The 72,089-nt window shown below is 48.8% G+C and overlaps 1 pseudogene; it reads left to right on the forward strand.

Annotated features, from left to right (window-relative positions):
• Positions 1-1,969: 1,969 nt before the first annotated feature.
• LOC123354792 lies at positions 1,970-31,775 on the forward strand (annotated as a pseudogene).
• The last annotated feature ends 40,314 nt before the right edge of the window (positions 31,776-72,089 follow it).

The raw sequence follows: 72,089 nt of genomic DNA on the forward strand, positions 1-72,089 counted from the left end.
CAAGGAGAAGGGAGGTTTAGGTAGGGGCTGGAGTCCCAAGGGGCAGTTAAGGGCAGGGGGGTGGTGATCAGGGGACAAGGAGCAGCCGTGCTTAGATAGGGGGTGGGGTCCTGGGGGGCAGTTAGGGGCAGGGGTCCCAGGAGGGGGTGATCAGGGGACAGGGAGCGGGGCGGGAGTTGGATGGGTTGGGGTTTCTGTGGGGGGCAGTCGGAGGGAGTGGATGGTGGCAGGGTGGGGCTACCCTCCCTTCCCCTGGAGTGTCCTGTTTTTTGAATGTTAAAGTATGGTCTCCCTACCACTCACAGCAGGCTGCCGCATGAGGTCCCCCTCCTTCCTTTCCAGTTGGTAGTGGTGAAGGGAATGCTGGGAAATGTAGTTCTTTCCCTGCTCCAGGGCTGGCTCTATAGGCAGGGAGCTAACTAAGGACCTACAGCTCCCAGATCCCCCTGTTGGTTCTCAGCTTCCCTGCTGCCTCTGCAAATGGGCTGCCCCAAGCAGGTGCTTGCTTTGCTGGTGCCTAGAGCCGCCCCTGCTTGTTCTTGACAATCCATGTTGGTTCTTACTTCTCACCTATTATCCTCTAGCTTTTAATACATTGGTAGATTAATCATTTTTCCAATATCTTTCTGGGTATTTAAGATTGGTTCTCTGGTCTACACTTCCCTTAGAGCTCCTTTTTTTGAAGTTTGCCCTTGCTATGAACCTCACCCATCCTCCAGGAGTTCTGGAAGACAATCACTAATTCAGAGATTGCTTCAGCTAGTTTCTTAAGTACTCTAGGGTGAATTTCATCAGGCCCTGCCAAATTGCATAGATCTAACTTATCTAAATATTCTTTATCTGTTAACTTATCTGTTATTTCCCTATTCGGGACAGTTTCCTTCCCTCTTATTGAAATTAACTGGTGTGAAGGATCTGGACACAACTAACCCTTTTAATCCTGCATTCAGTAACACTGAAGAGGTGCCCATACTGAGTGGCTGGTTGCTGACATCATGGTCAGAGATATCAGTGTCCTGGGTTGTTATTGAGTCTTGCTGCAAGCAGTCATCTAAGGTGGTGCAGCTGTAATGCAGAAGTCACATTCTGAGCTGTGGCTCTTCTTAACAGAAACAAACAGGAGAACAGATCTTCATCCAGCTCACAGTGCGGCTCCCTAGGAGTGAGATGGTGCTGTCCAAGACTCAGCTGTGATTGTAGCTCTTGTCTGCAGCTGTCGTCTTGGAGACGCAGACAGAACATCAGTCCTGTTCCAGGTGGTGCTGTAGTAAGAAGATGGAAGAGCCGGCTAATGACTATCCGTGCTTGACGGTGTCACTCACAAAAGCTCATGCTCCAAAACGTCTGTTAGTCTATAAGCTGCCACAGGACTCTTTGCTGCTTTTACAGATCCAGACTAACACGGCTACCCCTCTGATACTTGACACCTGACCAGGATGGTGATAGTGACTGTGAAATGCTCAGGGAAATTAGAGAGTCTATAACAATCAAAAACTCAGTAATAATGGGGGATTTCAACTAGCCCCATATTGACTGGGTACATGTCACCTCAGGACAGGATGCAGAGATAAAGTTTCTTGACACCTTAAATGACTCTTCCTTGGAGCAGCTAGTCCTGGAACCCACAAGAGAAGAGGCAATTCTTGATTTAGTCCTAAGCGGAGCACAGGATCTGGTCCAAGAGGTGACTATAGCTGAACCCCTGGTAATAGCGACCATAATATAATTAAATTTAACATCCCTGGGTGGGGGGAATGCCACAGCAGTCCACCACAGGAGCATTTAATTTTAGAAAGGGGAACTATACAAAAATGAAGAAGTTAATTAAAGAGAAATTAAAAGGTACAGCGCTTAAACTGGAATCTCTACAAGCTGCATGGAAACTTTTTAAAGACACTTTAATAGAGGCTCAATTTAAACGCATACCTCAAATTAAAAAATATACTAAGAGAACCAAAAAAGTACCACCATGGCTAACAACAAAGTAAATGAAACAGTCAGAGGCAAACACGGCTCCTTTAAAAGGTGGACGTTTTGGCGAGTGGGGTGCAGGGGAGGGAAAGGGCAAAGGCAGGTTAAAGGAGCATTTGTTGGACTTTCACACCGCAAGGGGAGAAACTGAGGCAAAGGACACTGCCCAGGGCTGGATTTCCAATTAGGCACAGAAGGCACGTGCCTAGGGATGCCAGCGTTCTATGAGGCACTTAAAAATTCAAATTTTGCCGCTCCTGGGCCCCAGCAGGGGGCAGGGCCGGCTGAGGGGGAGACGGCCCCACACACCCCTGCTGCTGGAGCGCTCCTCCCTCTGCCCAGCAGGCAGTGTCAACTCCCGGGGGGGCCACTGAGTGCGGGCCGGGGGCAGGGCTTGGGAGAGCGGGTCTCTGGGGGAGTTCATGGGGCAGCTCTGGGCAGAGGGGGTGGGGGTGCTGGGCGGAGGGTTAAAAGTTAAAAGTGGTGGGGTTCCCCCGCCGGCTGTGGTGGTTAAGAGCTTCCGGGCAGCAGGGGAACCCTTCAGCTCCCGGCTGCCTCCAGGCGGCAGGGCCCCCGGAGCTCCAAGCCAGGGGGGACAACCACCGAGCCCCTGTGCCTGGGGTGCCCTAAGTATAAATCCAGCCCTGACAATGGGGGCTCCTGGTCTTTGTTGCTCATACACACAATAAAAGACCCAGGTGCCATGGCCAAAATCCCAGTTCCCAACTGGAACCAGTTAAAAATATGACCAGGGATCCCAGCTGGGGCTGATTTCCCAGAGCACCAGGTTTCTGCATTTTTAATTCCACCATCGACGTGGCCCTGACTGGCCATTGGCCCAGGATTGGCAGGACTGGGGTGGCTGGGGGTGTGTGCAGCTGAGTGGTGGTTACCATCTGCCCAGGGGCCTCACCCTGTCTCTGCCTTCCAGGGCTCTGCATCGCCCTGTGCCTGTGGGGCACCATGGCCCAGAATCATGGCATACAAGGTAAGGCCAACTCCTCCTGTCTAACCTTCCCCAGCGCTCCCGGCTGCCCGGGGTCTCCGGCCTCCGCCCCCTCCGGCCCCTTTCCCTTGTGGGAGGAGAGCAGAGTCAGGGGTCTGGGGAGCCGGGAGCAGCCCCTTGGCATGGGCGTCTTGGGGTGGGTTTACAGAGCACGGTGGGTGCGTGCAGGGAAGAGAAGAAGGCCCCTGTGTAGCCCTCCCCTTCCCTTCCAGCCCCGTGGCCAGCAGAGAATAGACCCTGGGGCCCAGGGCTCTACATTGGGGGCTGGAGTGAGGGGCAGGTAACCTTTGTAGCCCCTGATGGCGCAGATGTTAGAAGTGGCTTTTGTTTGTGCCCCCCCCAAAATCAGGCTGAACTGAAACCTGGGACCCATGTGCCCAACTGGGGAGTGTTTGGGATCAGGACTCTGCGCCCCGAGTGCAGCTCTGCTGTGAATCCCAAGATGGGATTTGGGCAAATTCCCATTGACCATCTGGGGTCCCCCAGTGCTGCACCCACCCTGCTCCGTCTGCTCCCACCCCAAGCCCTGCAGCCGGCTGAGCTATGCTGGGATCCTTCCCCTCAGGCTGGTCAGAGGGACGGATCCCAGCGGAGCCCCAAACACCAGGCAGCTAATGGATCCAGGAGCTCCCGTAGGCAGGTCACAGTCTGGGTCATGGAAGGCAGCTCAGTATCCAATCTAGCCCCGCGCCCAATTCCACTTTCAGTCAATCCAGAGCAGAGCCGGGCAGGCCGATTTGGTTCAGGGGAATGTTTGGTTTTACTCAGGGAAAAAATTGCGTGGGGGGAGGGGGGATGGAATAATTTTCAAAACTAAAAAATCCCATTTTCCAGTTTGAAGCGAGGTTTCAGTTTGAAATTGACGTTAATGAGAGTAATGATGAAAGGAAGAAAATCGGGTGAGATCAAAAAAGTTTCACTTGAAGCGACGCCCGGCTCTGGCGGCTCTGCCTGTCTGTGCCGGGGGCACCCCGGGGAGCCAAGGCCTCCTGTGCAGCCGAGGGCAGCGTGTGGCAGGCGGTGGATGGCGTCGGAGCTGTTTGCCAGGCTCCCAGGGATGAAAATCAGCGAATGGGGAGTGTGAAAGGAGTCGATCCCCCTGTGTGTGTGTGGGGGGGGAGCCGCTCTGCACTGGCTGACCCTGCCCAGCTGTTCCCGCCCCTGCAGGTACCACTGGGGACTGCAACAGCCATATGCTGTGCCCAGCAGATGCCAAGTGTGTGAACAGCACCCACTGCACCTGCCTGGATGGATACCAGCCACATGGGAATCGCTTCTTCATTGACACAATGGAGACCTGTGATGGTAACGGGGCTCCCACGTTGTCCGGGGGGAGGGGGGGCTGGGACAGAGCAGGGCATTAAGGGCCAGAGCAGCCGACTCCACTGACTCCAGGGCCTGTTGGGGGTGCTCAGCCCGGCTGGGGAATGAGGGGGGCAGCAGCATGGGTGAGGGCCGCCCTCCTGGGGATCGAACCGGGGCCTCCAGAGTGAGCAGCAGGAGCCAGGAGTGTTGGGCTCTGTGAATGGGGCACAGGATGGGGGGGGTCCATCACACTGACCCATCTGAATCCCAGCCTGAGTCCTAATGGGAGCAGAATGGGGCAGCCCTGGCTGTACTCCCCCTTTCCCTCCCCCCACTCGCAGGGATTTAAGGAGCGGGGGACAGAGGTGAGGCAGTTTGTCACACACACACAGGGAGCCTGGAACCCCAGGGGGATGTCTCCCCACTCTCCCCTTACATGGGGGATCTGGGTGTTTGTGGGGCCGAACCCCCCGTACCTGTGACAGGAGGCTCGTGGGGGGGGGGGCTGTTTCTGACATTCTAGCAGCAGAAATGGGTAACTGAGAATCAGGCCCTTAATCACTAACCAATCAGGACCCCGGTCACCTGGGTTCCCTCACCCAGCTCAGTGCGGGTGGCTGGAGGGAGGGTGATACGGGGAACTTCTCCCTGCCAGGACAGTACAGAGCGTCCCCTCTTGCGTTACAGATATTAACGAGTGTGTGGAGCCGAGCCTGCCAGACTGCGGACGCCAACATGCCTGGGAGTTACTACTGCAGCTGCATCGATGGCTACGAGCCCAGCTCTGGGAAAGCCAAGTTCACACACGCGAGTGAGAACAGCTGCCAGGGTGAGCTCTCCCCTGGCTCCCACCGCACCCTGCTCTGTCCTCCAATCTCTGTCTCCCCTCCATAGACACACCCCTGAGCTCATTCCAGGGCTGGTGCTGTGCGAGAGGCTGCTAAGGACTTCAGCAAAGACACCTGATCCACTCACCGGGGCTGTGATCAGCCGTGACCCTCAACCTCTGCCCCAGCATGTGGGGGCAGGATCTCCCCTACCTCAGTGTTTGCATTGGGACTAAACCCCTAAGTTTGCAGGGAGGCTCTGGGAAGGCGGGTGGAGCCCTCTTGCTGCCAGCCCACAGAATCCAGGCTGCTAGTGCCCCTGAGCCTGGGAAGGGGCCTCGTGTATGGTCCACGTACAGCACAGTGCACTCTGCCCCCTATGGGCCTGGGGAGCAGGGAATAGCCCCAGCGCAGGGCACCCCGGCCACGCCCCCAATCTGCCCCCTCCCTCAGGGCTGGGAGCAGAGCCTTTTCCAGCCCCACACTGACAGGGAGCACCCTGGGTGGGAGGGTGTTTCCCAAGGGGGCCATTATGCCCCCATAGGCAGCCAGGGCGGCCTGACCGGAGAAGGGGCCGGGGCGTTCCAGGCCCTTGTTTGCGACGTTCAGCCAGTAGTTAGAGCTTGTGTCAAGTCCCAGCCGGCCGTTCCCATGGAAACCGCCCGTTACACCCCCGTTTGGGGGGGCGCAGAGCACCAGGCCGTAGCACTGGGAGAACTCAGGAGCCCATTGGTTCAAACGCTTCCCTGGCAGAGACCTCGCCCAGCCGTTCCTGTGCCAGCCCCAGGTCGCGTGGGATCACCCCAGCCAGTGCCCTGGGGCGGGTCTAGGCACAAGAAGAAATCAGCACTGCAGGTATCTCAGCCAGTGCCCCGGGGATTGTACGAGGATAGCTGGTATCGGGAGCCGTGTGGAGAATCCCTAGGGCTTGTCCCCGGGGGGATTGATGGCGATCGCTGTTCTCTTTGGAAGCGCACTGATTATTCCAGAGCAGAGTGTCCGGACGGTGAGCGATTCCACAGGAGCTGTTACCCTCAATTTCCCCGTGTAACAGCGGGGAACACCCAATCTCAGAGCTCCCTGCAACTCCGAGCGAGTTTGGAAGCCGTGGGATACCCGTGAGCCCAAGGGAGGGGAGAGCTCTGGCCGCACAACCGAGAACCCAGCGCATGGCCCCCCTTCTCCAGCAGACAGAGCATCTGAGCTGGGGAAAGCACTTTGAAGCAGCGGCTGTGCTGTGGCTGGATGTGTGTACAGCACCTGGCACCACGGGGCCCCGGCTGCGGCGCTACCCGCTATAAACATCCCAATGGCACCAGGACGGGATGGATAAGGACGCTGGAAGCTCTGTTCCCATCCCGCATGGGCTCTTGGAAGCCTTCGGGGACGGAACCCGATTGTACGTCGGTTCCGGAATAAAGCAGGTTCTGGAAACGCGGAGCCACCTTGGTGCTGTCAGGAGAACCCGCGAGTGTCGCAGGGTCGAGGGGCGGAGGAGGCAGCACTTGGCAGGATGCAGCCGGTAGGTTCTGACAGGGTTCAGTGCCCCGGGAGCAGCTCAGCCTCTGAAGAGGCAAAACCGTGCTGCCAGTTAGGCTGAGACACAAGTAACGCTGGCACCTGCACAGTACAGACGGGATCAGAGCTGAGGCCCATCTAGCCTGGTATCCCGGCTCCAACGAGCCAAAACCAGATGCTGCAGAGGATGGTGGAAGAGCCCTGAAGTGGCAGCCGGGGGATAATCTGCCCTCACTTCCTGGTCTCTAAGGCCTGGTCTACACTAGGACTTTAAATCGAATTTAGCAGCGTTAATTCGAACTAACCGCTCAACCGTCCACACCAGGAAGCCATTTAATTCGAACTAGAGGGCTCTTTAGTTCGAATTCGGTACTCCACCCCGACAGGTGGAGTAACGCTAAATTCGACATGGCTAGCTCGAATTAGGCTAGGTGTGGATGCAAATCAAACTTAGTAGCTCCGGGAGCTATCCCACAGTGCACCACTCTGTTGACGCTCTGGACAGCAGTCCGAGCTTGGATTCTCTGACCAGCCACACAGGAAATGACCCGGGAAAATTTGAATTCCTTTTCCTGTCTGGGCACTTTGAATCTGACGTCCTGGCTGGACATCGGGGCGAGCTCCGCAGCACCTGCAACGATGCAGAGCTCTCCAGCAGAGGAGTCCGGCCAATCCAAGAATAGAAAGAGGTCCCCAGCATGGACAGACCGGGAAGTCCTTGATCTGATCGGTGTGTGGGGCGAGGAGTCTGTGCTGTCGGAGCTGCGCTCCAACAAGCGGAATGCAAAGACCTTCGAGAAGGTCTCCAAAGCAATGATAGAGAAAGGATACAGCCGGGATGCAATGCAGTGCCGCGTGAAAATCAAGGACCTGAGACAAGGCTACCAAAAAGTCAGAGCGGCAAACGGATGCTCCGGAGCCCAGCCCCAGACATGCCGCTTCTACGAGGCACTGCATGCTGTGGAAGCCAGTAAATAATTAACAAGGTTTGAAGAGATCTTAATGAATGTTAGTTAGCAAGAGTCAGGCCATACTGTGACCCTTATGACGTGAGATTTGTAGAAGCAGGATAATGTAAGACAGAGTGAACTGTGTGAAAGTATTACGACCTTGCAATGTGCAGTCTTGCTTTTTGTTGTAAGATAGCAGAAAAGCTTATGTATAAACAAAATGTAGTTGTTGCTTTTTACTGTCTGTATTATTGCTAGAAATTGTCTGAAACAATGGTATAAAGGCTTGATGTAATTGTTTACCAGTTGAGAGACCTGTCCAGGACCCTGTGTCCTATGGCACTCTCTCCCTCCATGGTAATTACTGGAGAAATAATAAAGTATTTGGTTTTGCTGCACCCAAACAAAAAGCGAGAACTTAGTTTTTCTTCGACAATTTGGGGGCTCGTCCGGGATGGCAACGCCCACGGACCCACAGACGGCTACTACGGATCATTCCCCTTCGAACCCCATGGCGCCACATGAGAGGTATGAGACCTTTTGAAATCTCTATTGGGGTATCGGAGGAGGACTGTCCCTGAGGACGTCTGTCTCTCTGTTGGGCTCACGCCATCTGAACTTATTGACTGTGCAGCAGGATCAGATGCAAAGTGGTATTGGGGAGAGGCCCCAATAAGGTTAGTTTATAGCAGTACTGGGAACTGCTGAGTTGGCCAAGGTAATGCATAAGGTAATGCATAAGGTAATGCATAGGTAAATGCACCGGTGCTGAGGGGTTTTTACCGCCTCAAGAGGGGTTGTCATACCGCCTCATGGTATGGTCCGGACCAGGTAAAGATGCATCGTGGTTAAAAAAAAAAAAAGAGATAAAAAGGTTAAAAAAGGGTTAAAAAAAAAAAGAAAAAGGAAGAAAAGGAGGCCTTGGTGTGTGTGTGTGTACACCAGTGTGAGTGGCTGTTACCGGGCTAGCCCGGTAACTAGTGGATCTTTAGGAGATCCGACCCACGGTGGGCTGACTCGGCCAGGCATTGTCCGGCGAGGAAGCTGCCTGGGTCTAGGAGTGTGTGAACCCATCTTCCCTCCCCTTTCCTTGTGAGTCTCTCCTGTGTGAGTGGAAAATGGGTAAGGGACTGTCTAAATATTCCACCTCACCCCCTAAGGGTACCCCAGCATATTACATGTACGTACATTATGGTCCTAAAACCTGCAGGTATTTAAATGATTGGAATTTGTACACGCGTGAAAAATTCATTTAAACAATGCCCATTAGAAGGTACCTTCAATCTAGATAAGATCATATATCTCAGTGGAGCTTTAATCACAAAGAAAAACCTCTGTCACAGTGTGAGCAATTTGTCTAGGAACGGGTTAATTTGAAATTCGGCTTAGCCCTGAGATAAAGGAGAAGTTGTTTTGTGTTCAAGGTCATGAATTAGTGCGGACTATGCTAAGTGCAAAGATAACTGCTTTCAGCCCCAGCTGCTTGTGGAAAATAGAGACAGGCAAACCAAAGGCACTACAAGTTACAGAATTGGAATTATATTTGCAAAGCTTAACTTCCCAGTGAGACATGTGTGAGTATTAAAGTGGTTTAAGGCTTGGGGCATTCATATTTTTCCCGAGTGATGTGGGAGCATTCCCAACACTCTCCATTGTTGTTTTATTATTTTTAATGAAGCTTTAAAATTTGATTATATGCTCTGTTGGTCTGATCACCTGACATGAGGGATAAATTAGTAACAGGAATTTGTCACAGTTTGGTGAGCAATTAATAATGGGGGGGCCCTGCAGAATTTACACCATCTATCTGTTTTACCCTTGTTATTTTGTGTTTGCTTTGTTTGGTACTGTCGGTGTTATGTGTTAAGAATAGCATGATTATAGGTGAGCTCTAATAGAATAAGGAAACACTATTTGGTTTTGGTGCACTATTTAGCTTTGGCTCTGTTTTGTTTAACCGGTTACTGTTGTTTTTCTGCTCTGTTCATTTGGGCGTTAGGTATGTGAGCGGAACTGAACTTCTCGTTCGTAATTCCTCAGGGTGGAAGCCATGTGTGCGATGAAGCTCTGAGGTTGTCCTGAGATTTTACAGTCCCGCCCCCCCCCTGTAGCGGACAATGTAATAGAAGTAGGAAAAATCTGGCTTAGACTGTAATTTTCTTTGCTCTCTGTGTAATTTTCTTTTCTGTTTAAGTGTCAGCAGACAAATGGGTGGGTCTCTGGGTAGACCCCCAAAGGGGTTTGGATTATGTGTTAAGTGAATGGCCATGTATTTTTGCCCAGGTGGCAAGCCTTACTAGGAAGGACTCAGGTAGTCTTGTGAGTAGAAATGTTTTGGGGACAAGACCAGAAGGATGGGGGCTAGTTGAGTAGCCCACCCTCCTAGCTAAGAACTGGTTGTGGAACAAGCTAGTGTCCATGGACGGGACGATTCAGTGAGGGAAAAAGGATCGGGCCCAAGCGGGAGGGCAACAGACAGTGATTGGAAAACAGGTTGGAAACTTTTGAGGGTGTAGTGGAAAGAAGGAGTAAGTGAATATAAGCATGAGGATTTCAAATACTCAGAAGTATATTTGGAATGGTGATTTGAATTGGTAAAGTGGCTGTTGGAAGGGAAAAGCAAGTGATTTTTAAGAGAACAGTTTTTGGTGTCTTTGAAATGTTTGTAAATAAATTCAGGCAAATAAATTTATTAGATTGTAATAATTTGGCTGTGACCAATTTTGTTAAATCAGTTGAAGACTGTATACAGTGCTATGTAATGAAAATTTTATTAGGCTCTACAGGCACTATAAGTGGTGATGTTTTCTTTCAGTGTTTAAAAGCAGGAGTTGAAAATAAAAAGCAAGCCGGAAAGCATCTGTGTTAATGCAAATTAACTAACTGATAAGGTAGAGGCCGCTGAACCAGGGCTGTCTAAGAAACACATACGAGAAAATATGAGGTAATTCCTCTGTTTTGCCTAGAATCAACAAGAGTATTTGTATATTTTAAGTATTTAACTGCCCGGAAGGGGTGGACCTCTGTTTTTGTCTTTCAGATAATCAAAGAAAACTAATGCCAGCTGCACAACATTCAACGTACCTTGATTTACTGGCACAGTAAAAAATTATGTTGTGTGTTCTATGTTCTGTCTTGTCGTGTTTGTCTAGTGGCCAGAATTGTTGTGTTTTATATTTTCATGAGATGGTCTGATTTGAACTCAAGCGGAAGTGTTGGATTGGAATGCAGATACTTATTTTGTTCAACTTGGAATACAAAGTGTTTGGTTACATCAGAAAAATGTGATATACTAGAGTCTAATACATTTTCTTCAGTAAGAGAAAGAAACTGCATTGGCCAAATCTTTTAATTGAGAATTGTTGTTAAAATCATACTGACAGTCTTTGGAAGCAAGGACATGCAAAGTTAACCCACTCCCCATATTGTACAAGGGATCCTTCTGGCTACCTCAGACTTTTAGCCAGAGGGCTGGGGATGGTGGATAGCTATTGGACTAGACGTTATATTAAGTGGACTTCTCAAAGTGGGTGTGCTTGTCCTGGCTTGTCCTTCCAAAGTTCTGTAATAAGGTTATTTTAGTGAAAGGGTATATGTGGCATACATTGAATGATAATACTTCTGTACTGTATAACAGTACTGTTTATGTGTTCATGGTATGAAAAAGGTGTATAATTGAAGAGTAAAAGTTTCCTTTGTAGGTTAAATGGAAAAAACAACCAGAGAATGGCTAACATGCGCTGGCCCCAGTCAAGGACACCGCTTGGCTGCCTACCAAGGGAAGGGGGGGGGATTGGTTGCTGCAGTTACACGAGATTGGTGTGCAGCGGCCAGCCCACTCTCCTCCTTGGGGACCTTTTGTAAATATTCAGATTGATTTTATTTAAATGTCTAAGTGTTGTGGTTATGAATATGTATTAGTTTTAGTTGATGTATTTACCACTTGGGTTGAAGCTTTTCCCTGCAGGACAGTAGATGTCTTTGCTTACAGATTTTGTACCGCGTTTTGGCATCCCTGTGACTATCAACAGTGATCGTGGAACTCACTTTACTGGACAGATTGTAAAGGAGTTATGTGCAGTTTTGCGGATCCAACACAACCTTCACTGCCCTCATCATCCACAATCTGCTGGGACAGTGGAACGCCAGAACGGGACTTAAAAAAATAAACTGGCCAAGATTTGTGCTGAGACACACTTAAAGTGGCCAGATGCCCTTCCTTTGGGCACTGATGTGTATGAGAGCCATTCCCAATCGAAAGACTGGACTCGGCCCTCATGGAATTTTGACAAGACACCCAATGCGACTACCACCTGCATCCCCACTAACCCCAGCTCAGATGGACATTCATTTGCTGGATAACATGATGCTTAAGTATTGTTAGGCACTAATGAAATGTGTTAGGTCTTTTTTATACACAGGTGATGGAAGCACTACCGAAGGATCCTGTGCAACCTTGCCACTCGTTAGAACCAGGAGCCTGGGTCTACATACAGATCCATCGACGCACGACTGCCTTGGCTCCACGCTGGAACGGCCCTTTCCAAGTCCTGCTGCCTACCGACACCGCTGTGAAGTGCCAAAGACTGACTGCCTGGACCCAGGATTCTCACTGCAAAAAGACCCCTCCACATCAGAAGAATTTTCCTATTGATGATTAGCCTATTTCTGCTTCTAGCTCTACTGTGTTTCTGGACAGCAGGGAAAAAGGACAGAGTGACGTGCTAGTTAACCTCTCCCTTGTCCACTGACAGACCAACTGTGCCTTTAGACTTTTCTAGAAAAAGCACAGCCATTACACGGTGATATGTGCTGGCAACCTCTCCCCTGTAGGATGCTAAACCACAATTGTTTTGGGAAAGAAGAAGAAACACTCACTCCACTGACATTGCCAAAGTCCAGGAATTTGAGAACAAGACATTGAGAACTGACCCTGGTGAAGAAACAAAGAATTGTACGAAGACTTGTACACTGGCAGGAAGAAGTTATGGGACCCATGCTTGGGGATGTGGTATTAATTGGATTTTGGGGTTTGATCTACAGGCTGTGCCCTGTGTTTTGGATAAATCCTTCAGTATGTATTGCCCTCCCTAATTGGATTTTAAATGATATTGCCCTTATCCAGTTTCACGTCACTTTTAAATACCCAGATTGCTCACGAGGGGCTGCCATTAGATTAGCACAACGGAGAACCTGGAATGAGAGGACATTGGGCAGATCCCTGTGGGCTAGGGCCAATATCTTAAAAGCCAAGAACATGATAAGAAATTGGGCCAACTAGAAAAGGCTACTAGCCTTATTCTTGAAACTCAGCTATCTTAAGTACAGGCTGGAGTTGGTGAGTTACATGTCATTTCAGCCCTTAGTTCTATGACCCAGAAGTTACTGACAGAGATGGTATTGAATACCACTGAGGCTGGGAAGGTATTGCAGTGGGATCTAGACCAGACTTGGCCCACTGCCCTTACAGACACGTCAGGAGTACCATCTGATCTGTGGTCATGAAGACATACTTGGACACTTTCTGGATGGAAGTGTGGACATTCACAGTGCTCCTTCCAAGCATATGGACCAGTTAGGGTGGGTGTGGGCTCCCACATACCGAATCCTGCTGGGTCCATGGGGAGGATGCCTGTGGGACTGTAATTGTTTACCGAGACATCTGGGGAAATTAGACCACCTGGTATCTCCAACTGATTTCTAGACAGTACCCCTAGAATGACACCTGACATTTTGGATAAGAATAGAGAGTCAATGGACATTTTGGCCGTTAGAACCACCACAGCTCAGTGTATCTATAAACTGAAGCTAGGGGAAGTTGTCACTGTTTATGACAATATTTGTTGAGAGGGTGGAGGTCAAGGAACTACCCTGACGGGACACCCATTTTTTTCAAGCTAATGATAGCTGTGTGTGCGTTAATGCCACCACTTTACAAGATATACATATTGATCTTACCACTGCTGCAGGCAATTATATCATTTACTGGCCTGCAGATAGAATGCAGATAGAATATTGTAAGTAGCTCTTAGATTTTAGGTATATTTTGATTGGACTAGAATAGTGCCTGATCGGTTTCAAAATTTGCTTTCATTGTTACCAAAGGTTCAAAGAATCTTTGAATTGCAAGGGCAAATTCCCATGCTTTAGAATATATATCAAGCTGGAAGGAATGCCTTTCATACAGCTTATAGGGTGTTTACTTTATGTACTAGGTATGATGTTTTGTGCTTTGTGTTCACGATTGTACAACAGCCCCATTATATTATTCCTATAGGATTGTTATTATTTGTAGTGTTGTTAGTTAATTTAGGATTATATTATTGTTGTTGTTGTTGTAAATAATGTAAGAATAGCAATGCCTTTCATGTTCATGCTAATCATGCATTGTCATTACGTCCCATGACGGTTGATATGTTTGTTGTAGAATCTGAAGTCCATGGTTTCATGCGAATTGAGATTTGAAATTGTTTGTTGTACTAGAAGTACAAAAGGGGGGAGTGTGGAAGCCAGTAAATAATTAACAAGGTTTGAAGAGATCTTAATGAATGTTAGTTAGCAAGAGTCAGGCCATACTGTGACCCTTATGACGTGAGATTTGTAGAAGCAGGATAATGTAAGACAGAGTGAACTGTGTGAAAGTATTACGACCTTGCAATGTGCAGTCTTGCTTTTTGTTGTAAGATAGCAGAAAAGCTTATGTATAAACAAAATGTAGTTGTTGCTTTTTACTGTCTGTATTATTGCTAGAAATTGTCTGAAACAACGGTATAAAGGCTTGATGTAATTGTTTACCAGTTGAGAGACCTGTCCAGGACCCTGTGTCCTATGGCACTCTCTCCCTCCATGGTAATTACTGGAGAAATAATAAAGTATTTGGTTTTGCTGCACCCAAACAAAAAGCGAGAACTTAGTTTTTCTTCGACAATGCCATTCTAGGTGGGTCTGCCACCACTGCCCCACCAGTGACCGTGGACTCAGTGGATGGCATAGTGAACCTGGACAGTTCCTCCTCGATGTTCGCCGATGGGGAAGATGAGGAAGGGTCTGTGGAGGACGGCGCAGGCGACAGCGAACACAATACCGCTTTCCCTGACAGCCAGGATCTCTTCATCACCCTCACAGAGATCCCCTACCAACCCTCCCCGGCCGTTAACCCGGACTCTGAATCAGGGGAAGGATCAGGCGGTAAGTGCTATAAACATGTAAACATTTATTTTTTATAAAACAGGTATAAAAAAATAGAAATACTATATATAAAATTTTCAATGAAAAACTATATGAAAAGTAGGTCCACACATATAGGGATTGAACAATAATCCTCCAGGGACAATTCAACAAAGGTCTCATTTAGGTCCTCGAAAAGCCTCCGCAGGAGGTTCCTGGGGAGAGGTGCCTTGTTGGGTGCTCCGTGGAAGCACACTCTTCCGCGCCAGGACATCCTTATGTACATGGGAATCATCGCCTCCACAAGCATGGCCGCATATGGTCCTGGTCTCTGCAGGGCTTCCCTTAGCATCCGCTCTTTGTGACTCCGAGGGACCCGCATCAGGGTGATCTCGTTCATGAAATGGTGCATCTAATTAGGGCAATTAGTGTATTGTTACTGTTGTGAATGGTTGACTTTTACTTTGCATAACAATGACCCTCGCTTAACAGCCACGTGTTGTAGGCCACATAGGAAAAGCATACATTGATCTTTCCCGTGCACTGTCGGGAGTGGCTGGAAAAGGGTCAGAGTATATGATTTCCAGATTGCCTTTAGCGGGAGGGCACAGCTATCCATTAACTGATAAGCAGAATGTACTGTAAGGCTTACCAGGACTGTCTGCTAGACGGATTCAGCTGTCTCTCCCCACTTGTCCGCTCTCCTGTTCAATGCCGCAGCCAATGAGAGCGTATTCCGAAATCTCGAACTTGTCCTGAGATCTCGTGAGACTTGTTGCCCTGTATGGTCTTGTTCAGAGAAACTGACTAGACTGTGTTCACTGTTCGCAAACATGCATCTGTTCAAGGAAATCACTTACTTTTCCCATCACACAGCTTCGGCTCTTTCCCGGACTGCCCCGGCATCCCCCTCGCAGAGGCTGGTGCAGATTAGGCGGCGAAAGAAAAAGACTAGGGACGAGATGTTCGCGGAACTGATGGCCTGCTCCAGAGCCGAGGTGGCAGAGCAGAGACAGTGGAGGGAGACCCTATGTCAGCAGCATCGCACACACATCGAACAGGAGGATAGGTGGCGGCAGGAAGACCAGCAGGCGACTCAAACGCTGCTTGGGCTAATGAGGGAGCAAACGGACACGCTCCGGCACCTTGTTGATGTTCTGCAGGACCGCAAGCAGGAGGACAGAGCCCCCCTGCAGTGTATCTGCAACCGCCCTCCCCCGCCAAGAAGTCCTGCCCCCCCCTCACCCAAAAGTACAAGACGGAGGGGCGGTAGGGGCCGTGAGAACTGTCACTGCACCACTGCATAGCGCTAATGTACCACACACCTCTCACGCTATACATTTGTAGAAGTGCTCCCCTTACAGGCTCACCCAGTCCCAAATCCAAGTTTCATCCCCCCACTGTGTATTAGATTATTAAAAGCTGTTTGCTGTTATTCAGTGTTTCGGTCACGTCTTTCGTGTCAGAGGATTTTTTTGTGTATGGGGGGGGAGGGGATTTATAATTGCACGGTATAGCCTACATTACCAGGGTACAGACTTGGGGGCATGATCAACTGCAGGGCACACACACACTGCAGTCAGTAGGCACCATGGTCACTCTGTGTGGTGTATGCTGCCCCGGGTCATTCTGTGATGTGTATGCTTGTCCAGGGTCCTAGCGCCTGCCACCCCCTTAATGTTAAGGCACGCTGCCCTTACCATGCACTTCCACCGTAGCAACGAGCCTCTCCGCTGCCCTGAGCCCCAACAAGAGCCCTCATCCACGGACAGATACTCACCCTTCCCCCACACCCCTCACCCCTTCCTACGCCCAAAGCCGCAGCCCACTGCCGTCATACAAACCCCTATCCAAAGAAGGCACCACTCGCCCCTTCCTGCAAACCCACCCCTTCCTGCAATCCCTCCCCTTCATGCACAACCACTTGCAACCGTCCCCCACCCCAGAGACCTATGTAGGAGCAGGAGGATGTCATTCCTCTATGGAACAAGCGGTCTGTACATCAGTGCACACCATGCCCAGCACAGTATGCGTCCATGTTTCAACACCTGAACAGAAATGCAAAGTAAAACAAAGATTTATTAATAATGACTGTAACAATAAATTTGCTTTAAAACGTGCTTTGGAAGTGGGGGAAACTTGGAGAACGGGGTATGTAACCGCAGATCGAAATCGACACATACAGACACAGGCCCAGGGTCAGTTTCTCTTGAAAGCAAGTGGAGAGTCATAGGTTACCCTGCTCTCCGAGGAAACTTGCTTTCAAAGCCTCCCGGATACACAGCGCTTCCCGCTGGGATATTCTCTCGGCACGGGTGTCTGGCTGAGCGTAAACTGCAGCCAGGCGATTTGCCTCAGCCTCCCATCCGGACAAAAAGGTCTCGCCCTTGCTCTCACAGAGATTGTGTAGCACACAGCAAGCAGCAATAACTACGGGGATATTCTTTTCGCTGATGTCCGAGCGAGTCAGTAAGCTCCGCCATCTCCCCTTGAGACGTCCGAAAGCACACTCCACCACCATTCTGCACTTGCTCAGCCGGTAGTTGAAGAGTTCCTTCTCTCTGTCCAAGGCGCCTGTATAGGGCTTCATGAGCCAGGGCATTAGCGGGTAGGCTGGGTCCCCGAGGATCACTGTAGGCATCTGCACATCCCCAACCGTTATTTTGTGGTCCGGGAAGAAAGTACCTGCCTGGAGGCGTTTAAACAGACCAGAGTTCCTGAACACACGCGCGTCATGAACCTTGCCCGCCCACCCAACAAAGATGTTGGTAAAACGTCCCCTGTGGTCTACCAGTGCTTGCAGCACCATTGAAAAGTAGCCCTTTCGGTTAATGTACTCGCTGGCCTGGTGGGCTGGTGCCAGGATAGGGATGTGAGTCCCATCTATAGCCCCACCGCAGTTTGGGAATCCCATCGTGGCGAAGCCATCTATGATGTCCTGGACGTTTCCGAGAGTCACTACCTTTGAGAGAAGTTGCTCAACGATTGCGTGGGCTACTTCAATCACAGCAACCCCCACGGTAGATTTGCCCACGCCAAAGTGGTTCGCTACTGACCGATAGCTGTCTGGCGTTGCAAGTTTCCAGAGGGCTATGGCCACTCGCTTCTGCACACTCAGGGCTGCTCGCATCCGGGTGTCCTGGCGCTTCAGGGCAGGGGACAGCAAGTCACAGAATTCAAGGAAAGTGCCCTTACGCATCCTGAAGTTTCGCAGCCACTGTGATTCATCCCAGACCTGCAGCACTATGCGGTCCCACCAGTCCGTGCTTGTTTCCCGGGCCCAGAATCGCCGTTCCACACCATGAACTTGACCCATTGCCACCATGATCTCCACGGCGCGGCGTACCCTGCTTTGTGAGAGGTCTGCGCCACTCTGTGAATTCCTGTCCTCACCGCGCTGCCGGAGCCTCCTCGCCCGATTTCTCAGCAGCTGACTGTGGAAGAGGTGGACAATAAGGTGCAAGGAGTTGACAACGGCCATAAGTGCAGCGATGATCGCAGCAGGCTCCATGCTCGCAGTGCTGTGGCGTACGCGCTGTAACTGACAAGAGAAGGGCGCGAACAGATTTCCCGCCGGAGCTTTCAGGGAGGGAGGGCGTGATTGACGGTTCAATGACAACAGTTACCCAAAAGCACCCTCGACACATTTTTCCCCCAGGAGGCATTGGGAGCTCTACCCAGCATTCCAATGGGCAGCGGGGACTGCGGGAACTGTGGGATAGCTTCCCACAGTGCACCGCTTCCAAAGTCGACGCCAGCCCCGTTACTGTGGACTCAGAAATTCGAATTAGTGTATTTACTGTGGATACACAAATTCGACTTCATAAGGTCGAATCCACAAATTCGACTTAAGTAGATTCGAAATAGTCTTGTAGTGTAGACAAGGCCTAACACTCAGCTGGGCTGAAGCCCCAAAGCAGAAGGTTTTCTCTCTCTTCCCAAACGTTTGTGCCCTTTAACTATGATCCCTCTGGCAGTTCTCATCATCCATAGGAATGTCCAGTCGCTCCTTGAAACTTCCTAAATTCAGTGACTCTTGTGGTGAGGAGTTCCACAGGTTAATCGCACATTGCACCAAACAGCCTTTCCTTGGCTCAGTTCCGAATTTCCCCTCTTCTCACTTCCCTGACTGGCCCTTGCTCTTGTGTTATGAGGTGGGGAGAACAGAAGCTCCCCATCTCCCTTCTCTATCCCCGTCAGGCATTTATAGACTCTTAACACGTCCCCTCTTACGTTCACTCTAAGGTGACAGTCCCAGTCTGTTCAATCTCTCTCCGCAGAGGGTTTTTCCAGGCCCCTGATCATTCTCATTGCCTGTCTCTGAACCCCTCTGGTTCTGCACTGGCCTGTGTGCAAGGGGGTGTCCAGGGCAGCTGGTGGGTTGCAGAGGAGGTCACCCCATTGACTGATATCCAGGCATTAGACCAGCCCTCATGTTAGTCTCTATCCCCTTCCTCCAAAGCAGCTCCCCACTTGTCCCCTCCAGGGGCGGGCGGCTCATTCAGGCATTGCCGTCCAAACTGATATTGCGGCACTGGGCATCGCCAGATCCGCTTGGGAGCTTTAGGAAGCAGCAGGCGCGTGTCCTGGCAGGGCTGCATTTCCCTTCCCAGCTGGAGCAGCTCATTCCGGACAATAGTCACTTGCTCCCGTTCACTGATCCAGTCACTGAACTCCTGGCTGTAACCAGCCCCGTCTCCCCAGCGCACGGTGCATGTCGGATGCCCGGATTATCCCCCAGCAGCATCATCCCAGTGCCCAAGGTCCAGCTCCTAGATCAGCCTGACCCAGCGCTTTCTCTCCCCTTACAGACATTGATGAGTGCCAGCGAAATGCCACAATCTGTGAGCCCCACGGGAACTGCATCAACATGCCAGGGAGTTACATGTGTAAATGTAGAGAGGGATTTGGGAAGATTCAAAAGGATACGTCTAAGATCTGCACAGGTATAATGGGAGCTGGAAACAGTCGTGGCAAAGGCGTGATGTTTCTGGCTTTTCTGCAGTGTTACTAATGCGTGGCCCCACCTCCCGGAGTCACGTGATTCTAGTTTAAAGGGACATCACCCAATTCCCCTGCACTCCCCTGGGCGCAGCCCACCCACCCTTCTCCTAGTGCTCCAGGGGAGGGGCGGGGCTGGGTGTATCCCGAACGGGGAGAGGACCCATCGGGCTGGGGTTTGTAACGCTGAGCTTGGCGCCCCCTTCTGGTGACTAGCTCCAGTTCAGCGCCCCCTTTCTTCTCTTCCATTCATTAATGATCTGGAGGATGGTGTGGACTGCACTCTCAGCAAGTTTGCGGATGACACTAAACTGGGAGGAGTGGTAGATACGCTGGAGGGTAGGGATAGGATACAGGGGGACCTAGACAAATTAGAGGATTGGACCAAAAGAAATCTGATGAGTTTCAACAATGACAAGTGCAGAGTCCTGCACTTACAATGGAAGAATCCTCTCTTCCACCATTGCAGCTCCCGGAGTCATGGCTGCCTCGTGTCTCAACCGTCTGGCCAGGTCACGCTGTGATCCCCATTCTGGGGAAGCCTTTCAAATCAGATCCCTCTCTCCTATGCCTGATAGCAGAACCCTTCCTCCGGGGCTCCTAGCCCCCCCTCGGGCCTTCCTAGCCCCCCTCGCCTCAGGCCCCCACCACTGGGCCCAGCCCTCGGGCTGTAGAGAAGCTCCACCTGTCCCCTCCCAGGCGAGCTTCCTTCTAGCCAGCGCCCTGCACGCAGCTGAGTCACTTCCCCTTTGCAGCTTAACTGGCTGAGCGCCCCCCCCCCCTTTAACCCCACTCTGCCAGGGCTGGTGCAGGGAGGGGATCGCAGGGGCCTGGTCTGGAAAAGGTTGGGCCCCTGATCTGGGGGTGGGGGAGGGGTTGTGCTGCAGGGATTGGGGCCCTGCAAATAGCAGGGAAGAAAGGAGAATAGAATGGGGGGGTAGATGGAGCAGACAGACTGACTGACAGACCACGCCCCCTGCAATGGGTGGGGGGTGCCTCCATGGTCATTCGCCCCCAGTGAGCCCCCAGCCGTGCTGTGTGACTCCCTCCCCCGCTTTCCCCTCTCAGACATCGACGAGTGCAACAAGACCCAAGATATCTGCAGCTCCAAGGCCACGTGTATCAACACCATCGGGAGCTACTGGTGTGAGTGCCGGGCCGGCTACGTCCCCTCCAACAGGAACACGACCCTGTGCCAAGGTGGGTCCTGCCACGGGGGGCATGGAGGGGGCACCTGGGGGGGGCTGGGCAGGGTCTGGGATTACACAGGCAGAGGTCTTGCCCAAGGGGGCAGGGAGCTGGGAACTGGTCTGGGATGGTGCACCAGCCCCCTGTCCCCCATGGACGGGGTCCCTCTGGGTCTCAGCCCTGGCCAGGGAGGGCTCAGCCTCCAGGCCCTCCCCTCCCCCAGCCCAGCCTGTCCGTCCACTGGGGTGTTTCCGGTTGTCTCAGAGCCACAGGCACCAGCGAGCCCAGGTCTGGCTCTGGGAGCGGAGCAGGGGCTGTTCCAGGGCCAGGCCGGGATTACACCAGGGCCAGGCCGGGGAGGGGTGAGCAGGGCTGCCAGGGGCCAGGTGTCTCTTCCCTGGGGCTGCCAACTGTCTAATCACACGAACCCAAACACCCTTCCCTGCCCCTTCTCCGAGACCCCTGCACCGCCTACTCCATCCCTCTCCCTCTCGCTCGCTCTCTCCCACCCTCACTCATTCTCCCCAGGCTGGGGCAGGGGGTTGGGGTGTGGGAGGGGGTGCAGGCTCCAGGTCAAGCTTGGGGAATGGGGTTGGAGTGTGTGGGGGGGCTCTGGGAGGGGGCTCAGGGCTCAGGTAGGGGTTGGGGTGCAGGAGGGGGAGTGGGATACAGGCTCTGGGAGGGAGTTTGGGTGCCAGAGGGGGCTCAGGTGGCACTTACCTTGGGCAGCTCCTGGTCGGCAGTGCAGCGGGGCTAAGGCATGTGGAAAGGTGGGTTCCCCCCAGTGGGCGGAGGTGTCTGTACCCAGCAGGTCTCTCTGCAGAGCAGATGGAAACACGGCAAAAAGCCTCAGAGACGGGAGCAGGAGGGACAGGCAAAGCAGAGTCTAAATGGAGAGGAGAGAGAGACAGAGTGAGATGGGGAGGAAGGGAGGGAGTTTTGTAGCAGCCACATGTTAAACTATTGGCAGCGCAGGACTTTCATGTGCAGAGAGAGCAGCTGTCAGGGCTGGGAAGAGAAGGGGAATTTCCCCCAGGCAGGAGTGAGTTGATATGAAAATCTGATATGAAAACTCTAACGTCTGCTCCTCTCTTCCCATCGCTCCAAGTCCCCAGCATTAACTCCAGCCCTGAGTTCGAGGGAATCAAAGAGACGTGCAGGAATTTCTCTCTGCAGGTACGTTTGACCCCATCATTCATTTGTGGGGGATTTTGCCCTGTGTTTTTTACCACCAATACAGAAATTCCCAGACAAAAACCTTTGCTGTTGGTATTACGGTGACCCCTGTAAACCCCAATCCAAGATCAGGGCAATTCTGTGTTTGTTTCTTTCATCGCTGGGACTCGATCCTCCTCATCCCTCTAGTAGAGCGGAAGAATTACTTCTTGTGTCTTGCTTACAACACCCCTACTAGTACAGGGGTTCTCAAACTGGAGGTTGCTACCTCTCAGGAGGTCATGAGGGTATTACATGGCGGGTCGCAAACTATCAGTCTCCACCCCAAACCCCGCTTTGCCTCCAGCATTTATAATGGTGTTAAATTTTTTAAAAAGTGTTTTTAATGTATGAGGGAGGTCGCACTCAGAGGCTTCCTATATGAAAGGGGTCATCAGTAGAAAAGTTTGAGAACTACTATGCAAATACATCCCAGAATGAGGTTTGGGTTTTTTTGCAACAGCATTACACTGTTGACTCTTATTTAGCTTGTGATCCATGGCTTCATGGTCTGGGATAATGCCTTTTACTTCAGTCAGGCTGAGAAAAAGATCCTGGTTGTTGAGGAGAACAGAGAGCTGTGTGCTCTCTGCAAGCTCGTCCTCCTCCTCCTCCTCATTACCTTCCCCATCTGCAGAATCCTCAGCCATGGCTGAGATTACCCCCTCCTCGGAATCCACGGTCGGGGTGGGGTAGTGGCAGCGGCTCCCCCTACAATTGCATGCAGCTCGGCGTAGAAGTGGCATGTCTGTGGCTCTGCCCCGGACCTTCCATTTGCTTCTTTGGTTTTCTGGTAGGCTCGTCTGAACTCCTTAACTTTCACATGGCACTGTAGTGAGTCCCTACTGTGGCCTCTCTCCATCATGCCCTTTGAGATTTTTTCAAACATTTTGGCATTTCGTCTTTTGGAACGTAGTTCTGCTAGCACAGAATCCTCTCCCCATACAGCGATCAGATCCAGTACCTCCCGTGCAGTCCATGCTGGAGCTGTTTTTCAATTCTCAGACTGCATGGTTACCTGTGCTGATCACCTCTCCACGCTGGGCAAACAGGAAATGAAATTCAAAAGTTCACGGGGCTTTTCCTGTCTACCTGGCCAGTGCATCTGAGTTCAGATTGCTCTCCAGAGTGGTCACAATGGTGCACTGTGGGATACCACCCAGAGGCCAATACTGTCGAATTGCGGCCACACTAACCCTAATCCAAAATGGCAATACCGATTTCAGCGCTACTCCCCTCGTCGGGGAGGAGTACAGATATCGATATTAAGAGCCCGTTATCTCAAAATAAAGAGCTTCGTTGTGTGGACGGGTACAGCATTAATTCAGTTTAACGCTGCTAAATTCGAAATAAACTTGTAGTGTAGACCAGGCCTTATTTAGCTTGTGATCCACTATGACCCCCAGATCCCTTTCCGCAGTGCTCCTTCCTAAGCAGTCAGTTCCCATTTGGTATGTATGCAACTGATTGTTCCTTCCTAAATGGAGAACTTTGCATTTGTCCGTCTTGAACTTCATCCTATTTACTTCAGACCATTTCTCCAGTTTGTCCAGATAATTTTGAATTTTAGTCCGATCCTTCAAAGCCCTCCCAGCTTGGTAACATCCTCAAACTTTATAAGTGTTTTCTGTATGCCATTATCTAAATCACTGCTGAAGATATTGAACAGAACTGGACCCTGCACTGATCCTTGCAGGACCCCACTGGATACGCCCTTCCAGCTTGACTGTGAACCACTGATAACTGCTCACTGGGAACGGTTTTCCAACTAGTTATGCACCTATCTTAGAGTGGCTCCATATAGGTTGTATTTCCCTAGTTTGTTTATGTCACATGAGACAGTGTCAAAAACCTCACTAACGTCAAGATATAGCACATCTACTGCTTCCCCCCAGCCACAAGGCTTGTTACCCTGCCCAAGAAAGCTGTCAGGTTGATTTCACAGGATTTATTCTTGACAAATCCATGCTGACTGTTACTTATCACCTTATTATCTTCTAGGTGTTTGCAAATTGATATTGAACCTTCTAAAACTTCTGGAGCTTTGCTAGTGGCTGGTCCCCAGACTTACACACCCATTGTCTTCCTGCAGGAGAGCACTGAAACTACAGATCATGTACTCTGATTTCTTCTGCTGATTTTCATGTCGTTTCTTTCCAATATGCACCTGCATGTCTCTCTGCATCTTCCTTCACTTCCTCTTTCCTCTCCTCCACAAGCACTACAACATCTGTAAAAGGCAGGTGCCAGGGGACTCCTCTCTGGCTGCTTTCTGTCAGTGCATCCAGCACCAACGTGAACAAGCCTTGATGTATCCCAGCCGTTACTAGAAACTGTTCCTTTTCTCCCCATGAACCTCTTGCTGTGGCAACAGCACCATTGTACATGTCCTGGACACGTCTGATATAAAAGCTTTATTCACTCAATGAGGGGTGTCAGGATCAGGCCCCTGCACAAGGCAAACACCAATGTCAGTCGCCCTTCAGCAGCTGCAGAACTCACCCTCTGCCCTGGGTCTCTCTGCAGGGAAAGCGGAGCAGCTGAAGCAGCAGTTTTTGCTCTTTCTTTAATTCAACGTTAGACATTTTGATGTCCATGTTCGGAGACGGGAATGTGACGTTATCACTGGAGGTGAGAGGCTCCGCCCCTTGAATGTGCCCTGCAGACTAGTGCCCCTGTGTGTGCCCCAGAGCCTGGTGTCTCGCTGGAGGGGAGGGAGACATGTAGATACTCCTCAGACAAGATCTGTGCCCTCCACTGCTGTAGGGAGCGGGGGATGCACCCTCTAGTGGTGTTTGTGTGAGTGCAAGTTTGTGTTTGTCCACCCATATGTGTCCTCTAGTGTTCAGAACTGTGGTTGTTCATCAGAGGTGCTACACTACTAACAGTTAATGGGGATTCTCCCTCAGCTCATCCGTCAGTGACCTGAGTGTTTCAGGCAGCAGGATCTGGGCTCTATCCCTGCCCTGCCAGACATTTCTGAGCAGCTGCCTGATGCAGCATAGAGACAGCCTAGGAAGCCGTGGGCTTGTGACAATGTTGTTCCCTGGCATCTGTAATGGAGGGATGGGGGAGCAGGAGTGAAGAAGGAAGGACAAAGGGTTCTAACCCCAGTTAGCTTCAGGTCCCAGTGGGGCTCTGAGTCAGCCTCAGTGGACCTCCCTTGTAAAGGGCTCCCCCTCTGAGAGCACTGCAGCCCCCTGAACTAGCACTGGCTGTGATGCCCGACGCCCCCTGGGAACACAGGGAACGTGGCAACTGAACCCCTGGACTCCTCGCTCCCAGGGCTTTTTCTTTCCTGTCCCCAGAACGTGACTCTCCATTTCAACGCTCTCCTGAACAGCACCTCCCTCTGGGATGGTGGAGATAAGGAGGAGGTGGGGTCGGCTGTGACGGTCCTGCTGCAGAGCGTGGAACGGGCCGCGCTGGCCACTGCGCTCCGGTCTCCGGAGAGGACAACACAGGACGTGACGACAGAGTCTCTGGGTGAGGGGGGACGTGTGGCTCTCAGCGCCACCTGCTGGCTGCCATGAGATACGGGGTTACACACTGTGCCCCAAATCCACTGGAAGTTAGAGCCTATATACCATTGTGATGTGAGCCTGTGTTCAGTACAGACACAGAACAGCATGGCCCCTGCACCAGGAAATATAACCCAGCCCCGCCAGTGCCCCCAGGAGCAACAGTAATGCCCAAGAGGGGTTTAAATGTGATTATTTGGCATTTCACCACTAGTGGCTGCCACTCTGAGCCAGGCACCTCCCCCCACCCCCACTACTCCCTCTGCTGGGGATGCAGCATCCCCAGGGAGACACAGCCAGAATGGGGGGAGGGGAGATGGAGGGGTGATCAGTGGAACTCGGGGGGGGGGATCAAACTTCCACCTCCCATAGTGCAAAAGAGCTCTGAAGCCCCCCGGCTCCAAACGGAGTGGGAGGGGGGTGGATCTGGCCCAGAACGGACAGATTCCCAGGGAAGTGGTTTCACAGCGAGGGGCTCTGTCATTCCTCACCCCCACCCCCGCAGCTATCCAGACGCGGCTCGTCACGGGGAACTGCAGCCAGCACAGCGAGGTCTTCACGCTGAGCGCTCACGAGGAGACGATGGTTGTGCACTGTGCTACAGTTACCGGGGCAGCTACACAAGGTACCATCTCGGGGATGGAACACCCAGGGACCAAACCACGGCACAGAGCGGTTCCTGGGCACTGAACCCCAGTCTGGGTTTCCCCCCTTCTTCCCTCCCTTCCCATGGATCCCCAGGCCGGCCCCGGCCTCTGTCTCTAGCCCTGGAGTGCTCCTTGCTGGCTGAGCCAGTGGTTCTCAGGCTGTGGCCATGGAGCTGACACCTTCGTTCCTGGCTGTCCCACAGCTTGAGCCCCCAGCAGTGAGGAGTTGGGGGTGCAGAGGGGAGACGGCTCATGAGAGGGTCTCTGGTATGAAATGGGCCCAGAGAATGGAAAGGAAAGGGACGCCCTAGTCTAGCTAGACCCCCAAACAGAGATGTGGGGGACCAGCGTAACGTGGACCCTCAGCTGCCATATTCAGGGCCCCGAATCCTCCAGCACCAGGGGAAGCTCATCCCTGGCCAGCCCCTCTCCTGGTCTCGCTGAGAAAATCCGTATCTTCATCGCTGCATCCTGCAGCTCAACGTTTCCAGCTGGACACTTTTCTGGCAGCTCCAAGGGAGGAGGTGGCACAGTCCAGTTCCATTCCCAGGATCCTGGGTTCCATTCCCAGAGCTGCCACAGACTCACTGTGACCCCTGAGCACCCGGCCGGCTCATTCTTTGCCATTGTGTCCCCAGCTCCCTAACGAGGGATCTTCTCCTCTCCCAGCAGGTTTGTGGGCTGCTGCTTTTATTTCTTACTCCACTTTGGACTCCATCATCAGTGCGAGACGTCTCAGCGAGGGAAATTTACCAGCTGGTGGGAAGCTGGAGAAGAGTCACCTCAACTCCAGGGTGGTGAGTGGGGCCGTCGGAGACGGGAGCCACGTTCACCTCTCCAGCCCCGCAAACTTCACCCTGCGCCACAGACAGGTGCGTGACGGAAGAGCCTCTCGCTTTGCTCCATATCTGGAGCTCCAGAGGGGTATGTAGAAGGCACAATCTCCTGCTGGGCATTTGGACCGTGCTGCCTTTCTGGCTCCGGATGGTCCTGAGAAGAGGAGGCCTCCTTATTCCTGATGCACTGGGGCTGTGTTACTGGAGGAGGTTACCGGGGGTCGCACCACGACACAGGGCTGTGCAAAGTGCTCTAGGGTAACAGCTCCGCCTAGCTCACCCCTGAGCTGGGATAACTGGAAAGCCGCTTTCTCTAGAGCCTGTGGTTCAGGAAATCAGCATGAAACACTTTGATACGGTAATGACGTGGTTAGGGTGCCTATGTGTATGTGTGCACACAGCACTGCCCTCTGCTGGATGCTGTCAGAACTGCTCAGCCATGTGCCAGATTCCTCATAGTGCTAACGGCTAGCAGGATTTATTTCCCTTTCACTCCAATAGCAGGGCCTGGGCTTTGGGAGCAGCAGGATCTGTGCTCTCTCTCCGCTGTAACCAGGATGGCCCCAGTGGGCACTGGGGGCTGCCTGGGGAGAGCCGTGGAGCTGTCAGTGGCCTCGGGTTTGCTATAGACATGTGATAACAGAAACAACGTTCTGTGGTCCCGTGAGGATGAGGATGATTCTGTTGTGTTTCCAGGCCAAAAAAGAGGAGGAAGAGGCTCTCTGTGTCTACTGGAAAGTGGTGGCCGAGAGCGGCAGCTGGTCTCCGGACGGCTGCACCGCCGTGCGCACGAACAGCACTCACACCACCTGCAGCTGTGACCATCTCTCCAGCTTCGCCGTCCTAATGGCTCCCACCGCAGTGACGGTATCTCACCGTGAGACTCGGGTCACAGGGCAGGACCCTGAGCTCCACACTCAGTTGTGGGCAAAGCTCTCCCTGGAGCGACTGGAGGCTTTGCTGGGGAAAAGTCTGAGTCAGAGCTGAGGGGGCTGGGCTGGGGTCACTGGTGATTCTCCCTTTGCTGTGTTACAGGAGAGTTACTCACTGACCATCATCACCTAAGTGGGACTGACCCTCTCCCTGCTGTGCCTCTTCCTGGCCATCCTCACCTTCCTCCTGTGCCGCTCCATCCGCAACGTCAGCACCTCCCTCCACCTGCAGCTCTGCCTCTGCCTCTTCCTGGCCGACCTGCTCTTCCTCACGCAGGTGACCCATCCCGGCAGTCAGGTACGGCCTGATTCTCCCCTGCTCTGTGCCTCCACGCGCAGCAGGGCTGGGGTGTGTGGCTTTGAACCCCTTTGTGCTCCCTGGTTTCTGGGCTGTGAAGGGGCCTAACGGGGTGGATGTTTCCACCCCGTTAGGCCCCTTCACACTGGACACAGTGCTCTGAGTGTCCCCAACCCCTGGAGTTCAGCCAGTTCTATCCCTATGTCACAGTCTCCCTGTGCCTCGATTCCTCTCCTACGTGACTTGCCCGTGGTCACCCAGGGACTCTGTGGCAGGGCTGGGAACAGAACCTGGATCCCCTGAGTCCTGCTCTAACCACTAATCTCTGCTCCCTTCCTGCATCAGCAATGTGCACCCGCAGGACCCTCCATAGACCGAGGAACCTGCCGTCTCTGGGTCACGGAGCGCTGTACCTGGAGAGCCGTGCTAACAAGAGTCCCGGTGTGACACCCCCTCCCCGGCAAGTCTCCCCCATACTCAGCATTTCCCTTCCCCTTGCAGTGTCCCTGGGCTCTCTGTCTCCCCCAGGTGGCGTGTGCTGTCATTGCTGGCCTCCTACACTACCTCTTCCTGGCCTGCTTCAGCTGGATGTTCCTGGAGGGGCTGCACCTCTTCCTTACCGTCTGGAACCTGCAGGTCGTGAATTACACCTGCGGCAACCGGTTCAAGAAGAGATTCATGTACCCGTTCGGCTACGGATTCCCAGCCCTGGTGGTGGCTATTTCTGCAGCGGTGAATCCTGGTGGCTACGGAACTTCCACACAGTATGTGCAGCGCCCATCCCGAAGGGGAGCTGGGATGTGGCTTCCATGTGCTTGTCCGGCTCACCCCAGGTCTGACTTGAACCTAGATTTCCCAGCTCGCCCTGCCTGGGAGCTGAATTTCCCCCTGGGACCCTTCCCATCCCCAGGGATACTAAGCTGCCCCAGCGCTATAGTTGAGTTGCCCCCCTGTCAGACATCTACACTCCTCACCCCACTGATGATGCAGAAGAACAAGCCAGAAAGATCCCACCTTGATTCCCAGGTCCCAGGCTGGGTTTGTGGGGCTGGTGGGTAGGAAACAAATGCACCTTCTTACTGTGTGCAAATCCCTGAGCATCCCCTCTCTAAAGTGAGCGACTCCACTAAAACAGGGCGTGGCATGTTCTAGACACCCCAGGTGAGATCCTCAGCTGGTGTAAATCAGGGCAGCTCCACTTCCTTCAGTGCAGCTGGACCAATGTCCATCCACTGCATGTCTGGCCCTCCATCAATACTGCGCCCATCCACCAGAAAGGGTCATGTGAGGAGGTGGAAGAGGAAGTGGTGGCTGAAAGCAGGAGATGCTGAGGTACATGGGGAGGGCTATTTGCCTGCTACCTGCAAGAGAGTCGGCCATGTCACAGGCAGGCGGAGATTCATCTCGCTTTTGTGATCCAGCTGCCCTGTGACACCCCCTCTCTGCCCCTGGGGCTGAAAAAGGGCAGTAATCCCATTAAAGTCACCTTCTTCTTCCTCCCTCCCTGTAGCTGCTGGCTCAGCCTGGACAGAGGCTTTCGTTGGAGCTTCCTGGGTCCAGTCTGTGCCATAATCCTGGTGGGTACCTCACAGAACCACAGGGCCCCATTCTCCTCTCACCTCTGCGACCTCATTGATTTCAGTGAAGTAGGGAGGGGAACGTGGCCCATAAAACACAAGGAAAGACCCAGTTAGGTCCCACCTGGCTCATCTGCTGTGGTCAGTCCCGGGATGAGTCCCTGTGCTGTATCCCCAGGCCCACAGCCGTTACTCGGGCCCAGCTCCCAGGGACGTCAGCAGAAGTTTTGCCAAGTGAAGACAGAAGAGTTTGGTTTAGTCGAGTTAATGACCCAAGGAACGAGGAAGGGAGAGGGCTGCACTCTGCAGTGGTTTTTGCAGGGGGGGAAACAAATGTCCCTACATATTCCTCCCTATGCCCTGGAGAAGTTGCAGGGGGGAGGATTTGTTACAGCCTAGAAGTGGCAGGAAATATTCTAGAGGCAGGATCTGGAATCTCTGAGCCAGATCCTGCTCTCAGTTACACCAGTGTAAACCCAAAATAACTCCTGACTGCACTGGAGAGGCTCCATATTGCACTCTAAGCAGGATCTGGCCTCTGTGATCCCATTGATCCATCTCAGCCCCGGTTATGCTGTCAGCTCCATGCATGGGGAGGGACTGAGAGCTGCCAGGGGATATTACAGAAGAGGGGATAATTCCCACCAGAAATTAGCCTTCCCTGGTTCTGCAGTGTTTGGCTCGGTCCCCTGGGATCATTCTCTGCCTTGGCTGCAGTCACCAGCCCCGGATGGGATGTTTTACAGGAAATATTTCCCACTCTTCCCACAGATAAATATAACGTTCTTTTCCCTGACCCTGTGGATCCTCAGAAACAAACTCTCCTCTCTCAGTGCAGATGTGTCCACCCTCAGAGACCACAGGTGAGAGGGCAACAAAACAATCCTGGAGGGTCAGATGCCTTGGATTGGAGAGTCCTTGGCACCGGAGGGTGTGAGAGATTTCAGGAGGGGAACAGCATATCTAGGGTCCATGGGAATGAATTCCCAGTGTGTTTGCATTGACGGTAACCCTGTCCCACACAGGAAAGCAGGGGCCGGTAGCTCCACCCCACTCTGCCCGGATTCTCCTGACCCAATCGCTCTCCATAGAGTTATTGTAACGGGATCTCTCCATCTGCCTTTACCCAGGTTACTGACCTTTAAAGCCATCACCCAGCTCTTCATTCTGGGCTGCACATGGAGCCTGGGTCTCCTCCAAGCAGGGCCGGCTCCAGGCACCAGGCAAGCAAGCTGGTGCTTAGGGCGGCAGTTTCCAAGGGGCGGCATTCCGCCCAAACCCTTTTTTTTTTTTTTTTTTTGCGCTTCGCCGCTTCCGCAGCCCCTGCAGGTTTTTTTCTTTTGGGTTTGCTGCTCCTGCTGCCCTGTAGGGGGCGGCGGCATGGAGCTGCTGGGAGCGGTGCCAGGTCTGGAGCAAGCCCAGCATGGCAGCCCGCCCACCGGAGCAGTGTGGCGCCCTCCCAGCAGGCGGCGCGGCAGGAGGGCCCGCATGGCGAGCGCCCCGCTTAAGGAAGCCCCTCCCACCCCCCAGCTGGGGTGTGCACTCCGCTGCCCGGGGTCTGCAGGGCTGGGAGTCCCCCTGCACCGGCGCCCCGCAGGTATTTTTTTTTTCTTTTTGTATTTTCTTCCCGTTGCTGTTCTGGCTGGCCGGCAGTCAGGTTTGTTTCGTGCCCCGCCCCCCTTCACTGCTCCGGCTGGGCGGCAGGTTGGATTCCCGCCCCCCCCCCCTTTGCTGCTCCGGCCGGGCGGCAGGTTGGATTCCCGCCCCCTGCCCCCCCCTTTGCTGCACAGGTTACACCGACAGACGGAAGATTTGACCATCGGAAGCCTGCTGCTGTGTCACTCAAGAGCCACACTCAGCTTTGGTAATTATCAAGGGTTGGGGGTGTTTTACTAACTTGTTGCGCACGTGTGTAAGTGCTTGAGACTAGTAAAGTTTAGCTTTAAGTGAAAGCACTCTTGTGTTGTCCTGTTTGTGCCAGCCATCTATCGGTCAGACGGCCGTGTCTCCCTTGATTTATTTCCTGAAACCTCCTCGCACAGAGTAAAGTTACCAAGAGCTTTGGGTTGAAAGAACCCCGGGTAACACTCTCTGCTCCAAAAAGTTTTTTTTTATCAAGTGTTATCTAATAGATATTGTGATGATGTTGCCTAGGCAGCTTGTCATACAGTGCCACTTATGATTTTCTGAGCAATAAACATCATGGACATAAGCTACTTTAGTTTTACTATGAGATAACATAGGATTGGTGAACCCATACAAGAGTGCACTGTTGACCGTGCTTACTTACCTTGTGGTAAACACCTCAAGTGTCTCCACTTAAGCATTCTTCAGTGAAATAACTATCTTACCATGACTACTTATCCTTCAGCACTTATAATGAATCTATGATTTGAAAATATCTGATAATTGCTTAAGTGCAACACTTGATGTCATCATCATGTTTCCATCTTCTCTTATTAGCAGAGGGACACTTTTCCATGCAGCAAAAGGAAGAAAGGTTCTCAATATGCACACAATGTAAAAAGCCCTACAGCTCTTTGAACAGTATCATCACTGTCCACAGGGTGGACATCAAGGAGTAGTCAAAACGAGAATTGTGCTGCCCTCAAGATACTATTGGCCAGGGATGATAAAAGACCCATCGCAGATTGGGTATGTAAAGTAATGAAACAAAATTCTGAAATATGTTGTTTAAATCGAAATACAAATTTGAAATTTACAGTGCAAAGAATGATATTTCTAAATTTGGTGTGAAAATGTAAATTCTGTTCCCTTGCAATAATATTTTCATACATGAATGTTAATGTCATCATATTATTCCATCCAAACTAGGTTGAGTGAGGTATCAGAGGGGTAGCCATGTTAGTCTGAATCTGTAAAAGCAGCAAAGAGTCCTGTGGCACCTTACAGACTAACAGAAGTTTTGGAGCATGAGCTTTCGTGGGTGAACACCCACTTCGTCGGATGCAGGTTGAGTGATGTCTGCACTGCCAGAAAGTGAGAAAGGAATTAAATCTGGATATCACCTTGAAAAGCATAAAGGTGAATTTTGGATTCTGAGACATCTACTATGATCTTCTGAAATGTCTTTTACATCCTTTCCATTGTCAATACATTAGGAATGTTCTTAGCACACACTGCATATACATGATATAAAGGCTTATTCACTTCCTTGAAAAGCAGTAAGAAATCTTTAAAAGAAAGAGTCAAAGATAATTATTTATTGTAGTGGGGCAGTTGCCCCACTCCGGGAGAGCAGGGGTTAAAAGCAGCCCTTGGAGAGGGCTGTGCCTGGGACTCAATTAGAAAAGGGCAATTAGATTAAGAGCAGCCACAGCTGTGGCCACACCCAATCAGGCCACAGCTGGCCCTGATATAAGGGCTAAGGGTGGAGCTGGGTCAGTCTCACTCCAGCCTTGGTGTCAGAAAGACCTTGCTGCCTGGGAGAGACAGGGTACCTGAAGCAGAACAATGCTGGGGAAGGGTAGGCAGAGCTGGGGAACTCTGACCTGGTGAGTCCCCAGGCTGAGGCTTTGCTGAAGGCTAAAGGATATACTGGGGCTGTGGGGAGACAGCTGGGCCAAGAAAGGCAGCAGGTCCAATCCCCTTGCCAGTGAGGAGTGGCTATTACAGACTGCAGTTTGTTGCAGAGAAAGGGGGCCAAATGACAACTGGCAGTAGCCACTGAGGCAAGATGGGTGTGGGGGATTGGGGTTCTCCTGGGAGAGGAGACCCAGAGTGTGGGGGTACCGCTTTTGCAGGATCTACGTATTTTGTGGATGGAAGTAGGCTAAAACTGCAAGAAACAATGCTGGTGGGAGTGAGTATTGCAGTGTGGGATGGGAGTGAGATTTAAAAAAAAATGCTGTGCAAGTCTCCATTGTAACTCAAATGCCAAATATGGTGAGACATGAGCAAAAGGTAGCGCTGCTTGATGGATTGGCAGCTCCTGCATGCTGTTGAAAATTATTATCCTCAGAAGAGCTCTGTGTAATCTCAAAAGCTTCTCTTTCACCAACAGAACTTGGTCCAGTAAAAGATATTACCTCACTCATGTTATCTCTCTAATAGCCTCAGATATAAAGAGTTATTGAAAGCAAAGGAATCTCCTTTCTCTATAACTTTGTGCCCCTCATTTTGTCTGTGCCTGACATTTCATCCCACATTTGGGCATATGCATGTAGAGCAGTGTAAGGAGAAGAAAGCTGCCCCTAATGCAGGGATCATTTATCTAATCAATATAAAATATGCACAAACACTGGAGCTCATGAGCCATCACCATGTGGTGAGAGGACTGGGTGATGTTTGACCCAGTACACAATGTCATTTATCTACCACATACAACCTGTCCCCATGAACCACCTCCATCTCCATGGACTGTGACAAGGGAGGCATGCATCGTCTCAGCCAGACTCACAAATGAAGAAGACCTACCCCCATTAGGAAAGGCCCACAAGCAATCAAACATCAGCCACACTTGCATGTCCTGGCTAAAGGACAGCCCTTCGGTATCATTGCTGCATGGGGGTGTTGAAACCATGTGTCCTTAAATGGATCAGTGAATCAAAGGCTACAGTATTGATTTTAGCATGTAATATTGTGAAAGTACTATTGAAATCTAATGAGCTAGGATAAATTGGATTCAGAAGTCTCCTGGGGAAAACAGAACACGTGTGTGGGTAAAACATAGGATAGGGATTCAGGGAGCATGGCTTTCAGTTCTGTCTCTGCCACAGCCTCCCTGTGTGATCTCTGGTGAGTCTCTAGGGTCTCAACTTGAGAGATGCTGCACACCCCAGATGTCACCTCTGAGGACGGGAGCAGGCTTTTAATCTCTGTCTTCCTTTTCTGTAATATGGGGCTAAAAATGATTCCCTGCTTTGCAGAGGTGTTGTGAGATTTCATTCATTCACTCTTGTGGTGTGCTATAAGATGGAAAGAGCTATAGAAATGCAGAATATCATTATTAATGTAAAAAAACTGTAGTCTGTGGGAATCTAGGGCAGACTTGCTAACACTAGATGTTGCTGTTGCTTCAAACTGAGAGCCCTGGTGGTTACTTGAGCCAACTAGAAAAAAGAGCATTAACAAAATTCTCTTTAGCAGACTCAGCCTGGGTGGAAAAACCTGCAATAATGCCCGGACAATAATACCACCAAGCAGTGATGCTTTATTCCTTTGGGCAAAGTTCTGCCTGTTATGTACATACAATGTCCATTGCTGTCATTGGGAGATGTACAGGTGAAGCTCAGGCTTAATGTCTGAGGAAAATAATCTTCAACAGCAAACATGAGGGAGGTGTCAGCAAATCTATTGCACAGCGCTGCCATCTCTTGTGTTTTTTATCATGAGTCTTGAGATATTTAGTGTTTTAGTTAAAGTCCTAGCTCCTGGTAGACCAGGGATTACCGGAGAATCTCAGCTTTCATTGGTTTTAAAACAGCATGTGTCTAGCTTTCACAATATCAGAAAAAAACCCTAAAACTGAGATGTGGGCACCCCAAAGGTTCAGAAACCAGCAGGCAAATTAAAAACAACCCCTCATTTATTATTTTTAAACAGCACTCCACTCATCTAGATACAACTATATGGCCAGGGCCTTACTCAGTTTCCCCCTGCCTCTTTATGTGAAGTTTTTCGCGCAGCAACAGGGGAGAGAAAACATTTTGTAAATGATTTTGTAAAACGTGATTCTAAAACCACAAAAATTGACTGGTGAATTCAAGGGCAAGTTTAGGACCTAACTTTATTTTTATTTTTTACAACTGACTAGATTTCAAACTGACAGTATCTCTTAAGCACCAGAATATTCCACTGCAACTTTCCCAGGGATGTTTGCAGGAAGCCTGCACACTTTTCTTGCCTCAATCTTGCTGTTTTGCAGGTGAGCAGACATGGTTTTATTCTAATTTAATTTATTAACTGCTAAAATTTTGTTATAGAAGTGTTATTACTTGAGTACTTACAATACTCCAGTTTCTGTATATGTTACTGTAGAACTTTGTTGTAAAGGGAAAAACAATTAACAAAATATAGCCAGGTGTTTTTAACTTTTTCAACAAAAATATCAAGATTGTGATTCATTTAAGTTAATGTACTAAAGCTTGTTAGACTCATTTAAAGGTAAACCGCAATGAAATATCTTTTTTTTTTGTAAATTTGTTTTATGTGAAGTGGTAAGTGTGAGCAATCATCTACAAAATCTGATGCAATATAAATGCAGGTAATTACATGCAATAGTTTGGTAATTTGAATATTTTAGAAGTTGTGCATGGAAAAAATACAACTGGTCTTGTATGAATAAGAGCAATAAATACTGCTAGAGATGCCTGCAGGCAATGTGTACTGGTGGTTGAATTTTTATTACTTTGAGCATTGATACCAGAGACCTGAGTCTAGTGGGTGAAGCACTAGACTGGCACTCAGACGAGCTGGGTTCTGTTTCTAGCTTTGCCACTGGCCCACTAGGTGACTTTGGGCAAGTCACTTCACCCCTTTATGCTTCTGTTTCCTTCTCTGTAAAATGGGGATGATACTGGCCTCCTTAGTGAAGCACTTTGAGATCTACGGATGAAAAGTGCTAGATAAGAGCAGTGGTGGATTAACAAATTTGCCGCCCCATGGCCCTCAAAAAATTGCCGCCCCCCCCGTGCCAGTTCACCTCTGCTCCCCCGCAGCAAGCCTGGGAGGGGAGGGGGGGAGAAGGGGAGTTGTGGCACGCTCAGGGGATGGCAGTGGTGGAGTGGAGGTGAGCTGGGGCAGGGAGTGGTTCCCAGCCCACCAGGTTACTCCCCGCACCCGTGGGCCCCAGCTCACCTCTGCTCCACCTCCTCCAAGTACGCTGCTACTCGCTTCTCCCTCCCTCCCAGCCCTTTTGCGCGGCAAGCCTGGGAGGGAGGTGGAAGGAGGGAAGCGCAGCGTGCCTGGGGAAGGAGGCGGGCCGAGGATTTGAGAAAGGGGTGGAGTTGGGGAGGGGGTGTGAGCAAATTTGCCGCCCCTGCAAATTTGCCACCCTAGGCCTAGGCCTTGTTGGCCTAGGCGATAACACGCCGCTGGATAAGAGCTAGGTATTATTCTTCTCTTCTTACATGCACTGCTGTAAACTAGGTGTAATTCCATAGAAGTCACTTGAGTTATGCCAGTGTAAAACTGGTGTTAAAAAAAAGAGGACAATCAGACTGGTAGCACTATTATTATTAGTTATTTGTTTTACCATAACACTTAGGAGCCCAGTCATGGACTAGGACTCCATTGTACTAGATGCTGCACAACACAGAACAAAAAGAGCTCACCATCTACGTACGAGTGCTGTGTCACTGCTGGTAGACAACAGGAAGATAAAGCCATTTCTGAAAAACTAGCCTAGGAGTCTGGAGTAGTACCATGTGCAGTGAATTATTGGTCTTGGTCCATTTGCTAGCGAGCAGGTATCTGTCACAAAAGCCACCTTCAATTATGGCAGTCTCAGCAAAGAGGCATTGTTTGAATGTGCATGAAAAATGAACTGCTCTCTGTGCCCTAGAGATGGTTATGAGACACATTGGCAGAGTAATGTTGCACTGCTGTTGCCAGGCTGCACCTGTTAGCAATCTACCACTTTAACTGTCTAGGAAGTGCGTTTTAAAGGGGAAAAACACTTGTCAGCCTTAAATTTTAAATTTGGGCTGGATTCTGTTCTGAATCATACCAGTGTAAATCTGGAATATTCAAGTCAATAATATCTCCAGGTATGGGCCCCAATCCTGCAAACTGCTCTGTATGAGTGATCTCTGCCTGCATGTAGCCCAATTGAAGTCAATTGTATTCTGCTTTAAACTGGTATATCAGGAAGCATATATTAAGGCTATATACTGAGATTGCATCTTGTTCATTACCACAAGAGGGAAACCAATACCAATAGTATGACTTTTGTTTTTAATTGTGAAAGTTGTGGAATCATGTTTGTCCTTTTCAGGATGACTGAATATCTCCTTCCCTTTCCTTATAGAAGTTTTGCATTTGAATCTTTCAACCTGGTATATGCAAAACACTGATGAACACAGTTTCACATTCCATTTGTTAAATGTAGTGTGAAATTAATTTCCTGGATTTGTCTGGCTTGTTTGAATGGCATAAATAAAGCTGTTAACAGAAAGTTGTGATGGAACTGAGTTTGTTGTTTTCATAGTGGAATTAAACAGCTCGCATACAAACAGAGAGAAACCTGTCTTGTCTCAAGCCTGGTAAAATAAAGACTCTTCCTCCTTATTTGGCTAAGCATGAAAAACTAAAGAATATTTTAGGAGTCCTGGGCAAAAATATTCTTAGTCGTTTTTCCCTACCTACAATAACAATAGTATTCAGATAGTGTTCTGAAAACAGGGCTTTAGGCTTCAGCCCTTGTAGATACATTTCATAATGCATTCTGGGCCAAATTCTGATCTCATTATCCTACCATAAACCAGGGCTGCCTGGGGGGGGGCAAGTGGGGCAATTTGCGCCAGGCCCCGGGCCCCGCAGGGGCCCCCACGAGAGTTTTTCGGGGCCCCTGGAGCGGGGTCCTTCACTCGCTCCGGGGGCCCCGGAAAACTCTTGTGGGGCCCAGGCTCCCGGAGCTTCTTCCGTTCCGGGTCTTCGGCCTTCTGCTCCAAATTACCGCCGAAGCGGGACCCGCCGTTGAAGTGCTGGGTCTTCTGCAGTAATTCGGCGGAGGGGAGCCCCCGCCGTGGGTCTTCGGGGCACATCAGCGGTGGGTCCCGGAGCGGAAGGACCGCCTGCCGCCGAATTACCGCTGAAGCGGGGGCCCCCCACCGCCGAAGACCCCAGGCCCCCCGAATCCTCTGGGCAGCCCTGTTTGAAGATAGCCTTCGAAGCAACCCCACACTTCCATTTCTCCCCTCCCTCAACTACTGTTTTAGTCTCCAATTCCGTACACACTGCTCCATGTTCTTAGCTCTTAAGCACAGTAGTATTCACGTTGCCTTCCAGTGGGGCTACTCACGTGAGCAAAGTAATGCATGTGCATAAGTGTTCGCAGGATCAGGGGCATAAAGGAGCTGTCTGGGTAAAAATAATAGGCCATTTTATCGCTAGTTTAACTTCACTGACATTAGTGGAATTACACCAGGAATGAATTCAACCCAGTACATTAAAAAACAACCCTTCTCATATCCCAATTTCCTTATCTATATTGATGGCATCATAAAAATTGGAAGCATTTAAAAAATCTAATTTACTTTTCCCCATGTATGCAGCTTGGACAACGAAGCTAAGCTACCAGGGCAATTTGCATCCCTCTGCCCCAGCAGGATCTGCTCTGCCCCAGCGAAGTGTCCCTCAAGGGTTATATGGAGTGATGATGTAGCTGTGTCGATTCCAGGATATTAGGGAGACAAGGTGGGTGAGAAACACCACCTGCCACCCTTAGGGGAGACAAGGTGGGTAAGGTAATGTCTTTTATTGGACCAACTTCTGTTGGTGAGAGAAGAGCTTCAGGTTATGAGGAAGAGCTCTGTGTAGCTCGAAAGCTTGTCTCTCTCACCAACAAAAGCTGGTCCAATAAAATACATTACCTCACCCACCTTGTCTCCCCCAAGGGTGGCAGGTGGTGTTTCTCCCTAGAGCCATAGAGGATATGCCAGGGGAGTGCTACAGGAGTCCAGAATCAATGCATTTTCCAGTGCCTCAGCCATCCCCATCCCCAGCCACCATCATCTGGTATTGGGGCTGTGCTGCCTAATTGCTGGCCACCAGCAGGGCAGGACTTGCAGGAGCCTTGTTCTGCTACTTTCCACTCAAGTCTGACTTTGTGCTGCTCTGGGCCCCTGAGTTATTCTGGCGTAACCTAGGACTGAATCTAGGTCAGTGTTTTCATTTTGTTTCTAGTCAGTACTGCTTTCTGGTTGTCATGCACTAACACCACTTCATTGTGTATGGATTGTAAACAATCCGGATGAATGTTCACTCTTGAGCAAAACAGGTTTTATGTAAACAATTAAAGAACAAAACATTTCTATCACTATTAGCCTTAGAAAAACATCTCTGTGTAGGTTTTTGTTTCTAAACCAAGCTTTAAGTTAGCATCTGAGCTACCTGACAGGAACCCTTAATGTTTCAGGAGGTACTTTGCTACCATTCCCCCCACCCCGCACACACATTTTCCCCCTGTCTGTCCCGTTCTATGCTGCCAGGGTGGTCTAATAGTGCAAGGGGCCCCCACTGCCAACCCACCAATCTGTGTGTCCCTGCTGCGATTGCAAATCCCCAGCCCTCAAATAGCTCCCAGTGCAGCCCTATGTGCTGTTTGCCAGCATTCAGACTGGCAATAATATTTACAGTATCTACTCACTAGCGCGGAATAGATCTCTAAATATCAAAAGTTGTCGAGTTGAAAAAAGAAAACTCTAGCATTTCGGACTCATGACTGCTTTGACAAGATCTATCTATAGTTATGATTGTGAGTCACATCATTGTGAGCTGACTTTACGATTAGGCTGAGGTAATAGCCAAGACATGGGATTGAGAGAGCATCATGGGATTAAGCTGTAAAATTCCACTACTCTGCAAATCAGGTTTGGAAAGAATTAAGACACCAGAGATATTTTTCAGTGGAAAATTATTGCAGAGCTCTGTGGGCAGCATAATGTACCTTTAGAGTACATAGAGAATAATAAAGGAGACTTATTAATAATCAGAGACAGCTGTAGTGTTCCTGAGCAAAGTGTACATCTTTCTGCATAGCTCTGTGTGCAAAATGTCACGTCGAACCAACCCCGTCAGCCACTACAAGCTAATGCAGGATTTTCTCGGCTGGTGCTGTGTTGCTTAGCAACACTTCTAAGCAGCATGCTACACATCACGCACAGAGTTGCCGACTGCGTTGTGCTGGGGCCGATTTCAATGAATTTTTTTTTGACTGTTAAAATATTAATTTGCAGCTCACAAATAGAAACAGCACCAAGGCATTATGAGCTGACGTCTGTTCTTGAAGTGGGCATGCACAGCTCTTGTTGCCTTTAACAGGAATCACAGGTAGCCCCAGGCTGAATTTAGCCCTATGTATGTAGAATGTGAGTGTAATTCATTAGATAAAAGTACCTTTCGTGCTGAGGTGGAGCACACTGTGGTGATAATAAATAAAGAGGATGACATATGAAAACAAGTCTCAATGTGATGTCACTATGTGACATTAAATGTACGAACGTTTAAATATATTTTAAAATAGCCCCTTTTTTTTTTGCCCTAGATGCACAAATCCTGGTGCGAGAGGCACATGTTCTTATATACAATGGCAGGGAGGCACACACAGCATTTTGGTGTGTTTCAGGGATTCGTTTTCAGTAGCATCCCAGAAGGGAGCTGTTAACAAAATTCCATTTATTGTTGCTTTGCTTGTGATGAGTACGAATCAAGTGGAGGAGACTGCCTAAGAAACCCTATGCTGCTGGAGCGCCTCATAATGAGATTGATAACATCACAGTTCCACGGCCAAAAGAAGGAAATCCAATCTGATTTCACCAGAAACTGGGGTATTGGTGTGTAAAGGACAACAACAGAGGGCCTATTTCTAAGGAGTGCAGAGAAATTGATGTCAGTGGAAATTTCAGGTGCTCAACAATCCTCAAGATCAGCTGCTACTTTGTCGTAGGACTGTAAAGGGACATCTTCCTGGGAATTGTACAGTGTGTAACAGGATCTTGAATAATAGTGAAAACTCTGGATGCAGAATACACTTCACTGGACAAATCATTACTGAAGGTCTCCCCAGGTGGTAGAGGAAAGGCTGACACAGAACACTGATAGAGCTCAGCAGATCGTTTCTGGAATTTGGGCCTTAAACTTTTCTTCTTCACATTAGAGGGCTGGCTTGTAACATGGGAAGGATAATGCTTAAGCCAAACAAGGAGGGAAGCAAAAGGTGGGCTCCTTAAGACTCTGTATCATCAAAATACACAAGGATTTGTGAAATATACAGTTGCACATCAAGAATGCACTATGCACACAACACTCCAAAACTCTGCTTTTCATTTAGACTTGCAAATGTGGTAGTACTGGTGTAGGGTGACCAGATGTCCCGATTTTATAGGGACAGTCCCAATTTTTGGGTCTTTTTCTTATATAGGCTCCTATTACCTCCCACCCCCTGTCCTGATTTTTCACACTTGCTGTCTGGTCACCCTATACTGGTAGAATAATCACTACAGTCTTTTTGTCCTGTCCTTATTTCTTTAGAGAGCAGTAGTTTAATTTTAGGTTAACCCACACCACATGCTGTATTGGTTTACGGTATGTAAATTTATGTGTGGTAACCCATGATAATCCACAGCTAATCATACTGCTCTAGGGCAGAGTGGCACATCTTTAAAGGCCTCTCACAGATTTCATTAGTACAGTAGAGAGGACCCAAGCAGCCAGTTAAATTTTGAAATCTCTCTCCAATGATTGGCCAAGCAAAACGAGGCCCGGTGCTCAACCGGACAGCATTTCTGTCTGTAAAACAATAACGGTCCCTCAAAGAAAGATGGATTTCCTGAGGGTTGAGAATTGCCACAGAGAAAGTTCCCATCTCCTTACTGTAAAACAGTGTTCTATATAGAACATGCAAAAATTTAGCTCTCCACAGAAAGTGACAGGGAATCTTGGTGACAGGCAGGGAACACAAGAAGACCAGCCTGACCACTAATGAAAATAGAAAAAGAATAGCCCAAAGACTTTTTCTTTTAATTGATTTTCATTATAAACTAGCTTCTGCTTTCAATACCATTAACGTCTCTCTATCACTACCCTACTCACAGAGCTACTGAGCACTAACCCCACCTACTGCTGCCTGTGTTTGCCTGAGATGGCTCATTAGTTTACAAATTAGAGAATGTGCTAACAACTGGAAATATTGGGCCATTGTTCTGCTCATCACCTGGCTCAAGAGACAGGATTCCCTCACTGGATTTTGTAGCTAAACAGCAGGATAATCAGAGGGAGGAAGCCACTGCAGGTTCTGCTGATATTATTGTTACACTGGATTCCCTTGCCAGTTGCTTTTTATTTTTAAGAGGAAATTTAATTGATAGTGGCCCATTTCTCCTCTTTTCCCTTTGATCGTCATATCCTCCCTTGTTCTTTTCCTTCCATCTTTGACAAGGAATAGAATTTTTTTCTCTTTTTCATATCAAGACAGATGGCACAGTCACCCTCATTCTTTCCAAATGACATAAGGACAATGAAAGCTCGGAAAACAACTCCATAAAACAGAGTTTTGCAAACGAATCATGTAAAGCCAACATAGGCAGTTTTCATTGCTTATTTGTACATTGCCCATAACTTTTTGTCAAGTCAAAAAAGGCAGCATTTGTATTTGAATATGTGTGCACCTGCACACACCTGCAGAACTATGATAAAAGAACACTAAGGTTACAAAGTCAAGCCCTTAAAAGTTAGGAAATACCAGAATTAAGATTGCCTGGACATCCTTAATTTGCCTGTCTTATGTGTGTGCATTATGAGTCTTTGATTACATGACCATATCTTACTTTGCCCATGGGACCCATGCCGCATTGCGTGCGCAGGATGGATGCTGCTCACTGAATGATAGTTGTTCAATTTTTCTTTTTACCCTCAGCATTCAATGTGTGTGCTCAGGCATTATTTATGGCACATCATCCAAATCTTGCTCTGAATACAGAGCTATTAATTTGCTCCTGGGCTTTTCTATGACACTAATCATCATAGCACAAGTACTTCACAAACATTAATTAATTTATCTTTGCAATACCTCTGTAAAGTAAGATGTTATTTATCCTCATTGTACAGATGTGGAGGTACAAACAGATTAAAGCCAAATTTAAGTATCTATTAACTCTGGAAGGCACTGACTGTTAGTGGCCACCAGTGAAAAGCTGGATTTAAGTGACTTGCCCAGCACCACACAGGAACTCTGTGGCAAGTAGCCCTGGCTCTGCCATAGAGTTCTCACAGCCTGCTTTTCGCAGGTGGTCACTAATTGTGTATTCTCATTTTCCAGGTGCCAGACTTGAGACATCTGGGGTCCCATTTGCCAAAGTGCTGAGCACTCACAGCTCAATTGAGGTCATTGGGAGCTGTGCTTTGAACATATAAAGTACTATAAAAATGGTAAGTTCTCTGAAATTTCAAGGTCTAGGGCTCCCAAGTTAGGCCCCCAGAATTAGTGGATACTTTTGACAGTTTTGGCCTTTGTCTCAACGTACTTCAATTATTCCTCTGAAATGGAGGGTAATAAACAACCTAAATTCATGAATGTTTGCGAAGCACTAAGGTGCTATGGTGAAAGCACCATAGAAACATCTATGTGAAAATTAGCAAGGTTTGGATGGTGTGCAGCAGATAAGGCCTGAGGCCACACATTTTGAATGGTGAAGATAAAAAGAAAAACTGAATGACTACCCATTCAGTGAGCAGCAGCATCCTGGGAATGGAATGAGGCAAGGGTCCTGTGGACAAAATAAGATATGTGATCATGTAATTATAGACTTTGTTATAATGCAGACACACAAGGTGTCTGGATGAATTAATTGTAATGAGACCATTCTGATCATCTAGTAGAACCTTGTGCATAGAACTTCACCCTGTAATTTCTGCATCAAGCTCGCAACTTCTGTCTGAGCTAGAACATGTCTAACTTTGCAACCTTGGCATTCTTTTAACCTAGTTTATTGATGCTATATACATATAAAGCCTTGTGGCTTTGGCCTGCTCTTGCTGCATAGCCAGCCACAGGCTTGCACAGAAAGTTAGGTTTTTAATAGAGCTGGTAGAAATATCTTAAATTGCTGATGAAATTTAAACAATTTAAAAAATAAGAACAATTTTGGTGGCTTTTTGATGAAATTTCCACCAATTTTTGACCAACTATAAAGTTGTTCAATTTTTTGAATGTAGAAGTTTAACAAAATTGATTTTTTCCAAAAAATTGTAGAGAAAACTGCTAAAAACATTTTGTAAAATCACATCTTTTTTCAACTAGCTCTAATGTTTGAGTCCTCAAATCTGCTTGTGGTCATGCATTAGAAAAGCATATATCCAGGCATTGACTCTGTGTATGGTGAACCTGCAGTTGGCTGCTCAGTAGCAGTAAACCACAAGCATAGTAAAACCTGCTCTGGCTATTTTTCTAATGCATACAGTTTATTGGCAGCCAGTCCTTAGAGAAAGAACTTTAAGGCCATTCTGTTTATTGCTTAGAATGCTGTGTTGATTTTATCTATCACAAGTTCAAAACTGTGTATTTGTTGTTAATAACTAAGTGTTCATTGGAAAATTCCTCAGTTATTGAAGAATTGCTTCAAAAACTTTTCCAATTCATGAGTTCAGATATATTATTTAAGGCCAGTAGGAATAATATTTAATGTTAGCTTGCTCTCTCGTTATGATGTTATTACAATCACCTGTAATCTGTTTTAGGGTTTTACACTGCGGTCCAGCACCATAGTATCTGACAATAAATGTAATGTAGACCCAGTGCACACAGTGTACCACTGAAAATGTCACCAGCCTAAATTTTGGTAACACACCCCGCATTCCTCTTGTCATACAGCATCACACATCCCTGCATGTCAAGTTGCATAATTGGGTTGCTCTTCTGTCCTCTTCTTGGCTTTTAGAATTTTTAGGTGGGAAAATTAATGGCTTTGAGTTTGATCTCAACCCAGTGAAAATCAAGAGTAATTTCATTAACATCCTTGGAATTACATAGTATAAAACTGGTGTAAGAGACATCAGAATGAGGCTCAAAGGGCCAGATTCTGCTCTCATTTATGTCAGTATAAGTCTGCGGTAACTCCATCAACTTCAATGTGTTGCGCCAAACTTACTTCAGCAAGTCTCCAACATAGACTCGCCCATCTCCCTTCTCTTCATTCACATCCAAGCATAGGTGCTGACTTCTACTCCTGCCGGTGGGTGCTCGACCCCCCCCCCCCAGCCCAGTCCCCACTCTACCCCTTGCCTCTTCCCCAGAGATGAAAGTAAGCCAGTACACCCCGGTACGGTGTACCAGCAAGAGCTGGTGCTCTGTACTGGGGTGGCCCGGATTTCCCAGGTGACAATTTAAAGGGCCCGTGGCTCCCACTGCCTCTACTGCCCTGGACCCTTTAAATAGCCGCTGGAGCCCTGCTGCCGCTACCTCAGGGCTCCGGGGGCTATTTAAAGGGCCCGGGGCTCCCACTGCCTCTACAGCCCTGGCCCTTTAAATAGCTGCCAGAGCCCTGCTGCCGCTCCGGCACTGGTTTAAAGCGCCTGGGGCGATAGCGGCGGCTGAGCCCTGGGCCCTTTAAACTGCTGTCGGAGCCCCCAGCTGCCGCTGCTACCCCGGCAGGGGAGGGGGAGTCACTTACCAGTATAGGGCGGGCCGGGGCTGGCTCTGACCCCACCCCCACATCCCTGCCTCTTGCACCCAAGGCTCCAGCCCCGTACCGGTAAGTCCCTATTTCTACTGTCACCCCTGCTCTTCCCACCCTGCTCCGCCTCCACCCTGCCCCCATTCCACCCCCTCCCCCAAGTCCCCACCCCGCCTCTTCCCTGTCTCCTCCCTTGAGCACGCTGTGTCCCCACTTCTCCCCCTCCCTCCCAGAGCACCGCCAAACAGCTGTTTGGTGGCAGGCAGAAGTGCTGGGAGGGAGGGGGAGGAGCAGGAACATGGCGTGCTCAAGGGAGGAGGCTGGGAAGAGGTGGGGGGAGCGTGGCTGCCGGTGGGTGCAGAGCACCTGCTAATTTTTCCTCGTGGGTGCTCTAGCCCTGGAGCACCCACGCAGTCGGCACCTATGCACCCAATCTCCTTGAGAACTCTGTCTATTTCTGTTGCCTCAGCATCCTTTCTAAATCTCTACTTGATCTTCTGCATTCTGGCTTCCAGTCACTCCGCTCCGCTGCACTTCTTTAAAACTAGTATCATGACAGTCACTAAGAATTTACCAGGTCCAAGGGCCTCTTCTTCACCTTCATCCTCCATGATCTATCACTCCTACTCAGACTTCCATGGTTCTGTGCTCAACAGGTTCTCCTTCCATCATCTCCTAGCATCTCCCTCCATGGCTATGCTCCCCATTCTCACTCTTTCTTGCTGTCCTCAGAGCTTCATCCTTAGTCCCTTCTTCTCCCTTGCACCCTAACCCTGGGTGACCTTGTCCTCTCTTGCAACTTCAGTTCCTGTCTTGACAGTGATGACTTCAAAATCTATCTCGCCTTTGGGACAGAGACCTCTCATTTCAGGTGTCTGTACAATGTGACCCACCCCTATAGGGCTGTATAAATAATAATTAAAGAGAACATAGGAATTGTACATTCTGATTTGCACTGCTCCCCAATACAATAACAAAAGGTGAATCCTGGAAAAATCTATTAGCTCATCAGCCCCCGTCAGTTGTAAGATCATTCCCTATGGCAGGGGTTCTCAACCTTTTTCTTTCTGAGGCCCCCTCAATATGCCATAAAAACTACATGGCCCACCCGTGCCACAACAACTGCTTTTCTGCATATCCAGTAGATTAAAAGCCAGGGCATGCTTTAGGGGGTAGCAAGTGGGGCAGTTGTCCAGGGCCCCACACCACAGGGGATCCCGCAAAGTTGCTCCCGCTTTGGCTTCAGCCCCGAGTGGTGGGACTCGGGGTCCTGGGCTTCTACCCCACATGGCGGGCCTTCAACTTTCCACCCTGGGCTCCAGCAAGTCTGATGCCAACCCTGCTTGGTGGACCTCCTGAAACCTGCTTGTGGTTGAGAATTGCTGCCCTACAGGATATTCTCAAGTGCTTTTTCCAGTCCAGTTCTAAATCGCTCTCACTGGCCCCATTAGAAATTCACATTCAGATCTCCTTTCAGAGAGGTCTCTGCTGCTATGCATATTCTGGATGTTCACTTACCCTAAAGTGCCTGCCCTGATGGGAGGAAGAGGCTTGTAAAGGAAAATCTATGGGTAAAACTGGAAAATTGTCTGTAAAGGGCCCAGAATGGCTTTTGATTAAAAAAAGAAAGATCACAGTCCTATTCCTGCAAAGACTTATGCACGTGTTTAACATATGCCAGTAGTTACATGCTTAAAATTGAGCATGTGCTGCAAACTTTGCCAGATCTGGGGCTTATAAGATATTTTTTGCAAAGGTTGGTGTTTTGGGGAGGGGACAGAAGGAAGCTCCAGGGTGTCAGAAATATGAATCTATTCTAATGATTAGGGGTCAGAAACTATTTGAATTGTATATATAACTTTTTGTGAGGTGGTTATAATTAAAGTCAAGGCTCTGTGGACCTAGACAGTCCTATAGGCCCCGATCCTGTAAATCACATCTGTGCAGGTGGAGGGGTCTGCCCAGGAGGAGCTCATGGCACAATCAGGCCCACAATCAATAATCTGTGGCAAGCTGGATCTAAATTTTGTTGAAAGGTTCCTGGATTCTTCATCTGAATGAAAAAGAAGTAATGAGGTCAACGTTAACAGGAATAATCCAGTCAGTCCAGGAGCCCTCTGTGTTGTGTAATTTGACATTACATTCAATTTATTGTATACTGTCTCTTCCTTTTCAGTTTTCAGTGTCCCAGAGATTTTGTGTTGACAAATTCTACAGCTGTAGAATATATAGGACACTGATGACAGTTAACAGTTTTAGCCAAACAATAGTTCATTAGAGGTCAAATTAAGCAAGGAAAAAGAGGGCTCTACTAAAACAGTTGCTGTCAGGGTTCCCTCCCCACTCTGAACTCTGGAGTACAGATGTGGGGACCCACATGAAAGACCCCCTAAGCTTATTTCTACCAGCTTAGGTTAAAACTTCCCCAAGGCACAAATCCTTTTCTTGTCCTTGGACAGTATTTCTGCCACCACCAAGTGATTTAGACCAAAATTCAGGAAAAGGGCCACTTGGAGTGCCTGTTTCCCCAAAATATTCCCCCAAACCGCTTCACCCCCTTTCCTGGGGAGACTTGAGAATAATGTGAGTACCGACCTTTGTCTCTTGGACACTGAAAATCAAACAGTGTCTTTAAGGAAGAACTTTATTTAAAGAAAAAGTAAAAGAATCACACCTGCAAAATCAGGATGGAAGGTAACTTTACAGGGTAATACAAAGATTTGAACACAGAGGCTTCTCCTCTGGGCTCAGCTTCAAAGTTACAAAAAACAGGAATAAAATTACCTCTGTAGCACAGGGAAAATTCACAAGCTAAAACAAAAGATAATCTAATTCATTTCCTTGCCTTTACTTACAATTTCTGTAATTTTAGATGTATAATTTCAGGTATGTTTTCAGGAGATGTTTTACCTGCTTGGTTTCTCTCTCCATCCAGAGAGGGAACAACCAAAGAGAGCACAAACAAAACATCTCTCTTCCCTCCCCCAGATATGAAAGTATTTTCTTTTCTTATTGGTCATTTTGGTCAGGTGCCAACCAGGTTATTTGAGCTTCTTAACCCCTTATAGGTTAAGTGATTCTGTACCTCTAGCCAGGAGAGATTTTATGTTACTGCATATATAAATGTTGTTACCCTTCCCTTTATATTTATGACAGTTGCTGATAACATATGGCCAAAGAAAGGAAATCTAGAGCAATGATTTTAAAGAGCACCTGTTTATCATTAAGAAAAATGTAATAGTTAAAAAATCATCCCCCATTTATGTTGCTTGCAACTACATGTGCATGTGTTCATGCAGGGAAAGTGCATAGGAGTTTGCACATGCAAAACTGAAGAACAGTATGAAGCCCTGTAACAGGGTAGCTGGCCCATTAAATGAAATTGGGCTCAGCGCTACTGTTCCAGTCCAGGTGCTCCCACTTGGTCCAATTAGGAGGGTGGGGTAGCATCGGGGGAGGGGGAGAGGAGGCTAAGAGGCCTGGTGAGCAGAGTCCTGATTTTTTGATGTACAAGTACCCCACCCTTGCCGCCATGACCTTGCATGTATGGTGCATACAAGGTCACACTGCATGGAAGGTGCCATTTTGTTTCTATGTAAGTGCCAGAGTGGTGTTCTGGTACGTTCCAGCCCCATTACATTGCTGCTGGAGAAAGAGACCCAGAGATAAATTAAAAGGGGATCTAAGGGTATGTCTACACTACAAGAGTAGTTCGATTTAACTTAGGTCGAATTTGTGGATTCGACCTTATGAAGTCGAATTTGTGTATCCACACTAAGGACACTAATTCGACTTTGTGAGTCCACACTAACGGGGCAAGCGTTGACATTGGAAGCGGTGCATTCTGGGCAGCTATCCCACAGTTCCCGCAGTCCCCGCTTCCCATTGGAATGCTGGGTAGAGCCCCCAATGCCTGCTGGGGGAAAAATGTGTCGAGGGTGGTTTTGGGTAACTGTCGTCATTCAACTGTCACTCCCGCCCTCCCTCCCTGAAAGCGCCGGCGGGAAATCTGTTAGCGCACTTTTCTGGTCAGTGACAGCGCGGACGCCACAGCACTGCGAGCATGGAGCCCGCTGCGATCATCGCTGCACTTATGGCCGTTGTCAACTCCTTGCACCTTATTGTCCACCTCTTCCACAGTCAGCTGCTGAGAAATCGGGCGAGGAGGCTCCGGCAGCGCGGTGAGGACATGAAGTGTGAGAGTGGCACAGACCTCTCACAAAGCACGGGATCCCGCGCCGCGGAGATCATGGTGGCAATGGGTCACGTTCATGCTATGGGACGGCGATTCTGGGCCCGGGAAACAAGCACGGACTGGTGGGACCGCATAGTGCTGCAGGTCTGGGATGAATCACAGTGGCTGCGAAACTTCAGGATGCATAAGGGCACTTTCCTTGAACTGTGTGACTTGCTGGCCCCTGCCCTGAAGCGCCAGGACACCCGGATGTGAGCAGCCCTGAGTGTGCAGAAGCGAGTGGCCATAGCCCTCTGGAAACTTGCAACGCCAGACAGCTACCAGTCAGTAGCGAACCACTTTGGCGTGGGCAAATCTACCATGGGGGTTGCTGTGATGCAAGCAGCCCACGCAATCGTTGACCTACTGCTCTCAAAGGTAGTGACCCTGGGAAATGTCCAGGTCGTCATAGATGGCTTCGCCGCGATGGGATTCCCAAACTGCGGTGGGGCTATAGATGGCAATCACATCCCTATCTTGGGACCGGCCCACCAGGCCAGCCAGTATATTAACAGAAAGGGCTACTTTTCAATGGTGCTGCAAGCACTGGTGGACCATAGGGGACGTTTTACCAACATCTACGTCGGGTGGCCGGGCAAGGTTCATGACGTGCGTGTTTTCAGGAACTCTTGTCTGTTTAGACGCCTGCAGGAAGGTAGTTTCTTCCCGGACCACAAAATAACTGTTGGGGATGTGGAGATGCCTACAGTGATCCTCGGGGACCCAGCCTACCCGCTAATGCCCTGGCTCATGAAGCCCTATACAGGCGCCCTGGACAGTGACAAGGAACTCTTCAACTACTGGCTGAGCAAGTGCAGAATGGTGGTGGAGTGTGCTTTCGGACGTCTCAAGGGGAGATGGAGGAGCTTACTGACTCGCTCGGATCTCAGCGAAACCAATATCCCCATTGTTATTGCAGCTTGCTGTGTGCTCCACAATCTCTGTGAGAGCAAGGGGGAAACCTTTATGGCGGGATGGGAGGTTGAGGCAAATCGCCTGGCTGCTGATTACGCTCAGCCAGACAGCCGTGCGATTAGAAGAGCCCAGCGGGAAGCGCTGTGCATCCGGGAGGCTTTGAAAGCTAGGTTCCTCAGAGAGCAGGGTAACCTATGACTGTCCAGTCTCTTTACAGAGAAGCTGAACCTGCCCCTGTTTCAGTTACTATTGACTTTTTTCAGCGGTTACATACCCCGTTCACCATGTTTCCCCCCTTCCAACAGACGTTTAAAAATAAAGTTATTGGAACATTTTTAATTAACAAAGTTTTCTTTACTAACGAATTCGCGTTAAAGGGTTCAAACAGGGACGCAGACTGTGGTGGGTACGGTGTGCAGTGATGTACAGACCGCTTCTACACTCGAGGACTGACAGGCTCCTGCTCCTACAGCGGTCTCTGGGGGGAGGACAGTTACAGGAGGGTGTGCAGGAAGGGGTGGGTTTGCAGGAAGGGGTGAGGGGTGTGTGGGAAGGGTGAGTAGGTGTAGGGGGATGATGGCTCTGGCTGGGGCTCAGGGCATCGGAGAGGTTCATGGCTAGGGTGGAAGGGCATGGTAAGGGCAGCCTGCCTTGCCATTTGTGGATGCCAGGCGCTCGGACCCTGGGGCAGCATACACCTCCCAGACTGACCTGGGGCAGCAGACACCTCCCAGAGTGACCCGGGTGCCTAGTGACTGCACTCTGTGTGTGACCTGCTGTTGATCCTGCCCCCATGTCTGTACCCTGGTAATGGTGGCTGTCCTATGCAATTAACAAACCCCTATCTCCCCTTCACACAAAGTCTTCTGCAAAGAAACATGACGGAAACAGTAATGAACAGCAAACTATTTTTAATACTCAACTACACAGTTGGGGAATGAAACTGGGATTTTGGATTGGGTGAGCCAGGAAGGGAAGCAATTCTCATACTTTAGGGAATGAGAGCTGTTTGGTACATGAGCGCTCTGCTGGGGTGGAGTGACAGTTTTCACGGCCCCTAGCGCCTCTCCTTCTTGTGATTTTGGGTGAGGGGGGGACAGGACTTTGTGGCGGGGGAGGGTGGTTGCAGATACAGTTCAGGGGGGCTCTCTGCTCCTGCCTGTGGTCCTGCAGAGCATCCACAAGGCGCCGGAGCGTGTCCGTTTGCTCCCTCATTAGCCCAAGCAGCGTTTGAGTCGCCTGCTGGTCTTCCTGCCGCCACCTGTCCTCCCGTTCGCTGTGTGAGCGCTGCTGCTGAGAGAGGGTCTCCCTCCACTGGCTCTGCTGGGCCGCCTCGGCTCTGGAGCAGGCCATCAGTTCAGCGAACATCTCGTCCCAAGTCTTTTTCTTTTGCCGCCTAATCTGCGCCAGCCTCTGTGAGGGGGATGCCGGGGCAGTTCGGGAAAGAGCCGCAGCTGTGTGATGGGAAAAAGGAAGTGATTTCCTTGCAAAGATACATGTTTGCGAACACTGAACACAGTCTATTCAGTTTCTGTGAACAAGACCATACAGGGCACCTAATCTCATGTGCTCTCAGGACAAGTTCGAATTTTCGGCATTCGCTTTCATTGCCTGGGGTCTTGCACTGGAGATCGGACAAGCGGGGCAGGACAGCAGAATCCGTGTAGCAGCCAGGCCTGGTAAGCCGTAAACTTTAGGCTGCTTAACAGTTAATAGATAGCAGTGCCCTCCTGCTGCAGGCAATCTGGAAAGCATAAAGTCTGACCCTGTTCCAGCCCCTCGCGGCTGTCCCCAGGAAAGATCCCTGTATGCTTTCCCTCTGCAGCCTCCACCACGTGGCTGTTAAACGACGGTCATTGTTATGCAAAGGAAAAGTCAAGCATTCACAATAGTAACATTACAGTAATTCCCCTAATTAGATGCAGCAGTTGCCGAGCGAGATCACCCTGAGGCGGGTCACTAGGACAGACAGAGAGCGCATGCTGCGTGAATCCCTGCACAGACCAGGGCCCTATGCTGCCATGCTGGTGGAGGCAATGCTCCCACTGTACCTCAGGATGGCCTGGCGCGGAAGAGTGTGCTTCCACGGAGCACCAAATAAGGCACCTCTCCCCAGGAACCTCCTGCGGAGGCTTTTCGAGTACCTCTACGAGAGCTTCGTGGAAGTGTCCCAAGAGGATTTCTGTTCGATCCCTTCTTTTCATATAGTTTATATTCCTGTTTTTAAAAAAATAAACGTTTACATGTTTATAGCACTTACCGACTGATCCTTCCCCAGATTCAGAGTCCGGGTTAACGGCCGGGGCGGGTTGGTAGGGGATCTCTGTGAGGGTGATGAAGAGATCCTGGCTGTCGGGGAAATCAGTATTGTAAGCGCTGTCGCCTGCCTCGTCTTCCACAAACCCTTCCTCACCTTCCCCATCCGCGAACATCGCCGAGAAACTGCCCGTCAACACTATCTCATCCTCAGAGTCCACGGTCACTGGTGGGGCAGTGGTGGCAGACCCACCGAGAATGGCATGCAGTGCCTCGTAGAAGCGGCATGTCTGGGGCTGGGCTCCGGAGCGTCCGTTTGCCGCTTTGATTTTTTGGTAGCCTTGTCTCAGGTCCTTGATTTTCACGCGGCACTGCGTTGCATCCCGGCTGTATCCTCTGAGTGCCATGGCTTTGAAGACCTTCTCGTAGGTCTTTGCATTCCGTTTTTTGGAGCGCAGCTCTGAAAGCACAGACTCATCGCCCCACACAGCGATCAGATCCAAGACTTCCTGGTCAGTCCATGCTGGGGCCCTCTTTCTACTCTGAGATTGCATGGACCCCTCTGCTGGAGAGCTCTGCATCGCTGCCGGTGCTGCTGAGCTCGCCCCGATGTCCAACCAGGAACCGAGATTCAAAATGGCCAGACAGGAAAAGGAATTCAAATTTTCCCGGGGCTTTTCCTGTATGGCTGATCAGAACATCTGAGCTCGGACTGCTGTCCAGAGCGTCAACACAGTGGTGCACTGTGGGATAGCTCCCGAAGCTACTAAGGTCGATTTCCGTCCACACATAGGCTAACTCGACATAGCCATGTCGAATTTAGTGCTACTCCCCTCGTCGGGGTGGAGTACCGAATTCGAACTAAAGAGCCCTTTAGGTCGAACTAATTAGCTTCCTGGTGTGGACGGGTGCACGGTTAAATCGAATTAACGCTGCTAAATTCGACATAAACTCCTAGTGTAGACCAGGCCTTAGAGAGCAGGAGTGATCTAATAAATGAAATATTGTGTTTGACCACAGAATTAGCGCATGCTTGGATGTGAATATAGTATGACTATAGTGCCAACACAACAAGAAGATTTAAAAAGGAATGATAAGTATTGTGGACTGGGGAAAAAAAGGAAGAAGATTCTATGAAGCGCGCCCTGAAATAGGGGATAATGCGCTACTCCAAAGTTATGAAAGGCTCAATGAAATGCTCATATTTCAACTGTTAACTGGTCACTCTGGTTTGACTAATACTTTGTTTGTTGAATAGACGTGTCATGTGTAAGGTTTAAGAGACAATTAATCACTTGATATGGGAATGCAGGGAGTGTTCCCAGGAAGGAGTGGCTCTTTATGAAGATTTTAGATGTTTGAAGATGACAGAATGTGATATGATGGGAAAGTGGTTAATATTAAAAAAGCTCTGCTATGTTTTTTAAGGATATAGAGTAGGATATAGCGAGTGTAGTCAGGGCCGGTGCTAACATTAAAGCGAACTAGGCGGTTGCCTAGGGCGCCAAGATTTGGGGGCACCAAAAAGCGGTGCCCCCAATTTTTTTTTACAGCGTTCCTCCCTGAGCACGCGGTTGCTGCTCCACTTCTCCTGCCTCCCAGGCTTGCAGTGCCAATAAGCTGGGGTGGGGAGGTGCCGCACGGCTCCCCGGGGGAGGGTGCTCAGGGAAGGGTGGGGAGCTGCCGCGGGGGCGGGGGGGCTAAGGGCGGGGGGGGGAGCTGCCATAGGGCTGGGGGGTGGGGGCGCAAGGTGGAAGTTTCGCCTAGGGCGCGAAACTTCCTTGCACCGGCCCTGAGTGTAGTGTCATGAATGTCTGAGAAATGTAATAGGTGGTGGTTATAGACTCAGGAGATGAGTCTGCTTTGCCATATAGCATAAGAAGAAGAAGATCCAGAGAGTCAGTGCTGCAGACTTGCTCAGTCAGGAAGAGCAGGTGATGGGAGCTGCCAGAGAGAGAAGGTGGTTCCTGGGAGAAGGCTGAAGGCACAAGAGCTGGCTAGTGTCCCCAGGTGAGAGAGCCTTGAGTATTTGTCCCTTGCTACGCTAATACGGTTAACACAGAAATGGGTTCAAGCTGCAATATTTGGGGACATGCTGATCTGGGGGATGTTGATTTGGTCATTTGGAAAATTCCACTCCAGGTTTGGCTTTTGAACCCCCTAGGGGTATTCAGAGCTGCTGTTGTGATTCAGGCTCGTTGATGGTTTGCTGACGATGCACCACCTTTATTTCACCAACAACAGGTACGTTGTGGGAAGCACAACAGGAATGCTGAGCGATGGTTCAAACACACTAAATAGCTCATTTGCAGGGCAGTGGTTCTCTCGAGATGTCCTGTGTACACTAACTGAGGCTGCATCACTTGTAAAAGATGAAGACAATGCCTGTTTCATTACGTTTTCCCACTGCTGGATTACAATAGCAATAACAGCCTTGGTGCAGGGACTTTGCTGGGGATTAATGTCTGGGGTAACAGTCCTCAGCTGTGCCTTGGTTCATGCGCTCCTCCCAGCAGGTGTTAATCCCTAGGAAATGCCTCAAACCTTAATTGTTACTGCTTCAGTGTTCTCTGGGAGAAAAGTAAATGAACCTTTGGAGTTTCAAAATGTATGTGCCACTTTGAAATAGACTGAAATCAGCCAGTTCTAGCCTGATCAGCCTTTAACAAAGATATGGGTGCTTCATTTTCTTCTCCCCCCGGTACCCCCGCCCCGTATGGTAGCAGTGTGTCTTTAATAAATATCAGGAGAAATTGGAAAATCACTTTTCAGTCCTCCTCCAAGGTCCGCAAATCACAGTTGACTCAAGGTGTATCTGGTTCTTGCAATGATGACTGGCAGACAAGGTCCCAATGCTAGCCAAAGCTTTAGGCCTCAGCTGAGCACTGAAAATTCATTGGTGGAAATCAGTCTGTTCCACCTGTGTGTTAGTAGGCTTCAGATGGGTGCCTGTATTTAGTATGTAGACTTTATGAAATGCTTGTAAGTTGCTGCATGCGTTCATCTCAATTATAATATCTTTATCACAAGCTATGAGGTAATATTTAAGTTTTTGCTTAATGACTGTAAAAAATGTTTGCCCTGAAACGGTGAACCCAGTCAGAAATGATTGTCTCCTAACCATCAAGAAGGCCTATTGAAAGTAAATGGGCCATTGTGTGACATCACGATACAAAGATGTAGTTAATTGCGCCTTCACACCCATGAAGAGGATACATGTAAAAGGCCTCCTCCCATTAGCTTGAATTCTGGAAGAAGGAAATAAGCAGAGATCCACAGGGTCAACCTGGGTTAGCCCTAAAAAACATTCAAGAAAGTCCATGGACAAAAATGGCAGTACTACTACTCTGTCACCTTTTAAAACCATAGACTGTGACTCATTTGTGTATATATGCTCACCCCCTTTAACCTGTAAGTAACTCTCTCATTTCTTTTTCCTAGATAATAAATCTTCAGTTAGTTTATTACAGCAGTGTTTCCCAAACTTGGGACACCGTTTGTTTAGGGAAAGCCCCTGGCGGGCCGGGCCAGTTTGTTTACCTTCTGTGTCTGCAGGTCTGACTGATCATGGCTCCCAGTGGCTGCGGTTCACTGCTCCAGGCCAATGGGGGCTGCGGGAAGCAGCGTGGGCTGAAGGATGTGCTGGCCAGGGGCTTTCCCTAAACAAGCGGCATCCAAATTTTGGGAAACACTGTATTACAGGATTGGCTACCAGCGTTGTCTTTGGTGAGAGATCTAAGGTACAAATTGATCTGGGGTAAGTGACTGGTCTCTTGGGCTTAGGAGAAAACTGGATATTTTATGATTTTTGGTGTATAGCAACCAGCTTTCACTAAATCCAGCTTGCCTGGGTGGCAGAATAGACTGGAATGCCCAAGGGGATGATCTATGGCTCCCATAGTGCTTCAGGAGTTCACATTTGTTACTGGGTTGGTGGAATCTAATAATAGAAAATACAACCAGTTTGGGGTGTCTGCCCTGCCCTGAGGTTAGCACTCATGGTCATGAGCCACTCCAGACAGAGTGACACCTGCCTTTTCTGAAAGCAGGTATAAGTATATGAGATTTAGCTATTTTAAATATTGACATTATGGGCAATTTGTTTACCTTTATATTTTGAATTTAAAAATAATACCTAGCTCTTATATAGCACTATTCATCCATAGATCTCAAAGCACTTTACAAAGGATTTATCATTATCCCCATTTTACTGATAGGGAAAGCAAGGAACACAGAGTCAAAGTGATTTGTCCAAGGTTATCCAGCTAGCCAGTGGCAGAGCTGCGATTAAATCTGTCTCTAGACTTGCAGGCCAGTGCTCTATCCAGTAGGCCAAACTGCCTCATGTTTGTGAAAAAGAGGAAAACTACTTCCAAGGACCCCTGTATTATAAAATATCTCACAATATTCATGTATATCCCAGAAATGCTCAGACTAAATGTTTATACATCCCCATCACATTAACATTGGTGTTAGTGTATAGCTATTTCGGGGGAGGGGGTTAAGATGGCCTGACCACTTGCATCAGTGCAAACCAATGATGATTTTACAGAAGTCAGTGGGAATCAGGCCCAGATTACATTTCAAGAGAACAGAAGACAATGTTTGTCAAGAAAGTCCATGGCTAAAAATGGCAGTACATACTATCAAAATGGAAAAGAAAAGAAAAAAACAAATGGCTGCTTTTAGTGCCAATGTTCTGTTCCTATCGTATGGTCTGATTCTGTTCCCATTGAAGCCAATAACAAATCTTCCACTGATTTCACTGGGAGAATGAGCGAGGCCAGTTTTTATTCTTCTTTTTACTAGTATGTTGATCAAAGTTTATTGGCAAGTAAATAAAATAGATCAGAGTCATCCCTGGTGTCACTGTATTTAAATCAATGGAGTGAACCCAGTGGTAAATTTGGCCCCATTTTTCTTATCACAAAATCTTGCTGGGCACTGGTCCCTCTTTTTTTTTTTTTTTAACTGAACACTCCAAATTAAACAAGAATAATACAAACAAAACCCTGCATGGTTTGCTTGTTTTGGACTCAGTGCTACTAAAGATGTGTAGTTTATAAATATCCTACCAATCAGTCTTCTTCTTTGCACACTGGAGAAGTTCATACACTGGTTTAACCACTTATAATCTCAACTGTACAGGCAATTACATGAAGATTCTTAGTTTAAGTTTTTAAAGTATTTTTTGTAGCAATTGGGTTTTTTTAGATGGCGTATTTGGGCCAGATTCTGTTCTCATGACAATGTCAGTCCGGAGTAACCTCACTGAAGGCAATGGAGTTACAGTGGAGGTACATCATTGTGAGTGACAGCAGAATTTGACCCTTTGTTTCAATTAAAACATTCCAGTGTTATGTTACTTTGAGAGAAACCTGTTTAAAATTAAAAGTCTAAAAGTGACTGCATAGATTTAAACCATGTACAGGAACAAACAGTAGACAGAATCTTGCAAAAGTGAATCCACAAACAGTCAACATTTAGTAATTTAGTCCCAGATCTGCAACCAGTAAACACACAAGCTCATCTTCAATTATGTGACTGTCCCATCAATCTCAATGGGACTACTCATGTGAGTAAAGTTAAGCATGTGTGTGTTTGCAGGATCTGGCCTTTTTGACACTCAGAGTGAAACACACCCTGTACAGAGGGCCAGCACCAGGCTTATGCACTACCTAAAGTCCCTTTAAGCTGGGGTGGGCAAACTTTTTGGGCTGAGGGCCACATCTGGGTGGGGAAATTGTATGCAGGGCCGGGGCAGGGGGTTGTGGTGCGGGAGGGAGTATGGGGTGTGGGAGGAGGTGCAGTGTGCAGGAAGGGGCTCAGGGCAAGGGATTGGGGCAGCGGAGGGGTGCAGGGTGTATGAGGGGGCTCAGGGAAGGGGGTTGGGGTGCAGGAGAGGTGCGGGGTGCGGCAGGGGGCTCAGAGCAGGGGGTTGTGGAGCAGGAGGGGTGCGGGGTGTATGAGAGGGCTCAGGGCAGGGAGTTGGGGTGCGAGGTGCAGGCAGGGGGCTTAGGGCAGGGTGCTGGGGGAATGGTGCAGGAGGGGTTCGGGCTCCGACCTGGCACCACTTATCTAAAGTGGCTCCGGGGTGGCAGCAGCGTGCACTGGTGCCTGGGCAGGCTCCCTCCATGCCTGCCCTGGCCCGAAGCCGTGCCGCTCCAGGAAGCACTGAGGCCCCTGGGGGAGGGGGAGCAGAGGGCTCCACATGCATTGCCCTTGCCATGCCTCCAGGTATCTCCAGGTCTGCATTCCTAGCCAATGGAAGCTGCGGGGGCAGTGCCTGGAGGCAAGGGCAATGCACGGAGCCCTCTGCCCCCACCCCCACCTGGGGGCCGCAGGGACGTGGTGCTGGCCGCTTCCGAGAGTGGCACGGGGCCCATGGCGCTACGGGAGGCAATCCTGCAGGCCGGATCCAAAGCCCTGAGGGGCTGGATCCGGCCCACAGGCCGTAGTTTGCCCACCCCTGCTTTACGCCCTGTTATGAAGATTGAAGTGAGATTTAAGTAGCACATAAACCCTGTATATGCTCCTGGTCATAGGCATCAACTTTGCCCATAGTCTTTTTTCAGACAAAACTCCCATTAACTTAATTGGGAATTTGCCTAAGTAAAAACTGAATAACAATTTCAGGATTTGACCCAAGTAATAACCACATGATTTCCCCAGACACAGCAGTGGCTAGGCTGTGTTTGAAAAAATGGCATGTGAGGTAACTCTTTTTGGTGATTTTTATCTAAAGACTTTGCCCCTTGGCTGCCACTGCTATGAGAACCTTCACCTTATATCAATATTGTGATATCAGATTTCAGCCTCATGATGTCTTTCACTTGGAGATGTGGAGGATCAAAGGGTAGGGCAGGAGCGTGGCATGTGCTTGTACAGTGGCTTTACAGGAGCTGTTTGATTACAGCAATTTGGGAGGTTATTGGGCCATGGTTGATTTTGATTATATTTTTAACCCCTCAGATGCCTTTAAGGGTTGAGCATTACAGGGTTATTTTTAAAAAAATTCTACATTTATTAATGTTCCAAATCTCTACTCGCCCAATTGATTGGAACAAAACATTTTTTAAAGGAGTAAAATACTTTCTCTTCCTTTCCTCTCCACTTCTCTGTACCCCATGTTATCATTAACATCCTGGTATGGGAGGGTGAGCAAGTTTTATGTCTGGGCAGGTACATTTTCATAGCGTGCGCTCTTTTTCTATGTACACACCCAGACACATTATAGGAAGGGCTGGGAGTACTGCCAATTACAAAGCTTGCCTAATACATCTCATAAGCCCCTGTTTGCAATGGCTTTTAACTTTGCCTCAGATTGAATTATTATTAATTATTAATAATTATTATTAAATACTTCTTCTGAGAGCAAAATGTTTATTGGTGTTTGAAAAGATTCTGGTGACCTTTTCTTTGGCAAAATCTAGTGTCTCCATACTTTTGGAGTGGGGATCTGAAATTTGGCTGGGGGCCAGGAGTGGCCTTTGTGTCAGGGATTTGCCTTTTGCTGTCCCTGTGAAAATCTGACTTTATTTGGCCAAGTGATAAGCCTTTGGAAAAAACTGTAGCTTGCACATGTTCAGTAGAGACTTGCTGGAATTCAACAGCTAAAATCTCAGAAGAGTCTGTTCTCACTGAGCATGCTGGGCACTGGAACTGACAGCAGGGAACCTGTCTCTCCTGTGCTCTGAGTGACCCCCTCCTGGCACACAGGCAGTGTGGAGGAGAAACAGTCTTTTTCAAATGCAGAGGGGACAAGAGTCAGGCCTAGAGCATGGCAGGGGAGGGTTGGGAGAACACGTTGTGATGATATGGAGCCTGGGGGTGGATCTGGGCTGGAGGTGTCAATGGAGTAGAGATTGGGACTGTCTGGGCAAGGAGACTAGGCTCGGGCGCAGGGAGGGTGGAGGAAAGGCAGGGAGGCAGTGGGTGGGGGGAAACTGAGATTGGATGATGAACTGCAGGGAGACAGACTAGGAATGAGTGCGACGGGAGGAGCGGGGTGCGGGGAGAGGAGACAGATCTGACAAGGAGCCAGAGTAGGAAGGAAAAATGGACTGGCTGGGCAAAGAGACTGGAACAGGGAGCGGGGGAGTGGAGGACAGTGGATGATAAAACCAGGGGAGGGAGATTGACACTGAGAGCCACTAAAAATGGGGAAATTGGGTGGGGGGTGACTGGAGGCCAAGGAGGGAGAGACTGGGATAGAGACTGTGGAGGAGGGAGAGACTAGGACTTACTGAGCAAGGAACCTGGCACCAGAAGCCTCAGGAGTGGAGACTGGGGGTGACCAGGTGAAGAGATTGGGATGAGGGACCAGTGGTGAGGTAGAGACCAAATTGGGACAGGCACAGGTTGGAAGGGATGGGACAGAAGGAGCAGACCTGGAAGGAATAGGCAGATGATTCTGTGTCCACTCGACACACTCCCTTCCAGAGCCTGGAATGGAACCCAAGATTCCAGGCTCTCACCATTCTTCTGCTGTCCGCAAATGTCTGTGGTACCCACTGGCAAAATGTCCCATTCCCCTTCTAGTACAGTTCCGCATAGGGGATAACAACCTACTACTGCTATTAGTTACTCCATTAGTTTAAGTGGCAGAGGTCTGTGTGATGGACATAAAGGTTCCAACTTTGCTGATGGACTACAAGTGCTCTGAGGTGTGGCTCAAGTCTCCTCCCTTGTGCTTGCTATTTGGAGTGGCTTCTGTCCACTTGGGGTGGGTTGTGGGTTCTATTTTATGATTCCTGGTGCCCAGAACACAGGGGGGCTGTCCCTTGAGAACATTAATACTACCACTGCTGGCAAAGAGTATAATACCTAGTGCTCAAGGGACAATAATGTACATAAACAAAACCCCCAGGAAAGGAATAACACACCCAAAAATAAGTATAACAAAGGGGGACTTTATTGGGAGCAGGAAAATAGGAACTGGGAAAGGAAAGGGTTAGAGTTAGCTAATAAGTACTAAGCAAACTCACACCTCTTCCCAACCCTCCACTCCCTCCTTGGCATCTCCCCAGGCAGATGGTGTGCTGAGGCTGGGTCTGGAGACAAGTGCTGAAGCACTGTGAATGTTGGCCGGCTTAGACAAAAAGGGTCCCCTTACTGAGTCTTTGCCCCTTGGTGGAGCAGGGTCTTTTCCTGGCTCCCTGGTTTGGAGTCCTGTGGAGCTCTTGACTGGATCTCTGCCACTCTAGATGCTAGAGCTGTCTAACCTCTGCACTAGATCCACAGCAGTTCAGAGACTCCCTTTGTGGGGAGGGGGAGTTAAGCAGAGACTGTCTGACCTGTTCTGCTTCTCTTTCAGCTGGCAGCTCCCAAACTCAAATCTAGTTTCTTTGTCTCTGAGTAAGGCTGTCCTCTCCCAATGAGGGACTGAGCAGCCCTGGCTATCATTGGTCCAGCAAACTGCCTGGACATATCACCCCATGCAAAAACCTCCCTATTGGCCTATGCAGGAGTTTCTAGTGCATTTTGTCCCCACTCCTGACTCCAAGCATGTTGGAGAATGGTATCAGAGGGATCTGGTAACCATTATAGTTCCTGTCCCCCTGGACCCCTGTAGAACTGATGAATGAAATTGTTTTTAATTGTTCACTTTATTAATGTAACTTCGTAAGTAAAGTTTTATGAATGAAACAACATTCATTCATGAAATCAGTTACCCCAATAACTGGCTAATTGACAACGAAGATGCTTGTTAAGAGCCATAGCTGTTCAGTCAGCTGCCTTTGTAAATTTCACTATCAATCTAATTCCTGTTTAAGTCACTGAGACTTGCACTGTTTCAATATCTCAGTATTGTAACTTCTGTTCACCATTTATTACACTTGCTTACATTGTAACTTCTGTTCAGTTTGCCATCCACTACTCTTGCCTATATTGTAACTTCTATTCACTGTTTGCCATATTGTAATTCAAACCCCATTTTAAAACACTTACTCCATTTTGTAAAAGCTTGCTCCAACCTTCATTTTTGCAAACCCTGCTGTAATCTTATTAGTTTAGTTTAGATGTATGAATGAGGTATGTATGGATGATGGAATCAACTTCCAGCCCCAGCCTGTCCTGATGAAATAGAGTTCAAACACCAATAGCTGAAGATGCAGACAAGAGCCCTAACAAAGTAAGAAGAGTCCACCCTAAAAAGAAAAGGTACAATAGAAGGAAGATAAAAGCCAGGTCCGAGGCTGAAAGTCACGTCTGCAATTGATGGATGATCAATCACCAGACCCAGAGGCAGTGTGACACAGCAAGATATATAGACTCTGAATTCAAACTAAAGCCTACAAAAAGAATGGGTAAGATGGAAGACTTTAGAGGGTAACATTCTGCTGCCAACATGGAAGGGCATTGGTGCATGCCCAACAGAGACCCAGCTCGTCCTTGTGCCCAGCTTTCCTGGCCAGTTAGCCGTCACAAGCTACGAACCCAAGCTGCAAAATTAAGCCACGAACTCAAGCTATGTTCAGGACTGGTAACTATGCAGCAGCTGCAGAACATCTGATGGATGGGTGAGTGTGTGAATGTGTGTGTGTGGATGTGTGTGTATAGGTATTAGGTATAAGGTGTGTGTATAAGAATTAAGATATTAGTTATTGGTTATAAATCAAATTATCATAATAAATGTGGCATCTTTGTCTTGCCCCCTGAAAAGATCCTGTGTAGTTTTGTCTGTATAACACCCCCTGGAGGCTCAGTCACTCAGTCTGGCACTCCAGAAGCTAGCAAACTCCAGGTGGGATGGTTACAGTCCATGTTGTACCACATGATGGAATCTGTGGGGGTATTTTCCGTTAGCTTCTTAAAAAAATTAGGAAATTACACACAATAAGCTATGTTAAAAGAACATTATTACAATTGCAATGTCGAGTACATAGAAGTTAGAAAATGCCAGAATTAACATTTCCTGTACAGCCTTAAATTGGCCTCCTTGTGCGTATGCATTATGATATAGTCTATAATGAATCATAAGGTAAACAAAAGTTGTTGCTCAATGTACGATGTAATATAAGTTCTTGACAAATGTTCATAGATAACTGAATGAAGATCCATAGCATTTAACATCAATAAGCAGTTACTCATTTATAAATCCTTAAGTGTATCATATGATTACATCATAAATGATAATCTGATTCAGTAATAACTGTAATCTTTGACAATTTATATTTTAGGTTTTTCTCATGTGATTGCCCTTTTCTAGGGTGACCAGATGTCCCAATATTTAACCCTTTGTCCCGCATCCCAATCAATGTACGATCGGGACGCCATTTGTCCCGATATTTGGGTAAGGAGGCCAGCGGGAGGGAGGTGCTGACCCCATGGGTGCTACAGGGCTGGAGCACCAATGGGGAAAAATTGAAGCCAAGCTCCCCGCTTCTCACCTCCTTCTCCCCGCCTCCCCCCAGGGTGCCGCGTCCCTGCTCCTCCCCATCTCCAGTGCTTCCTGCCGCCAAACAGCTGTTTGGCGGCGCTTAGTGCTTTCCAGGAGGGAGGAGGGGGGAGCGGGTATGCGGCGCACTCAGGGGGGGAGGTGGAGAAGAGGAAGGGCAGGGGTGGGGACGGGGGTGGAATGGGGGCAGGGCGAGGGCAGTGCAGGGGTGGAAAGAGGCAGGGGGTGGGTGAGCACCCACCTGGGAGGGGAAGTCGGTGCCATAGGGGTGAGTGGTGGTGGGGAGGGTATGAAGAGGTGAGCCGCAGGCGGGTGGGGAGGCGGGCGGGGAGTGGGGGACTGAGGAGGGATGCAGCAAGCCAGCAGCAGGCCAGGGGATGAGGAAGGGCGCGGTGACGGGGTCACTCTACCCTTTTCTCTGTTGCCTTTTACTTTTCTAAAATAAGGATTTCATCTTGCTGAAGAGACTTCATCTACTATGGTACATGTAGCACAGTGCCTCTTAGGGCATGACTACATTGCAGTTGGTAGTGAGCATCCCAGCCCAGGTAGACAGACTCGCGCTAGTGGAGTTCGAATTACCATGCTAAAAATAGAAGCTTGGGCTGGAGCTCAGGCCCTCAAGCCTAGGGGCTCAGATAGGCTCAAGGACCCAGCTCCTCAAAGGTATTTAGGTGCCCAAGTCCCACTGATTTCAACATGATCTGGGCCAAGGTGCAGTATCCTGGATCTGGATCCAAAGTTTTAGGGAGTGGAGTTTGTTGGATCTGGAGTTTTGGTTTGACCCATTCAGAAGACTGGATCCAAACAGACAATTGGGAGCTGGATCCAAATTTCCTAAAAGTTGGAAGGTCTAGATTTTTGGTTCAGGTCGCCCTTTCATTACGTTGTTTATCTACTGCAACAATAAAGAATTTTTCCTCACAGGCAGGAAACTGGGACTTGCTGGACCAGTTGCCTCATTTGTGGTGGTGGATCCTACGCTCCTGCTAGTGTCTTGTCCCATACATATTGTGTGCACTGAAATGCAGGGTAGGCAATATAATTGTATTAAGAGGATGACTCGTCAGAGAGCTACATTCTCCTAAACAGAAGTTTAAAATGCTCATTTACAAGCAAGGGAAATAGTTTTTGATGTACTACTGTCTCTAAGCCTATTATGAATAAAGAAGAACGTTACACAATGAAATACAGGGTGGCTTGCCCCTCTGTGGACCAGAGGCCTAGGCCCAGCCAACCTTGATCACTGAAGAGAGACACCTGAGCAAGATCAGCTTGTTCCCCTATAAAGGGCAGCAGGACATTTGGAGGGGGAAAACAAAGCTCAGCTCTGGAGGGTGATAAAGGTTTCTGTAGGGAAGAACCTAAGCCCAGGGCACCTGCCCCAGGGAGGAAGAGCTGGAAGTGGCCTGATAAAAGTAGGGAAGGCCCTGAGGCACTAGGGGAATAGGAGGCTGTGCCCCGCTCAAGATTGGAGGGAAAACTTTTATTTGTTTTTTAATTTTAAGTTAATAAACCAGCCCCCAAGTAAGAAGTGCTGTTGTTGGAATTGTAAAAGTCTTTTTCTGAGTCCAGTGAGGAACCAAGAGGGAAAACTGAAGTGAGGGGTCACATAAAGCCACCAGGGGAGGAAGCCACTTGTTCACATACATAATGGCTACTGTGTACTTCTTGGAGGACAACTTATTGGGAACATATTGGCAGCCTTTCTGCTATCAAGAGTGAGTTTTTCATCTCTCCCTTTGCACAGAATCCAAACATACCTCCCCTTTGCTCTTTTTGGCAATCGTTGTCAGTAGTTGTTATGTTTGGGGTCAGCATATCAAACTCATGAAGGCCACTCAGTTTGTGTTTAGTTCCAAAGGCTCCAATACTGGCTTGTGTATTGAAACTGGAGCAGCGGCAAATGACTGTGATTGTGACTGCACACCAAAAAATGGAAAGGAAAGGGCTTGCTTCTAGGGTGTGGCATGTCCCCAGCTCCCATTAAGAATTGGAAACCTCCACAAGTTTAGGGTCCCTAGGCCCTGATCCTATCAAGGGCTCAGAGCCCTGAATTCCCATTGAAATCAGTGGGAGTTGAGATGCTCAGCACCTCACATCCTTGCAGGGCTGAGCTGTAAAGGAGGGAGAGAGAGAAGAATTTCTGCATCTCAGTGTTGTTGTTGTGTTGCATCTTCAGTGAAATACTGCTATGAATTTATGACTCACTTTTACATGAGGCACTGCCTTTACCACTTGCTTGCTAATTTCAGAGAGGAATGAATGAATGAGTGGGTGAGAGCAACACAGAAAAACAAACATTCTACAAAAGTGGTATAAAAGTTAAACTCTACAATGTGTGATTCTTAAAGTACCTTAAAGTACTACAGAAGTGAAGGGGTTAAAATAATGGGGGTATTTTACAATAGAGTAAATATTAATTAATGCTGAAGTGCCTATGGAATTACATTTTACGTCACATGAAAACCAGGGCAATTCATCATGATTACCTATTCTGAAAGTAGGGGAAAAAATGTGTACTAGGAAACTAGTTAAATATGACATTAATCATTATGACTTTAATCCCAGGTCAAAATTGTTTTCTTGCTCCGAATGTAGTGCCAGTTATTGTAATATTAGGGTTAATAGAATTAATACACTGATTGAGGCAAGTGAAAAGTTTCCTAAAGAAACTCTGCTGTTTAAACTAGAGTGACTTACAAAGCAACAGAGCCATGGAAATGCATTAGGAGAACATTTTATTATATTTTACCTTCTTTGAGGCATAAATGCACAATGTCTGGAGCATCAAAAATATAAAATGGAATAGCTTGATGTTGCACGTTGATGGAGAATTTGATAGCACAGCATGCTGAGGTGGTTTTGTCCATCCTGCCAACATGGCTGAAGAGCACGCAATGCTGCTTTTGTGTATAATGAGCGACTGAGGGAAGGCCAGATCTTTGCGAGATTGTGACATTTTGCAGAAAAGTCAAACCACTTCTGCTCAGGATTTGGGGCTGATTGCACACATAGAATGTCTCTAGCTGCTCCAAGTCTGACTGTAAGACTATATAGCAATACGGGTAGTACACAGATTTCATAGATCCTGAACTTTGTCTCTGCACAAAGACTTTTGTGTCTAATAAGAAAGAGATAGACATTTCATTTAAAGCTTAATCCTGCAGTCATTGAAAGCCCTGTCATTGACTTCAATGGAGGCAGGATCAAGCCATTAATTTTCTCTCTGAGTTCCTCATCTATAAAATGAAATTAATAGAACTTTCCCACCTCATTGAGTTGTTGTGAGGACAAATTCATGAATGTTTGAGAAATGCTCAGGTCCTACAGTGAGTGGGTCCATAGAAAGGACTTTAAAATAAACTGTTTTGTTCTCCTTTCCATTCACAGACCTGAGCGTCACCCTCCTTCTGCTCTCTGGTGACTTCTGGTTATCATGTTACCAGGCAGAGCACCGGAATGGGGAGGCAAAGCAGTTAGAGTGCTGTTCTGCTATGAGGAAACAGAGGGCAATATGCCCTTCAGGCAAAAAGTGCTAATAGATAACACCAGCTCAGCTGGAGACCTGCTGTTGGGACTTCTTCTCTCTCCTTCCTCCCATACCTCTGCTGTCTCCACATCTGTTCCCTGTACATCCAGCTGTGTTATCCCTTCCCCCCCTTCCAGGCTGTGGTCTATTTGCACCACTCTGATTCTTCCCCATTGGAAGGTCTGCTCCCAGACCTGTTCCCCTCTATATTTGATCCCTTGTAATGGTAGCTTAGAGCTGAGCCATCCCCTCTCTTGTGGCTGGAGGCCATGCACACAACTCAGCAGGGAACTATCTCAGAGATGCAGGTAACTGGGTGTCCAGGAGGAAGTCTGTAGAGATGCCAACCTCCAGATATGGCCTGCCTCCTGGACATACATACAGATGCAACCACTTGAGGGATGAATGGGATATGGCTGTAGGATGTGAGGATATGTTGTGATGGGGTGTTCACCCCACACAAGAACTGGAAGGGTTATGATGGCTAAGTGGACCAATTAACTGCCCAGGCTGCACTGGAGACAGGGAGCAGGGATTCAATTAAAGAGGCTCAGCTGGGCAGGAACAGGCAGGGACTGTATAAAGCCAGGCATCTGGTAATAGAAGGAGGCTGCAGGGAGGTAGTCTGCAGTCACTCCCTGGGTGAAGGGAGGTATGTTGGGACTATAGAGGGTAGTTCACAGTTACTTCCTGGGAGAAGGGAGTTGGAAGGCTGGCAAACCAGGAGAGTGGGGAAGCCAGGAAGATAGGAAAAGGATCAGGGAGAAGGCAGCAAAGTAGGACAGTGAAGGTCTTGGCTGCTGGCTGGAGGGCCCCTGAGCTGAAACCTGGAGTAGAGGATGGACCCAAATTCCCCTACCAGCCACTGAGGACATGGTATAGACCAGGCTAAGGACAATGGACTGCCTGGGACGGTTTGTTGCAGAAAGACTTAGTTATCCCCCTGGAAGGGAGAACCATGGAATGACCTGGTGGGAGGGCAGTCACGAAGATGACGCTGCTTTTCCTGGAGTGAGAGGAGTTCACAGGATGAGAGGATGGCAGGAGAGACACCACCAGAGGAGGCTGCAATACCTGGCCAGAGCTAATCCCCAGGATGGCCAGAAGTAGGTCCACTAGTGGTGAGTGGCTCCTGTGACACGTGTCCTGTTTGTTTCAATTTTTAGCAGGAGAAGGCTGGAGAAGATTCTAAGCAGAAATTCTACAGCAAGGCAGGCAGACAGACAGACAGCAGCTTTAGGGTTTATACTATTTTCCTTATTCTAATAAAGTTTCTTATTCAGTGTTAGGAAAAAGTGATTTTGATTCATATGACATCTGTCTGTGACTCACATCACATGTCTGTCATGTGACTCATGTTCATGAATTTTTACTCCCAAACAGCCACCCACAAACTTTTTAAAAAAAAAATGTGATTGTATCTCTGCCCACATGTGAATTTTTCAGGGAGTGCCACTCAAAATTGCAGGACCTAACGCCCCAGCCCCAAAGCTCTCTGTAGACCAAGAACTTTAAACCATGATTTGAGGACTTCAGTAACTCAGCCAGAGGTTATGGGTCTATTACAGGAGTGGGTGGGTGAGGTTTTGTAGAAATTTCATAGAATCATTAGGGTTGGAAGGGACCTCAAGAGATCATCTAGTCCAACCCCCTGCTCAAAGCAGGACCAATCCCCAAATGGACCCCTCAAGGATTGAGCTCACAACCCTTAGCAGACCAGTGCTCAAACCACTGAGCTATCCCTCCCCCCCAAACTGGAAGGGACTCTGAGAGGTCATTGAGTCCAGCCCCCTGCCTTTGCTAGCAGAACCAAGTACTGATTTTGCCCTAGATGGTGCCCTCAGGGATTGACCTCACAACCCTGGGTTTAGCAAGCCAATGCTCAAACCATTGAGCTATCCCTGTGGCCTGCAGTGTGCATGAGGTCAGACTAGATGATTACAACGGTCCCTTCTGACCTTGAAAAGTCTGAGTTTATGAGGTGTGATAATTAGGAAAAATCTCCCTGACAAATGTTTTTCCCAGCTATTCTCTTTACAATTTGGAGGCTCTGGAGTCTGATCCAAAGTCTGTTGAAGTAAATGGGAATCTTATCGTTGATTTCAATGGACTTTTGTCAAGCCCTAGACCAGCAACGACAAGAGCTAGAAACAAACTTCAAAAACCGCCACCAACAAAAAAGGCTGTGATTATCAGCGACACTGAACGTTTCCAGAAACTAAGAGGTGTCTGGAGGGCATCATGTCTGCAGGCTTTGTAGTCCCCACAGGCCAACCATGACTGCACAGGTAATACATTGCTCAAGAAAAAGTGTTAATCCAATAACAAAATAATTGTCACATTATAATGATACTTATATAGCCCCTAATTACCTTAGTATTTGAGCACCTCACCGTCTTTCATGAATTTAACACCCCCGTACAGTCAGGAAATGTTATCATTTTCATTTCACCGCTGGACAACTGAGGCACAGAGACAGTAAATGATTTGCTTAAGGTCACACAGGCAGTCTGTGGTAGAGGGAAGAACTGAACCCAAGACTTCCAGGACCCAGACTAGCGCTCTGACCATTGGTTAGGGGCTACTAAACTCTGTTTTACTACTGGTAAAGAAATATTTTTTAGAAAAAGACCAAATGAGTGTAGACCCCTAGCCTAGTCCTAGTTATATAAATACATGATGGTTGAACAACCAAGTGGATTAAATATAGGGAGCAATAAAACCACATTGTGCTATTCCCCCCCACACACACTTGTGGCTCTCCCTGCCTGTCAGCTGTGGAAAACATTTTCTAAACTATGTGTCCCCGTAATTAGCACAGTTGAAGAAAGATGGAATTTCTTTTTGGAGGCATCTGACATGAAGATTCAAAGAACAATGCCCTCTTTTATTTTCATCAGAAGAAGATTTTAAGTATTGATTTCCCTGGAAAATGAGGACTACCACATTAACCCCAATGCCACTTTACAAACATGAAGGGCCAGATTGTGTTGGGGTCTGGCCCCTTTATGCTGTTCTGGTCATGTAAAGGGGCAAACAAACCCATGGAAATGGCCCTTGGAGAACACTCACCAGAGACAAGGGTTCCAGAGGGGCTAGAGCAGCTGTATGCCATTCCCCCCTCTCAGCCCCAGGCATCGGAGCTGTGCCAAGGGGAGCGGAGTGTGGCCAGAATCTGCTGCAATCAGCTATGCTCAGCTGACATAATGCTCCCTAGGGACCTTTACAAGCCAGCACAGTGTAAAAGCAGCCTGGGGCCAGAATATGAGAGGCACAAAAGTGGCTTAAACCACCTTTGTTTCCCATTCCCCAGCTCCTGTGCTGAGCACAGGAATGTGGATGAAGGAGGCTACTAGCCAGGAACCAACTGGGAAGAGAGACATTTTAGACAGTGATGATTTTGATCTGTGCAACAGTGTTATAATCACTCATTCCTGACA

Source organism: Mauremys mutica, chromosome 1, assembly GCF_020497125.1.
Source record: "Mauremys mutica isolate MM-2020 ecotype Southern chromosome 1, ASM2049712v1, whole genome shotgun sequence".
Taxonomy (NCBI): domain Eukaryota; kingdom Metazoa; phylum Chordata; order Testudines; family Geoemydidae; genus Mauremys; species Mauremys mutica.